The sequence below is a fragment of the Mauremys reevesii genome, linkage group 9, assembly GCF_016161935.1.
Source record: "Mauremys reevesii isolate NIE-2019 linkage group 9, ASM1616193v1, whole genome shotgun sequence".
Taxonomy (NCBI): Eukaryota; Metazoa; Chordata; order Testudines; family Geoemydidae; genus Mauremys; species Mauremys reevesii.
In genome coordinates, this window is record NC_052631.1 from 72,493,888 (window position 1) to 72,565,976 (window position 72,089).

The window sequence follows — 72,089 nt, forward strand, 5'->3', positions numbered from 1 at the left end:
TTGGTCCAGCTTAGCCTCCATCATGATGATAGAGGGACAGTTGGACCACATTTGAGTGGTGCTGCAGACCCTCCAAACTAGATGACAACACCTGGCGCAGAGAGTTGGAACTGCCCCATGGAACAGGAGCTGCAGAAGCCACAGCTGCAGGGTGAATTTTTCACTTTTTATGTTGTTTTATTTTGTGGTATTTTGCATTAGTGAAAAACATGGGTGTCTATTCAGAGTCTATTTGCACACTGTCAAACTGGGAGGACATATCTAATGGGGTCCCACAGAGGTCAATTCTGATACTGGCTGTCAAGCTAATTCCCATGGTGGCACTTCAAGTGCAGAAGGTGGGGGCCCACAGGGATTCTAAAAATTAATACTGGCCACTCCAGGCTTGTATTAAACCCTAAAGTTACAGCTTTTCTCTGAGCCTGGATTGGTAGATGCTGCCACCACCCAAGTGGAGAACCCTTTGATAGCCCAAGAAGGCGCAGTGGGGAATTCCTTCCTGTGGTACCCTCAAGCCCTTTCATCCCTCCTCTGGGGAAGAGCTGGGAGAGGGGAAGGAAATGAGGTGTTGCCACCAACTAATTAAACAATGTGCACAAACCTCTTAAAACACAAAAATCCAGTTTTGTTCTTAAAAAAGGTAAATTTTATTAATAAAAAAAAGTAAGAAAATACATCTGGGAACTCAGGCTATTGCTAGATTTAAAAAGAGCAACTACAAGAATTAAGCACCAAAAATAGCTTTCTTGAGGTCGAGTTTAAAGGTTACAAGCAAAACAAAAGCACCTGGGGTTAGCAGAAAGGAATCCACAAGCCATAATTAAATAAAAGGGATAAACCTAATTGTGTCTTCCTAGACATTTTCCTGATCTATTTACATATCTGGGGTTTTAAATGAGTAGTTTCTATGATACTGATGATTTTTCCATACCTGGCCCAAGTTTCTTCCGGCATAATTGCTGCCCTATCCACCTCTTCCCTGGAGAACAACAGACAGACAGACAAATGGGAGTCTTTTGTTTTTACATTTTAAAAAGTTCTAGCCTCCCCATTGGCTCTTTTGGCCAGGTGCCCACTCACTTCCTTTCACCTATGCATGGCAGTGAGATGTGTTAACCCTTTACAGGTAGAGAAATTAGAGAACAGCTACTAAGAGGGATTTTATAGCTACTGGCTGGCTGGGTGTCCATAAAAGGGAGCTACGCTCCCCCTCCTTCATTTATCACACTGGCACTATTCAATATTTTCATTAATGATTTGGATAATGGAGTGGAGAGTATGCTTATAAACTGTGTGGATGACACCAAGCAGGAAAGGGTTGTAAGTGCTTTGGAGGACAGGATTAGAATTTTAAAAGTGCTTGACAAATTAGAGAATTGGTCTGAAATCAACAAGATGAAATTCAATAAAGACAAGTGCATATTACTACACTTAGGAAGGAAAAATCAAATGCACAACTGAAAAATGAGGAATAACTGGGTAGGTGGTAGTACTGCTGAAAAGGATCTGTCATCTATAGTGAATCACAAATTGAGTACAAGTCAATAATATGATGCAGTTGCAAATAAGGCTAATAGCATTCTGGGGTGTCTTAATAGGAACATCACAGGTAAAACACAGGAGGTAATTGTCCCACTCTATTTGGCATTGGTGAGGCTTGGAGTACTGTGTCCAGTTCTGGGAGCCCCTCTTAGGAAAGATGTGGGCAAATTGGAGAGAGTCCACAGGAGAACAACAAAAAGGATAAAAAGTTTGGGAAACCTGACCTATGAGGTAACTGGACATGTTGTCTTGAGAAAAAGAAACTGAGGGAGGACCTGATAACAATCTTCAAATATATTAAGGGCTATTATAAAGAGGACGGTGAACAATTGTTCTTCATATCCATGAGTGTAGGTCAAAAAGTAATGAGCTTAATCTGCAACAAGGAAGATTTAGGTTAGATATTAGGAAAAACTTTCTGATTATAAGGGATAGTTAAGCACTGGAATAGTCTTACAAGGGAGGTTGTGGAATCCCCCTCATTAGAGGTATTAAAGAACAGGTTAGACAAACACCTGTTAGGGATGGCCCAGGTTTACTTAGTCTTGCCTTGGTATAGGGGGCTGGACTTGACAACTTCTCAAGGTCCCTTCCAGGCCTACATTTCTATGATTGTACATACTTTTTCCCCCCCGATGGCAACCCAGAAGTGTCTGTAAACCCTTGGAAGAAACTAAAGATTGGCTACATCACAAGACCCAGAAGATGGACTTTGTCATCTCTAGAATGGAGACTTAGGGCTGGTCTACACTGGGGGGGGGGTGTCGATCTAAGATACACAACTTCAGCTATGTGAATAGCGTAGCTAAAGTCGAAGTATCTTAGATCGACTTACCTTGGGTCCTCACGGTGCGGGATCGATGTCCGTGGCTCCCCCGTTGACTCCGCTACCGCCGCTCGCTCCAGTGGAGTTCCGGAGTCGATGGGGAGCGCATTCGGGGATCGATATATCGCATCTAGATGAGACGCGATATATCAATCCCTGATAAATTGATTGCTACCCACCGATAGGGCGGGTAGTCTGGACGTACCGTAACATATGGTAGACACAGCAAAGGTTGTGGATAGAACCTAGGAATGGCTGAGTGTCATTCCAGAGAAGTCATATTTGACATGTTTGGAATTACTGTATTATGTGTTGTCTTAAAGAAATATGAAAACTTTTGAATTGTGACTGAAAGGGAGTAGCAGTTTTATAATAACTTGGCTTTTTGGGCAAAGACAGCTAACAGCCTCCTAGGGCAGTGAATCATTGACAATGCATAGTGACATTATTCTAACTAGGACATCTTCTAGTAGGTCAGCTTAAGCAGTATGGAAAATGTTGTGTGTCTATTTAATATCTACTTATAGTCAAAGAGGTTCTTTGAAGTGCTAAGAATTAAATGAAAGGAAATTGAATAATAATAAATTAATATTTTTTTTAAAAAACTGTAGATGTTCAAATATTGGCTTTGATTAAATATTGGGTATATCAATAATTTGTGTAAGAGATTAACTGCCCTATTTAAATATATTATTTTATGTTGACACGGTGTAATAATACTTCCCCTATGCTGATTCATAAAATTACTAAGGCCTTGATCCTAAACCTATTAAGGAATGGGCAAGCTGCTGTGTCCATGAAGAACTCTACTGAAGCCAAATTTACTCTTGATTTTCCTAATAAATATTTCTTTCTTTATGATAATTTTGGCATAAGACTATTGTTTGGGTAACTGTCCTTGGGCTGCTCCCAGAGATAGGGAAAACAATCTCTGTATAGGTAGAGACAGAAGAAGGTTAAAGTTACCTAATCACTAGTTGCAGTCACTTGGGGAAAACCTGGTGCCACAGAGAAAGGAACAAATTGTTCATCCAGAAAAAAACATAGAGGGCCTTTAACCTGCCATGATAATGAGGAGGCAGCAGTGCCACTGTTTCCTTTTAATAAAAAGAATTTCAATCTTCAAAACAAATCTGAATATAAACAGAATGAATAATATGCACAACTGGTGCCTGTTTGACACATACAAGTCAATTCCCTGGTCCATATTTCTCTTAACTGTCCTCATTTATAAAGTAAAGCATGACACTTATTTTAGACAAAAGTTGTGTCTCTGTCTCACACAAGCAGGTGTTTCACGCTTCATTACATGATGAATTATTGACTTCAGCAACTTTATACATGTTATAACTTGATATATGTCAAAGGGAGTGAACCCCAAATAATTTCAGGTTTCTTCCTTTGCTAATTGGTGTTGTCACTCCTTTAGAGACTTTGCCACACAATCAGTCGTTAACATGTTGAGACCTCATCCCAGCTCTATAGAATTTAACTGGTGGCCTTTTTCTTACTTGCTGCATTTTTTTTTCCTATCAGAGGTCACCGCTGTGATCTTTTCATAAAAACATGTAGCTTCATTACCAAAAAAAGTTCGTATTAATCCATCAGTTGCTTTTAAACAAGTTACACTCAATCTGCTCCAAAGAAAGCTTTACTTGTACATGCCAAAGGTACTTTGAGTTTCTTCATGCTTGGACTCATATTTTTACCTCTTGGTTTTCATACATACAATATTTCAGAAAGCCTTCAGTGGCAGAGAAGAGATAAAAAAATCAGGCATTTTTGTTACAATTCTGATCCTTATTCCAAAAATTGGCTTGCCTAAACTATGTGGAAATAGAAGTAAATGATTCATCTCTACAAAATGAGGCAGACGTGTTTAGTAAAACACATCTATATTAATTTAATTCAGCTCCAAGAATAAATGTTTTCCACTGAATTACATTTATCAAAACAGATTATCAAAGCTTGATAATTAACTTCCAAACAAATGTGAATTAGCATATATTGTATGAGCATTGTGTATTAATCAACTAACATCGAGTGAGGTACCTACCTACGCATGCCCAGGAATTACAAAATTAATGAAAGATGGCAGTACACAAAACTGTAACTAATTAAGCAAGACATCAAAAATTCTATAGGTATTTGACTGAAGAGGTTAGATTTGAGTTATATTTACATGGTAATTTTATTCCAGTGTTCAAGTCTGAGAAGCATGCTATGTGTTCTTAACAGCTAACGTCTGCTCTGATGCATGCATTCTGTTTCTTTATATCCTCTTTAATTCCAGTGTTTAAATAATTCAATAATAAAGATTTATCTAACTGTTTGAAAATAGTTTGGACAGGAGGCAATGAGATCAACACTGAAATTTGGGGTAGAAGGGAATATTTCCATTGCTACACTGGTGTTTTAATCATTGCTACTGCATGAAACACATGAAAAGTAGTGCATAATAGCACGTTGTCACAAAATCAAACAATTTTGCAACTAACCATAAACCCCACCGGACTTGATCCTGAGAGATGCTGAACATTCACAATTTCCACTGACAGCCAGTCCTCCACTCAGTGGCACGAGTGTATTGGGGGCCTGGAGAGCTACTTCAGTCTGTGGGATGAAGCAAAGGCTATAGAACTGCTCTTTAGCCTGGGGATAGGAATAAGTCTCTGGTCATGTGAAAGGAAAAATAAGTTAAGAGTTCACTCTATAAAGATGCAGATCCCCCTGATTTACAAAATCCAAATCAAAATTGGGAGACAGGGATTATTTTAATGCATTTCTCAGTCCTAATGTAGTATGTTGGTGCTTGATTGTAACACTGACCTGCAAACAACTCATTTAATCTAAGGGAAAATGTCCATGGAAAAGAATAAATGAGGCTTAGCAGTCAGAATTGTTCCCGGTTATACTTTAGTGACTGTCACTGCCTCTTTAGCTACAGTTTAAAATACGAGCATCTTTGAAAAGAGCGACAGTAGAAAGAGATCAAGCCTTTCTTACATATAAAGTGCCTAAGTACTGTCTAGAAGGAAAACAGAAACCTTCAGCCCACCGACACAAATGGTCTCCAGGGATGCACATTGTCGAAAGACTCCTCTTCAGTTGAAACTCGAGTTCTGAGAGTGAAGTGATGGAACTGAAGGCTATGCTCATCATTAAGTGCACTTCCCTCGAATATCTTTTTGCAATTTTTAAACTGCATAAGAAAGCTCCTAAAGTGCTTTTATTTCCACACCTTTCATGTGCAGTTCAGTCTGCTGTTTGGATTGACAATGGTGAAATATTTCTCCAGAAGGGCCTGGGCACAGAAATAACTTGTCTGATATGTGGGAGGTTTTTTTTCTTTTGAGAGTCGGGGGTGGTAATATTAGAATTAACTGGAGTAGGTGTAGTGCTCTTACTATGAAAGCTGTCAGGGTCTAAACAAATAGAAAATCATTCAAATGGGAGCCTATGGGAGGGGGTCATTTGGGTCAATAAAGACCCTTCTCCTTCTTATTATGCATAGTTCACTACGATCAGAATGGTAAGGCATTAAATTACAGCCACATGTGCCAATATTTAAATGATAAGGACTATGTGGTCAAGTGGAATTGATTTGAAAATTCAAATTAGCAGGTGTAAATGATCAAAAATGTTTAAGACATAGTGTGGCTGCCTCTACAGCATTCTTGGACACTGGCAACTAAACATGCTTCTCCTGCTTCTTTTCAGATTAATTGTGCTAGGACATTAGGGGGAGGGGAGGACTGCTTCTTGCCTTTGCATGGTCCAAGTTAGAGCCACCCAGATTGAAGCATCAGGGGAAATATATTTTGGACTAAAGACTGCATCTGGGTAGAGCATCTCAATTGGGCAGAGAGTAGGTGGAGTCATCACAGACACAACTGGAGATACACATCCCATAATGGAGCACTGCAAATTACTCCCTACCTTAGTACAACAGGAGAGCTCCAGGATTGTAGTGGAGCATCATGGTTTAAAGGAAATGCCAGTCACCATGGATGGATGGCAACATAATCAAATCACCGTATAATTCAGTAGAATTGTCTCTGCACTTCATTCCTGAAATGTGATCACTCAGGAATTGTCTACACAGCGTGGCAAAGCATATTAGAGGAGTGTGATTTGTAAAAGTGCTCTAACGTGCTGTGCTTTAATTGCCCGGTGCACAGCCTGTTGGAGCACTCTGAAAGGTGCCGTGTAGACAAGTCCTCAGACTCTCTTCTGTTCTTGGTTGTGTTCTAAGCAAAAGCTATTATGTCTATTCCATGTCTGTTGGCTTTTTAATAGGAACCCAGACTTACCAGAGCTCAGGAAAATGAAGATTAATGCCCTGTAACTTGCTGTACTGCCTTTTCTCATTGCTTGAAGATTTAACTTAAAATTAACATTATGTGTGTTCTTAACATGTGTTTTATATATGCTCTATGAGCAATCAAGTTGCCAGTATCCCACAATGTTTATCAAGTAGCATTTCTCTGAATTGCATTTTGAAAATAACAAAAGTAGGAATGACTTTTTTAAATACTTTCCTGTAGTGTCCTTAAAAATAGCATTTCAACAAAAGCCTTTCAAAGTACAGTTTAGCTTGATTCCAGTGTCAAATAATACACTTGATTATAAGGTTCAAAAATGAGATCAGCGCAGTTCCTTGAAACTAACCTCAGCTTCAAAAAATGTACAGTCTTGGTTAGTGCAGACTAATTTGATCTACCTCTTCATATATATAAAACCTCTTATATAGATAGACTTTCATTTGGACACTAGAGGACAATGAAAGGGTCTAAATAACAATTTACATAAGATGACATTAGAATAATAGGAATTTTAGGGACAGTTCTTTTCTGCTTCCATCACATTTTTCTGTCTCTAGAATTTCTTCTTGCCTTTTCCCTTTCCACTTCACAAATTAATGTGTTTCATCATTATTTTATAATGCCTGCCAATTTGTAAGTCACAATTGATGATGCTGTTTGGCCAGTTGGCACACGTTTATACTGAATAAGCCAACTGATTTCCCCAGTATTGTGGATGTCAGCTTGGTTGCACCAGTGTAACCAGCTGTCATGATTCTATCATGAAACTCGTGATATTTGGTGGTTTTTTTCCCAACTCACAGCTCCTGAAGACACATGATTAGATGAAAATCTCAGTTATCATTTTTTTAAAATGGCTGCAGATAAAATATTGATCATATGACCGGTGTGCTCCTAGAGCTTAAGAAATAAAAAGGCAAATAATAATAATAATAATAATAAAAATCCCATGAATTTTGGATTTTTGGCGTAATGGTTTTTGAATGCTCATGGTTGACGATATTGTTACATGTAATAGTCCAGATCATTACTATCTGAGGAAAATCCCACAGGAAGAAACTCTGGGGAAGGAAATCTCTACAAGGATTTCCTCACAGAGACCTTTGCAAATTGTTGCAGGCAGGGGGCAAAGTTTGCCTCCTTGCAGAATAGGCCACAAGGCCTGAGTTGAAACCTGGTGAATCCATAGTGATATAAAGGTGGCCAGAACCAACTGTACAGAGGCCCTACATGTCTGCACTGGCTCTACACTTAAAGCAAATCCCCCCCAACACTCCTCGGTAGCAAGGCTCCTTGAAGCTGCACTACCAAGGACTCCCCTCTACCTACCCCTCCTGCGTGGCAGCTGCCACTGGAATCTCAGGCTGGGTTAGGCAGAAAGGGCCAGGCTGCATTTACCTTTTTCCACATAAATTCTACAGGGCCCTATTTTATTTTTATAAATGTCAGCAGCCTTATTTTTGTTTTAAAGAATTTGTAACACCATACCACAAATAAAAACACATTTTTGCCTTTCACTTTACAGGTGTTTTCTGAATATCACTTCATCCCATATATATCCAACACTTATTTTTCACCACACTTCAGAGCATTATAGCCAAAGTGACGAAACAAAAGTAAAACCACATATGTATGGACCCACCGTCAGAAAGGGAAAAAAGTAACTGCACTTACATGGATTGGAGCTTCCACATCTTGTTAGGTGAGATTCAACCAAATGAAAGATATATAAACTATTAAAGCAATAACTGTGATTTTTATTGACATGCTAACTATGTGAATTATGGGCAATTTAGTTTTTCCAAGCCATTTATTTTCAGCATTTAAGCCTCTAGTTACTTTCACTCACTCCAAAGGTTAAAATCAATTGCCTTAAGTTTCCAAAAGAATTTAAAATCCTAGTGATGGTGGATAGTTTCCCTGAGTTGCATGTAGTCTAATGCCTTTCTTTTGGACATCAGATCTATAGCATGAAACAAAGCTATTCTTGTTTTAAAATGCAGCTCAGAATAGAACCAAGGCCATGCTTTTAATATTTTGACCATTTTTTTTCCTTCTTGTATCTGAAGAATAATGGAGATAGACAGTTCTTTAGAAAGTGTATTATGACAGTGCCTTTGAGACTGAAAAAAATGTTAAAGTAATTATATGAATTAAATTAATTAACATATTGCCCCTCCAGTGGTTGTTTCCAAAGTACATATGCTGAACACTAAGCCTGAGTGACATGATATGTAATTGTGCTGACTTATAAAACTCAATGAAATATTCAGTTGAAATACATCCCTCTTTCTTCTGGCCATATTTAATAGATCACAGATCATCTCTGAGTATGTACTGTGCCCCTCCAGGTACACCTGCAGGTTCACTCATCAACGTGCTAAGGGAAATTAAATTTTAAAATGGAGGTTAGGAAAAGAAACTATATAAAAGCTGAGGACAACACTTCATGGACCTTGATGTGAGAATCTCCCATGGATGTAGTATTATGCACTCCATTGCCTGAAAGACAACCATGAGAGGAAGCCATGATCTACATACAAACCAGGTCCAGCATTCCAGGGTAGAGGACATTAGTACACAACCATTACAGAGTGGCTTCAGGGAGTTCCGATGGTTAGATTTCAGAGGGGTACCTAGAGTAAGAGAAAAGTCTACTCCCATCTACCACACTTTCTATGCTCACTTAGAGCTGCTCTTGTTTCTCTTCCATGCTTCAGCTCTGTCTAAATCACCAGGGAATGAGTCCTGATATCTGTTCCCTGGATTTCTTCAGTTGGGGAGTAAATGTGTAATACATCAGCCTAATGCATGTGATTGTCTGCTTCTAGTGGCTGACCCCAGCAACTACACAGCTTCCTAGTGACTCAAAGACAAGACATTTGCTTTCATTAATTTTGGTGGTAGGGGATCTGTGGTTTATTAGTGCTTCAAGATGGTTCATTCCTCAGTGACCAAGGGGCCTGTGTGTGTGTGGAGATAGTTTGTTATAAGTGGATTTTTCATGAACTGGAGAAGAGGAGGAGAGATGGCAGGTCTGGTTAGACAGTTGGGATGGAATTTCAAGTTAGTGCTCTTGTGAACAGGGTTGTAAAAATATAAGGTGGAACTGAAATGAGGATTAGGATTTGTCAGTGGGTTCCATACATCATATTCAAGAATTTTGAATAGGAACCTTTGGAGACAGAGATGGTTGTCTAATCCAAAGATATAAACATAACGACTCCAATTCCATGGCTGTTTTGATTGGTATTAGATTGGTGCAGCTGGAGCTGGTGATTTTGAAAGAAAGTAACAGAAAAAAGAGTCTGCATGATGTAGTAAATAGAACAAGAAGGTGAGGAACCTGATTTCTAAGTTCAGCTCTGCTCCAGAATCACTTTTTAACCTTGGGCAAGTCTCTCAAAATCTCCATGGGGATAACACTAAAATGGAGATAACAGAGATGGTTGAAAAATGGGCATTTTTGTGTGAAAAAAAATCTTTTTTTAGTCGCAATCCAAACTTTTGATTTTTTTCCATAGAAATGTCTAAATCTGAAAAATAAAAATCAACCAGTTCCACTCTCCACATTTGCAAAGTGCTTTGAGATCTTCTACTCTGAGATCATAATACTTCAGAAGAAAGTGTTGTGTATGTACTAAGTATTGTTATCATCATGGTAACAAAGGAATGAGTATATTTGGACAAGAAATAAAATGTATAGGGGCAAATTTATCAGTAGCATAACTCTACTAAGTCAGGAGAGTTATAGCTGGAATGAATTCGGCCTACAGAATAATAACACAGTTCTGTCTTCCTGTCTGGCTATTAGCATTTCTATAGTGCTATCATTGTCATGTCTAAGCACTATACATGGATTGCAGAATTAAAGGATGCAGTATGGCGATTCCTATGTTCCTAATAAAGCCGATAGATCATGTTTCAGTATTTGTATCTGTCAACTTCTCTCTCCCAACATGGAAAACAACCAGTTTCCAGAGTTCATATCTTCCTGATTGCCCCAGAAGCAAGTGTAATGTCAGTTTACCTTTATTTCTATGCACTGTGACATAGTGCTCTCTCCATGAAGATGCAGAACTCACCAGTGTTACTAGACTTAGAAAAATACATGGGTGAGAAAATAGATCTCACGTTATATATTGGCAATGCTGACAGCAGTCACTACCAATATTTCAAGTTTCTTTAACCTAGGTAGTGCAGATTCTTCTTCTGTCGAGCTAGGGCCATGTGTCAAGTATTTGAAACTGAGAATGAGCATGAACTTAAAATAAGACTACTTTGTCAGTAATAACAACCACCAAAAAAACCCCACCCAAATTCAAACCATCTAGAAACTGTGTGTGAAATGTTTTAAAAAAATGTTATCATAGCACAAATTGTAGATAGAGAAAGCAACACAGCTTTCACAGTCTTCAAGTGGAAGTGCACTAATTAATCAAAACCTGAGCAACATGAACAAGCTCTCTCACCTGCATTGAGTAATGTATTAGTACTCTTATATCTACAGGCATGTGTTTTGATCTTTACATGTCTACATTCACTTTATGTCAGAACTGCCCTTGGTTATCAGGCAGTGATTCTGAATTGATCTTATTCCTCTGCAGTCTCTGAAGTCACAAAAGCATATGACTCAAATGGAGCTACTCAAGATGTTCAAACTTTCCAGCCAAAAGAGTCACAGAGCAATTTTGTAAAAGTTGCAGTTCATTAAAAAGGTAAACTTCAGGCCAGCTTCATCTCTTGTTCTCAAATCATCCCAGCATTAAAATTGATGAAGAGAAGATTTATCAGATTCAGAGCCATTCAACCATGACATACAGAAATGCAGAGCTCCTTGTATGGCCTCATTTGTCATTGTCATCAGTCATTTATGGTCCTTAGAGTTTTATGCAGCAGTGCTTTGAGTTAAGTTTTGAAATAGTTCATCTCATACAGTTGTAGAATCTCATTTGGATTCTTTGCAAGTATTCATTTATTTAAACCAGAAACCTAATGAGACATCTTTGCTGCCCCAAATATCTATAGTTAAATCTATATGGATTAATCATGCTGTCTTATTCCGTCTTTACTCTTTATTTCAACAGGAGTTTTGCCTGAGCAAAACTGAGCAAGGAATGCTGGATTTGGCTCTAAGTATGGTGTGTGTTTGTTTGTTTGTTTTTTTCCTCCCAAGAATGAAGTATTGGAAAATGAACTTGATTCTTCTACAAAAGCATTGTACATTTTCATAGTACTTTATACTAGGGTTAACCAGCTGATAAAAATCAATGCAGCCGATCATATGATTAGCTGAACCAAATTGTAATTAGTTTGTAATTAATATAATTTGTAAGCATACATTGTGTGTATAATTTCTAAATCAGGTTTATATATCAGCAAGCAGATAGGGATATCTTAGCTGTGTTCTGTTTTTATTTTCTCTTCTTATGTTTGTATCTGTTCGAAAGCTTTATTTTCTTCCCACTTGTAAGAGACAGAGTGCAAAACAGAAGAAGTTACCTGAATTGAAAAAGAAGTGGGAAATGTTTTTGAATGTAAAATATAAGAAGCCAATTTTTTAAAAGGTATATAGATGCCTAAAGATGCAGATAGGCACCTAGTGGGATTTTCAAAAACATCAAAGCATCTAACTCCCATTGAAATTAAGGGAGTTAGAAGTTAGATGCCTACACTCTTTTGAAAATACCACTGAGCACCTACCTGCATGTTTATCAGCCTAAATTCCTTTAAAATGTTGACCCCAAATCCTCCCCTGGTGAGCACAGAGGATTCTATGTTTAAGAGATACAATGTTGTTCAGCATTTTGGTGACTGGGGCAAGAATAATCCCTTCATATAACAGAGCAAAGCTCAGAGGGCTCCCCGGCATCCTTGGAGCAAGGTTGCCATACTGCATCCTCTACTACATGGAACAGATGTGTCATAGCTTCAGTGTGCTTTGTTGCTGCTTTACAGCATGAGGAGGAAGTTTCCTTCACCCTTGCACTGATGGATCCCTCTTCTGTGAGTCTCTTGGTTCAATGGCAGAGGATGGTATGGTCAACAAAGGAAAATGAAAATATATAATACACATATATAGATGGGGAATTACACAGCTCAGGAACAAATCTCTTACATGGTGTACTATGGTAGTCTATTTGCCTAGCAAATTACATACAACAATATGTCAGCAGAGAAATGGCCTAAAAGGAGCAGCTTTGGCGATCCCTCCACTTTTCTATGAAAATCCCATTGTAAATAGATCTGTAGAAGAGAAAAAAAATCTTGCTGGAAATTCCCTTTCTCAAATACAACATTCACAGATCAGACTGCCCCTCAATGGGGGAAGTAGGCATCCATAGCTCTTTCTGGCAGGTCTGAAATCTGCTTGAACTAGTTAAAGAATAAGACTAGTCATGTGGTCTAGGATTATTCCTATGAGCAAGGGTTCACAGAACTGAAACCTATTTGTATACAACCCTTTTTGTCATCATCAAAATGTAAGAAGTCTTTAAAAGTTTTCTTCAACTACATTTCAAACATAATAAATGACAACAAGAGCAATAAACTATAACTAATTTCAAGATCGAGATCTTTGTATCTGTAATTTAATAACCAGAGAAAAAAATCTAATTATAACATCAGCCTACTGCTCCCATTCACTCTATTTCACATACCCAGGCCAGTGAACCAAATTTTTACTACTCTTACTTGCAAATTCTACTGCTCTGTGTACAACTCCAGATGCAATTCTTCGGCTATCCCACAAGTTCTTCCTTATCCCAATTATGTCAATAGCAAATTAAATAAAGATTCTCAATGTTAGTAATAATATGTTACTTATAATATTGCAGGATTTTTGCTGCCACTGATTTGTACCAGCTTTTATTATTTACAGCTATTTTATTTATTCAGGCAGCTCAGAAGAGGAAATCTTGGGGGATGTTGGTTCAAGAGTCGTGAGTAAGACTGTGTGCTTGTCGTGGTAAAAGATGCAAAAAGTCATAGAATCTTCACTTTACAGATAGGGAAACTGAGGCTGAGAGAAGTAAAGTGACTTGCCTGGAAACAGGATTAGTGGAACAGTGGTGCGAACTTCCATAGATTTTGAGAAGGAAAAAGTTGCATGAAATGAAAGTAGAGTGAAGGCTTTTTCCTTCTCAAAATCAATGGAATTTTACACCCTTTTTTTTTTTCAAATTCAGAAACAAAATTCATTGATAAAACTTTTCACAATGAGTAGTTCAGCCAGCACTGATCTGCATACTTGTATGTGCTCAGATGGTGGATATTTTCTGGTATTGTTTATAATATGGTTTCTCACTCATTTGGATACATCTATTGCGAAGTAGCTATGCTTTCGTACATTTTGCTTCTATTATTCCCTATTGACAATACTGTTTTTGTACTCTAGCACCTATGTATTCTAAATATCTCTGTTCTCATTTAGGCAGCTAACTAGTGACCAGATTTTCATAAATGTTCAACTCCCAGCTGCTCATCTTGTGACAATTATAGTCATATTTTCAGAAGAGCTCATGATCCAGTGTGCTGAGTTATTTTGAACATCTGGCCCCAGTTGTGGATTCTGAGACCTTCTAAAGGTTGCAATGTAGTCTTTTGTGACACTTGTTTAAAATCAGTAAAGACAGGATGTTAAGGTTTTTTAAAAGGTAACTGCTGCAGCTTTCCAGCCACCTAATATCCTTTGAAGGGCAAAATAACTCATATTTGAAAGATAATGGGACAGGGATTTTCAAACAAGCCAATAGATGCAAGTCATCCAAATCCCACTGAAATTCAGTGGAACTTCATTCCCGTCACACAGACATAGTTCCCTATTCTGAAAATTAAAGGTAGTCTATTATTTTGTTTGCGTATAGAAGTACATTCTCCACTGTCTAATGTTCAGTCCTTAAACATGCACGCATGCAGAGAAAATCTCATTTGAAACAAGATCATCTTGTAACAAATTAAATCAGCGCATTACATTATGGTTTCATCAACTTGGTAAAAACTCTTGATTCTTCTACTTACAACAATTCAAATCTGTTTAGTTAGAATGCTGGGCTGTTAGAACGAAGGGTTGCTTCTTATTGGGAGTCCAAAGAGAAAATGCTAGACTGTGCATGAAGGGGGTCGTTCACCATAGTTTAAAGCCTTGTTTAGCTTATAACAGCTTGAAAACAACATAATTACTGAGGACTTGCAAGACTTACAGAGGTGAATAGAACTGTGCAAATAACAGATTGTTCAGTTCATTAGCCATTCTGGGAAAAAAGAAAGATATTTTGGGGCTTTTTAAACATTTTAAAAATTAATTTCAAAACAAAAAGTCATTTTGAATTGAAAAATTGAAATGTTTCATTTGAAAAATGTCAAAACATTTTGACTTTTCCGGAACTTTAAAAAATACGTAAACTATTTGGTGAAATCAACATGAATTCAATAAATGTTTCACTTGACCTGAATCTGCATTTTCTGGAAAAAAATTAGTTTAAGCCAAAAGATTTCACCCAGAGAATATTACAGTCAATGAGACAATAATAATTTGACAAAGTAACAAAGCAATTTAAATATCAAGATAAATGTTTTATTTAAATTGCTAGCTCACACACTGACCTTGGTGAGCACTTTTATGGTGGGGTTGTCAAACTAAAACAATAGTTTATAATCTTTTAAAAAATTGAATTGCCTAAGCATAATTAAAAGAGTGAACCAAAAAGACAATAAATGCAAGTAAATGTTCAGGTCATGTCTTTATTAATAGCATTTCATTAAGCAAACTGAAAAACGCTAACCGTGCCATATTTAGAGCTTAAGTGGGAGCAGAACCTCATTAGCTCTAACAGGAAATTTCAGTCAGATGATGGCAGAGCTGGGAACATTTCACTAAGTACTTCTATATAGTCCATCCTCATTAAAAGGCCATGTAAAGGAGCAAAGCACCTCAACTATTGCAATATATTAGATTGGTTTAAAACCCTTTGGAAACTGCAGACCTATATACATGTCCTCCTAAGAATCCATCTGCCTGTTGTGTTGGATAGTGCCCATGTTCTAGGGGCTAGAGGAAAATATTGTCTAGGACAGTTCAGTGGCTCAGGAGATTATTCTCTAAAAGCATCAGAGGTTCCGGAACAATTTTTTGTAGTCGGGGTGCTGCTGATGGAAACTATGGAAACCATGTATTTGGTGTTTGTTATTATTACTTGAGTCTCTGTCTGCTACTGTTGAGTCTCTATCTGTCCTATCGTGGGACAGATTTAAACTGCAGTAGCATCCCCAGCACCCCTAGTTCTAGCACCACTGAAGGGCATGGTCTCAGTCCATTTCAAAGAAGACAGGCCTCTGCATCCGTACCCTTCAAGTACCTACTTCTACAATATGGGAGACACAACCAAAACAAAGGACTTTGTTGTGTTCCTATTACATCCCTTCAAATCTTCGCAAATATCTCCCTTTTCCCTTCTTGACCCTGCTTTGCCTTTTCATTCTGTCTCCCCTCACCCTCTATTTATCTTCTTACCACATCACAATGTTTCTGTTAGTAAGAATTATCCACAAAACTCCAGTATTCTCTTTCCTCAGGCTGTGCTCCTTCTCCTTTCTCTCACACTGGGGTTTTGTGTGGAGCCTCAGCTAAGGTGGGTTGACCTGGTCCCAACCTGGAGAGAAGGAGCATGGGAGGATATGACAGTAGCAATGGCCCAAATGCAGTGGTGGTGAACGGCAGCAGAAGTGAACCATGAGGAAGGAGCAAAGAGGAACAAGTCATGTGTCTCCTACACACTGCAACCTGGGCTCAGCCTTCCCAGAAAGCAGAGTGCCAACTAGTGCCAATTGTGATGGTGTTGTTTGTGATTTGGTATAAGCAGCAGTGAACATAGGGCAAGAACCAGCCAAGATAAATTGTTGAGTCTCTATCTGTCCCATCATGGGACAGATTTAAACTGGTGGGGATCATTCACTATCAACATCGACTGAACCATCTAGTTAAAATTTATATAAATGTAACTTTGTTGAAAAAAATTGAGATAGAAAAGTATGGATGTAGAGACGATAACGCTTTTAAGCTTGCTGGGCTACTGGTAGTATCTGCTTTACACTATGTGATAGACCCAGGCCAGTTGGATATAGCAGAAGGCAGATATACTGGCCACTGGATTAACAGTTTTCTGTTCCCTGACTGACCAGAACAGGGGCTGCTTCAGGCTAAGAAGAACACCTGACTAATTAACCTGCAAAGAGTCAGGTGAGGCCACTAAGCTAATGTGACCATCTGACTCTAATTAAGGCCCCACTGATACTATAAAAAGGGCTCACTCCAGTCAGGCAGAGGAGAGCCGGGGAGAGGAAGTGTGGCTGAAGGGCTGGTTAATGAAGACACCCTCAAACCATCGTTAAGGGAGCCCTAAGGTAAGGGTGAAGAACGGAGAAGCAGGAGAGCTGTGGGGATGTGGCCCAGGGAAATGTAGCAACTCTGGCAGTGAAAGGTTGGCTGCCAACAGCTGCTACCATTAGAGTCCTTGGGCCAGAACCTGGAGTAGAGGGCAGGCCCGAGTCCCCCCCAACCCACCACTACAGGAACATCTCCTGGGAGGGGAAGTCAGGCCCCTGTCAGGACAGGAGGCTAAACTGTTCTGAAATAAGCCCCCAGGGACAACAGAGACTGTGGGAGTTCTTTCACCAACCACCTTGCTGGCCTCTGATGAAACGGGCTCAGCAGACTGTAACCCTGGCCCTAGAGAGAGAAGGGCTACGTGGAGGGTCACAGTGAGCCACTGAGGCTAGCATAAACCACCTAGAAGCACAGGACCCATGGGGGCAAGATCAGAGCTCTGCCACAACCCATATAAAAGAAGTGCAGAACGGACACTCTGTAACCTGAGAGATGTCTTTTACCCTACCGTAACAGAAAGCTGATTGGATTAAAGTAGGAGTGGGCTATATTTTTCCCACATTGTCTCAACAAAGTGATGCTTTATGGTGAATCAGGGCTGCTGGGATTCAGATGCACACCCCTTATAGTTAGCAACAAACCTCTGAGGATCACCTGAGTTCACTAGTGACAGCAATCACTAATGCCACCTTTGAAGAGGGAACCTCCAGCCAACCTAAAGCATGCCCTCATTATCTTATTCATAATACAAAAATGTTGAATGATAACAAAAAGCTGATTTCATAAGCAGCATGCTGCTTAGAAAGTGGTGCTTTCTAGCCACACAATGAGGAAGAGGGGTAGGAGGTTGTAATTTTACACACTCACTGGGACTACATGCTATCAGTAAAGATCATCATATGTGAGTCTTTGCAGGAGTGAGGCTAAGTGTTGAACTGCTTTAGCTGAATTCATAATGACATGCTGTAGCACAATGATCTTAGCAACAACACAGCCTGTAATCCCTGTAAATATGATGAATCATTTAAAACTAGAGAGCAGCCCGGCAGCCTTACAAAAATATCTCTGTAATCGGCATGGCTGAAACCCTAAATCTTTCTGTATTGGTAGTTTGAACTAAAACAACATGAGTACAATAGTTTAGGGATTTTAAAAGTCAAACAAATGTCATTTGAATACAATAGTAAATGTGTCTATGCAACATGCTGCCTTAATTGGAAATTCAAATTACCAAGCATTGCTACTGTTCAATAAAACTTTCAGTGCTGTTGAATGAAAAATCAATAGCTGCTTTATTGTGGATTTCTCTCAAGCACTTATTTCCTCCATCATAAGATTTTTATTCTCCTAGCTTTAATATTTATAGCACTTTTTCCTTCCTTTTGCAGCTAAACAATCAGCAAGCTACTGCTATAACCAAAATACAGTTCATTGGTTAGCATTAGGGACATACACATATTCAGATTTGGGAGCCTTTGCAATGCTTATTAAAGCATTCCAGAGGCAGACTGGCTGGAGAGAAGGCACAACATTTTGAATATTCAGCTGTGCCTGAGTCTGCACAGACGTCAGGAAATACAAGTACCTAGTTCACCCTGGACATGGTCAGAGGTTTAACTTATGTATTAGCCTTGTCATTCCCATAGTAATAATTTAATTCTTAAAAATTAATTAATAATCAATAAAACATGTAATGGAAATCACAGATAAAAGCTACATGTGAAAGGGGAGAGGTGGAAGAATTTGTAGAATGGAAGAAAGTTATAGGTGCTGTTAAGGCAGAGCCCTGCATTGGATGTGGTGCATTAGCTGTGGAGAGCTCTGAGAGGAATTTTTCCAGGAGCTCCCTCATATGTGGGGAGGAGGGGCACATCTTGTTGCTACACCCTTTAGGGTGTACATTTGTACCTCCCTATACATTTGACTAACTGTATGCTTATGCATGGGGTAGCAGGGCCATCACTCCACTCCATCCTGTCCTTCCTAATCACAGTTTGGGTGTCTCTCATACAGGGGTGGCTCCAGGCACCAGCTCTCCAAGCACGTGCCTGGGGCGGCAAGCTGCGGGGGGCGCTCTGCCGGTCGCCGCTAGGGCGGCCGGCAGGGTGCCTTCGGCAGCTTGCCTGCGGAGGGTCCACTGGTCCCGCAGCTTCAGTGGACCTCCCGCAGGCGTGCCTGCGGAGGGTCTACTGGTCCCACGACTTCAGTGGACCTCCCGCAGGCACGCCTGTGCGAGGTCTGCCGAAGCCGCGGGACACTCGCAGTGATTTCCTACACTCCCCAGGGGGTGTACAGATCTGAATTTTCCCAACACCCCTAGTTTTTAGTTACAGCTTACATACTAATTTAGTGACTGTTTGGAATAAATCTGAATTTAAAACACAAATACAAAGACATATAAAAAATATTATAAAATATGATAAAATAAAATATGTGTAAATTTGAAAAGTATGAACAAAAGTAAGAACATAGACTTCCTCAGCTTCCTTTATTAGCTGTTTTTTTTTTTTTTTTTGATGTTTTTGGTGATGTTTGTTGGCCTAATAAATAATTTCTAATGCTGATTTGTAAGCAAAGTCTAAATGAGTTCTCCTGACAGCTGGTGAGCTGAGGCTAAGGCTTTCAGGACAGAACCAGATTATATTCACACCTAAGCTACCTAGGGTACAGAGCAACAGAGCTGGAGCTGTGTTGTGATAGATTCTGGCTGGGGTTGGTGGGAAAGGGGGGACTTGAATGTGGGGGGGGGGGGGGATGAAATGTCTAAAGGGACCTCAGAATCTCAGGGCAGGACCTGCTCAAGAGGTCATCTAACCCAACCCCCAACCAAAGCAAAACCCAACCCAACTAAAGCCAAAGCCAGGGCTTTAAGCCAAGCCTGACCTTTAAAACCTCATAAAGGAGAGATTCCACTCACCTCCCCTACCCGTGCTCCCCTACTACCACCCTAAAGCACCCCTAAAAGTTAAACCTAAACCTCAACCTCCAACTCTCAACCTCCTCTGCATTCTGAGATGTTCTGTCATCTGAGAATCTCCTACCTCTGAGAACAGTCTCCATCCCTTCTCCCTCCCTTCCCCCTCCCTTCAAACTTCCTCAACAATCCCCTCTTCTCTCTCATCTTTCTTCTGCAGACTAACCCTCATGTTCCCCTCCCTCCTCTCTCATGTAGTGCTCCAGCCCTAAATCCTTTTGTTGTTGACCCGCTCCTGACTCCAATCTATCCCACATCCTTCAGTGTGGTGTAGCCCAAACACACAGCACACAGTATGAGGATGATGAGGCCTCACCAGTGAGTGCTGAATCACCCTAATCTGCCTGAATGAAATGCTATGCATGCCCAAAATGCCAAATGCCATTGGCAACTCATATCACAACTTTTGTCCATCACTCCTCAACTGTTAATTTGTCACTCCCTACCCCTTAGGTGCCTTTTCTGCAGAACTGCTATCCAGCCCTTCGGTCCCTTCTCTGCAGCAGTGCATGGGATTCTTCACTTGTCCTGCAGAACTCCTTCTTTTTTCTCTTCATCATATTGTGTTGTTCTTTGGCCCTTGTTGAATGTGTGATTAGTTGTTTGTGTATTGTTTTAGGCTGTGATTGTATGATTAAATCAGAGAGAGATGATGACTATCCTCTAGACTGTTTAAAGACAGGCTCTCCACTGTTTAAAGACAGAGCTGATTATTTACCAATAGAGTTAATTTTTGTCTTAAATATCAGTTAATCATTTAAACAAATCAACAAATAAAAGGAATTTTTAGCACATTTAAAAAGGTTGTGGAACTTAATAATGCAAAAAGGTGGAACTTGGAGACTACACTATGAGGAGGTTGTGAAGGCTAGGATTCATGGTATGTTTAAAAGGACTGATTATTTGGCTAAGATAGGTCCTGAATAATGTATGGTGCCCTGTTCGTAGAGGATGGAGATGGAGATGCTGAGAGATCAGAGAGATCAGATGTGTTAGAGAGGATGGAGGACACCCATCATGGCACTGGCCACTGTGTTCACTCAGATTGGCTGCAGGATACCACTGACCCTTGGCTGCCGTTCTGGCGGGCTTGTGACTGGTCTGACCTGACTTTTAGTGTTGTTGTTTTGACAGTGTTGTGTCAGTGTTGTCAGTGTTGTGTGTTGTTGGACAGTGTGAGACAGTGTTCAGGCGTTCCAGCTGTGGAGTAAGAGTGAGCCGCACTGAGGGCAGCTCAGCTAGTGCTCTGAGGAAGGGTGAGCTGAGCGAGAGCTGCCTCAAGAGACAGGTGAGAGACAGTGACAGTGGTAGCCAGGCAGAGTGAAGTGGTGACAGGGCCAAACAGGACCATGGTGGGCAGAGTGAACAGAGCAACGGTGGCACAATGAAAGGCCTGGAAGGTGAACTGCGAAGAGTTTTTGAACTGAAGTGACGACACTACACTGAGTGAGTCTGACACCTGAAGTGGACTGAACCTGGAAAGAGTGGGGCGTTGGTGGAGTGAAGGTGTTTTATAAACTTATTTTTGTTGTGAAATATTTGTTAGTCACTTTGCTCCAATTTGCTATGTATTGTAACTTAAAGGTTTAGGTTTTTAGTATGCTCACATTGTTAAGCATTATCTTTTATTTTGCAATCTTGGGGATTGCTTTATTGGGAGGTTTATATGTTGTTTTTATTTTACTTAAGGTTTTTTTATTATCATTAATGGTATTTTAGAATCATTAATTTTGGTCCATCTAGTGTCTCACTTGTCAGAGTGGTCATATCAACAGACAGTGGAGGAATGTAGCCCACAGGAATCATCAAGACAGCTTCCCTGGGAACCCATAGGAGAGGGATGCCATGAGCAGGCTACATCACAGTCCAGCTGTGGCTCCACATTGGGACCTAGTTCTCCATGGTACAGGACCACCACACAGAATTGTTCTAGTCTCTTTTCCTTCTAATTTTCTTAGATGGACCTGTTCTTTCTCCTTTTCTCTTTCTTCCCTGACTTTATATTATGTTTTTTTTATATTTATTTCTGTTTTTTTATACCAATATTTTTTTTTTTTTTTATTTTTTGTGAAGAAAATATTGGGTTTTCATTTTAATTATTCTTTCTTCACTTATTAATTTCTTTTTTAGACCTTCAATTTTTCCTATCTCACTCTCATTTCTAAGCATCAAATTCCTTTTATCTAGTCCCTTCTTTCCCCATCTGTTTTCTCTTATTAGTATTTCCCTTCCTTTCATTCTCTTCCCCTCATTATATTGTTCTCTTTCCTCTTGATCTTCATATATTTATATATTATATTTTAAGAGCATATATTTGTATAGAGGCAGATGTGATTGCACATGTTATTATCTTGGTCTTCATATTGATTTTTAATGATTATTATCTATAGTTTATGTTGCTGCACATATCCATTCTTAATGATTTTGACTGTTGTTGCTGCTTGTGGATGCCCAAGATTGATTCAATTTGTGATGTTGAGACCAGATGCCATCATGTTGTTAGTTATGCTTTACAATTAATGCAGATGCATTACTTTGCATTTATTTGTATTCTTTTTTTTTTTCTGCTGCCATTTTATTTTGTATTTTTTGAATTTATTGCCCAGTTTTATTTGCCTGTCTGAGTCCTGTTGTTTCGTTTTTTGTTCTGCCTGGGACTTAATTATCTTGAATTGTTTTTTGAATTCTTTTGATATTTTTTCTAGTTCTGTGTTTTTTTTTGCCTCACGTTTACCCATTTTTCCAGATGAATATGTTGAATAAGACCTCTCCTTATACTGACCCTTTTCATACCACCACTTATCTCTCTTTCCATTCTGAAAACTGATAATTTATTCTACCTTTTTCCCATTTATTTTCAACTTACTACTCATCCAAATCTTTTTTTTTTACTTACCCTTTTTTTTATTATTTCAAATTTTATTATATTAAAAAAAATTTTTTTTTGTATGTTATATTTTTTAGAAATCTATATCTGTTATGTGTTTTGGTGTATTTTGCATTTTCCTAGATTTTATTTTGTATTCAAAAACATTTACATTTACTTTGTTCACATCTTTTAAGATTTTATTTCTTTTATAGTCTCTTTCAGTATTTCCTTAGTTTCTTTTTTCTAAGCTCCTTAATTAATTTCTTCTTAATTTCTTCTCCATTTTTGTTTTTAGTTTTTATTTCATTTTCTCTTTTTCATGCTCCAGATTTGCACACAGTATTCATGGATTTTGCCAGAATGTGCCACAGAGTATGTCTCAGGTATTATTCTATTATATTATATTATCTGCATATTATTTTATATTCTGTTTTTCTAGTTCTTTAATATGCAGTTGTTTCTAAGTTAAAAGCTGTAGTCTTTAGAGCCAAGTAACAAGAAAAAGCTTACTTCTCAAGCCACAGCTTAGTCTCAAATAAATTTGTTAGTCTCCAAGGTGCCACAAGTGCTCTTATCTCAAGTGCTCCTGTTCTTTCTTAAAAGGCCACAAAGTGTTGGTGGGCACTTTCAATGTTTGTTCTCAGTTGTGTGGGTGTGACCAGAAGACTTTAACAATTGATTGTATTTTGTTCATTTTTTTGTTTGTTTTGAGTTGTATTTCTCTTGCTTTATTTATGTTTTTTCTTTGTTTTTATTTGCTCAAAATTTCTTTTGATTTTTTTGTTTTGTATTTCTCTTTGTTTTTTTCAACCAGTTGCCCAGTTCATTTTGTCACTTCATGAGATCCCTTTGCCTGCATCAGACTTACCATCTGCAAATTTTTTTTGAATAATTTTTTATTATCTTGACCACAGCACCCCTATCTAGACTGGTTTTTTTAGATCCTTTTTATTTTTTGCACCTTTCCATCTTATCCAGTTCCTTTCTGAAAAATTATTCTGACCCTTGATAGCCATGAGCCATCTTTTTTCTTTCATATCTTTACTTGAGAAACTTTTTTTACCTCAAAATTTTTTTTAATTCTTGTTCCTTTTTTTAGAAATCTTTTTTTTAATTGTTATGGTTTTTTTAAAATTTCTAATTTAAAATTTGTTGTTTTTTGTATTCTGTTTATATTTTATGTGTTTATTTTATATATTCTAATGGTTTTAACACTATTCATATAATTTTATATATCTTTTTATGGCTGACCCTCCGTGCTAGGGGCAGCAAAATGTCTAGAGCCGCCCCTGCTCTCATCCCTGAAAGGGAGCAGAAGCATTGTGTCCTACTGCTGCACACACAAGTAGAGAGAACACTTATTGTACCTGCCACGCCACTTTCTTGTGCAGCATCAGGACAGAATCTGGACTGCAGTAAAGTGGTCCATTGACTATCTTAATAGCAGCTGGTGCCTGCCCTGTGATGGGCCAATGAGATACTGAATCTTCCAGGTGTCCCTGTCCCAGACATGTCCAGCCATTAAACATTAAACACTTCTAACTAGGTTATCAGAAGCTGAAAATCATCCCACATTTCATGATACTGGAGAGGTAATTTCCTCTAGATTTGCCATAAAGCCTTTGACTGATGTTATGATCTCCTTATAGGTCTGAAATGGGCAAAAACAAATATGATTTTTTGTAGATGTATGTCAGAATTGTATTAATTTACAAGGATAAATATTTAATAGAACTCATTCAATTCCAAAGTGTAAGGTCACTGAGACTGATTGTGAGAGATAATTTGATGTTTCCTGAAATATCCTTGTGATTAAGTGTATGTATTACTGTGGGCTAGGATTGTATGTAACTTCTGTGACAGACATTGCAACCACAAGCAGTATTTTTGGGGTCCATTGTTTTGAATAAATGATTTATGTCTGATGTGTTCTTCTCCACAGAGGAGGGCTACCATAGTTCCCTCAGGAGCTAAAAACCATGGGTGGTGATTAAGGCAAATCAGCCAAGTTGTAACCTCCCAGAAAGCTACTACTTTGTGGTGAGGCTCACATATATTACTTCAAACTAGGTTCTCCAGAAACCAACAGACAAAGAAAGGAATTTGGGATAAATAGCTGAATTTAAACTGATTCAAGGCCTTTTTTTGGATCCAGCAAATGGACAGGACCTTCTATTCAAGGAGAGTTGGAAGGACTTGACCTACTAGGGCCCCATAAGACTGATGGGTCACCTCTGGTAAGCTTTTTTAGCATACATATAGGTTCTTTTATTATTTTAATATGTTGCCTCTGTAATGATTTACCTTAAGAATAAATGTGCTTGCTTCAGGAAAACTGTGTGATAACTTGTAACTGATGACAATTAGGATGTTCATAATGTGTGGAGAGAAAGCAAAGTGCAAACCCTTGCTTGTTTTGGCAATCTAACTTGCTGGGATTATCACAGTGTAAGGCAGGGAACTGTGCAGCATGGAAAAGTCTTGGTCAGGAGGAAGAGAGACATAGGTCTCTGCCCAAGAGAGGTGAAGACCAGAGGCTGGAAGCCTACAGTAGTAGCCTTTGGAGGGCCATGGAGAGGAATAAAGTTGCAGTTACCCTGGAATCTGATACCAACTATATCTATTGCTTGTATCGACAGTGACACTAGACCAAACACATCTCTGAAGTCCTGTGCACATTGTCCATTCCACAAATTTACATTGCTACTCTAAAGCATCCATTGCATTCTAAAAGAAACGGGAATCCTTCGCCAACATGTTATGAAATGTAATGTTGGCTCTAAGCTAGTCTCCCTACTTACGCATATCATGCAGATATCAGGGTAGCTTCATTCATTCCAAGAGAACTTGTCCTTTCATAGCAGCTCGCTGATATGTGCTAGTCAAGAAGGATCACTAGTGTCTAAGCTAAAAATGAAAATGAAATGACAAACCAGTTTAAGGTATGCAGTACAGTAGGAAAAGCATTGTTGATGCAGATGTGAATACTGAAAATGCTAAGGGACTTCCTTATTTCATACTGCTCTTTATTTTCAAGCCTGTGATTGTCCTTAATATTATGAGCAGCTGTCATCCCTGTTTGCCTCACGGCTGGTCATATTACTAGATACTTATTGTGAAATATATGTAGATTAAATAACATAAAAATACCAAAATTGTATCAAAGAGTAGAGATTGTGTAAGTGGATTGATGCTGAATGGCCAACCGTACAGTATTCATGAATGAACTAGTTTCCACTTGAGTTATCAGAACCCAAGATCTAAATCCTTTAGAATTTCTATAGCTCCTATTCTTCCTTGTGGATTTTTTACTCATTAAAAATACTAGGCTTCATTGTGATCTCAAGGATGTCATGTGAGCTGGTAGTGGAAGACTGGATCTCAGTTTTCTGTACCTGTTTCCCCATCTAGCACAGAAGTGCAGTGAGGGATTTGGTGTGAGGGTAGCTGTACTGGACTTTTCAGGGGACCTTCATAGTCCTTGCTGAGGCAGCTCAGATTTACACTTTGACTGCACATGGCCATGGCTGGCACAGAATAACCAGAGAGCAGTATGCTTTGGCTCTCTGCCCTGCCCTGGCATGCCAATATGAGTATATAAAGTGCATGGCCTGGACTACATCCACCTGCTCTACACAAAGTAGGGGCCATGTTAGCATCCTAAAGAGGCCACAGCAGAGTGTGTTACCTTACTGCACAGCAGGTGGAGATAAGATCATAATCAGGCTTTACAAGGAATATATTTTTTTCGTTCTAACCCCTGTTTGTGACTGCATGTTATTTCTCACTTTCTAGCTGTGCAGTAAAAGGCTTTGAATTCTTTTAAAAAAATAAAAAATGCTAAGTGGAAAGAAAACAAGTGATCTACTAGCAATTACACAGGGCCAAAAGGAAGAACAGCTGTAACTGGAGGGCAGGAGGAGGAAATATACAGTACGTAATTGGCTCTAACAGGTAACGGTGCCAGAGGGGTAGAATCCCAATCCAATTAGCATGATGGATCTTGCTGCCACATTGAGTCATCATAACCTGAAAAGAGAGTGAGAGCTCTATGTAAGAATGATGGGTCAAACTCAGTCCTGGTGTAAGCAAGAGCAGCTCCATTTAATTTAATGGAGTTGCAGCTGAATTTGGCCAATGTGCTATTCTCTCTCAAATAAGCATAATTTACAGGGAGGCGCTGAAATATTGATTCGAAATATAAGGGATTTGAAAATAATGGGAACGCCCACTAAGATGATCAAATGTTTAATAAGATTTTTGGATGGAGAGGGTAGCAAAATAATGTAAAAGCTAATATAGGATATATTAGCAACTGTTGTTAGACTTGTTTTCTTTTAAATATAAGCAAAGCAACAAGAAACATGATAAAACTGCTTCTAAAATTTCTGTTTCCATACACTAGGCTACAGTATTTTGCCACTCGTTATATATGCATGGATTGATGTGGAATAACGCAATGCAGCTGAGAATGGGTTTTTTTCCTTACATGGGCTCAAATATGTTTCCCTGGGATGGAATAAATACCAATTTTTGAATGCAATGGCATATGTTGCGTGACACTAAATAGGAATGGAACTTGCTGATGCATAATCTTATTTTTAAACAGTGGTGAACAGATTCTTCAAAATTAATTTCACTCAAGACAAGTAATATTGAGAAGCCAAGCCAATTCCACAGTGTCCTACCCTAAGAAACTCTAAAGACTGTTTCAAAACTGTGACTGCTACTATGTGTGAAACAAGTCAAGGGATCTGTCAGAGACCAAGCCAAGTAATCAGGGCAGAAAGCCAGATTCAGCTGCTGGAAGGAATACAGAGCTTGCTATCTCCATCAGATGTTTACTGATTGTGTTCCATGTGTGGGCATGAGTTTGCAACAAGGAACTTCAGAGGTAGAAAAGCTGTACCAGTATGTGTATGCCCATGTACTTTGTACTTCTATTGAAATTTGATCTTTTGATTACGAAAGGAAAGAAAAGTATGTGGAAGTCTCCTTGGAACTTTAGGATTTAACCAAGTAAATAATCAGGTTGCAACCTATCAGATGTTTTCTGCATTTTTTTTTAAGTCTAGTGAAGATGTCATACTTTACATCCAGAAGAGTGGATGCTCTAATCAAAGAGTGAATCATTCAACACTTTTGCCATATACATTTTTATTCTCCTAGAATATTTTCCTCTCACAAAATACACAAAAATGTTAGGCGTTATAGGCAGAGCATATGCTTGAAAAAGATATTTTTGAAAGTAAATTATAAATAAACCCTACTGTGCAGAATTCTGCCCTCATTAACACCCCTCTCTACCCAGCTGATGCCAGTGAAGTTGCATGGATGCAAATAACACAATAACTTGTCTTAATATTTATAGAATTACTGTCGGCATTGATGTTATAACTGCTTCAGTAAATGGCTACTTTTTGCCCATTAATGAACATGGCAGACATACATATCCTGTACTGATACATCATCTCCTATTGAAACACATGCAGTATTTTATTAAACACATACCTTGCCATAGACTATAGCTATTCCATGCCTGGAAATCCTACAGTTTGTGTGTGAGAAAGGACTGCAAATATTAGTATATAGTGTGTACCTAATTTAAATAGACACAAAAGGCCCCATTCAGATAAACTGGTGCTGCTAAGTGGAATTATATGTAGGGCAGAAACAGACTGGAAATTGCATTGTCAGAGAAACTGCTTTAGCCGACAGCTGTGGAGGTAAAGGTCTATAGCTGGGATGCAGTTATAAATAGGGATAAAAGAGAAGCCAGAGTTGTCTGTGGAGAAACAGAGCCTCTTTCCAGCCTATCCAGGAGAGAACCTGGGCCTTGAGCCTGTAAAGATTTACACACATGCTTAATTTTATGCATTGAGACATATTATTTGGGAGTTATGCATGTATGATAGTCTTTGAAAAATCAGGGCCTTGGTTTGTGAATTCTGCCATCAAAGGAGATGGCTTGTGTTTTATGCATGTATTTAGCAAAACTCAAGGACCAACTTTGCTGATTTTCCACTAAAAGAAAAGGAAGGTTTCCTTACGTTCACTTCCTGAAGAATGGCACCAGCTTTAGATTGTATTCCCTTGTCCTCAGGGGAAAATAGCGTTCATATTCTTTGAAGCAGAGGACCTGCTTGGTTTAAGTTCCTGGGAGAAATGAGACTACTTTATGGACATTTCTCAGTGCCAGATACTTGTGGTTTGTTGCAATGCCTTGAAGACTGGGTCTTGTTTATTGTTAACTCATTCCAGGGATGCTTGTACAGGGATTCAAACCCTCCCACTTGTGTGATATCCTTTATTGTATGGAATGTGCATGATGACTTCCATTCATAAATCCTGTGTTCTTATAGATCACCATGGGTTCTAGTTGAAACTGAAGACCAAAGTATAAGTCACATTACTGAGCTGTTACTGCATTACAGTGGATAGATTCTGAAATACATATGAATACAGCAAGTGTTATATTCAGTCCTCCAACATGAATAAGTTGGCCAGTTATATTTTTAAAAAAATTAAAAAAGCAACATAAGCACCATTGGATAGATTTGTGTCTGGATCTGTATTAATGTGCTTATCTCCCATTGTCACAGCACACAATGCATTGAAAAGGTAATAAAGCTTTAAGATTAGAAAACCTAGATTTTAAATTTTCAGGGGATTATTTTTCTAAAGAAACCAAAATGTTTCTCTATTCACCAAAAGGCTACTTCTCCACTCCATATGTAAAATGTGTATAATCAGCAATCACAAATTGCATACGACTTTTGTTTCTGCCTGCCTGGCTTGAAAATGTGTGCACATTGCTAAAATACAGTGTTAACAATAAAGAGATTCTGTATTGTATTTCCAGATGCTGGTCCACATTTAGCTCTGTTACCCCCATGCAGTTCTAGTGAAGTCAGCTGAGTTATGTGGGCATAAGTGAGAGCTTGACCCACTGACTATGAAGTTCTAAATGCTCTATATACCCAAGAAAATGTAACACGAGACATCCTGTTAGCCTTCTTGTCACATACAATCCATGGTAGCTGCTGCCAACTGGATCAAATGAAAATTTGGAAAGGTGTACTAAAAGGTAGCCAAATCCCATTTTCACTTAATTAGTAAGACTTCAGTAGGAGGCTGCTGTGACGTTGCAGTCTATATGATTTTATAAAAATATGCTAATGAGTGAATATAATGTAACTGGAATATGTTTCATGAAAAAGGTCTCTTGTAAGGTATCATTACAAACCTTATAATCTACTGAGTGTGATCATCCTATTTGTATAAATGTACCGCTCTTGTATCTGACCCTAGAAATATGAAATATAACTCTGAGGGCCTATTGTAATTATGCAAAGTGTGGGCCATTAATGGTGGTTTGGAATCTTCATGGCTCCCATCAGCCAGGACAATTGACTGTGGATGGCTCTGTTTGCTTGCAGGCCTTCCTGTGAGTCAGGCTGGGAGGAATGAAGGCTTGAAGTCTTACAGTGGCATGTGATCATGTCACCCGAACTGGAATCCATCTTTAACCTGGTGTCTTTCCATTGAGAAGGAGGGAGTGGGGACCCAGAGAGGAACAAAGGATTCCTGCCTTATGCAAAATATATATAAATGGGTGGAACAGAACAAAGTGGAGAGCCATCATGAGGAATCCCCTAGCTACCACCTGAGTTGGAACAAGAGCTGTACCAGGGGAAAAATTTTTGCCCAGGCCTGGAAGGTGTCCAGTCTGAGGAAAAAACTTACTGAAGCATCTCTATGGGTGAGATTATCTGTATTCAGTGTGATTAGACATAGATTTGCGTGTTTTTTTTTAATTTTGCTTGGTGACTTACTTTGTTCTGTCTGTTACTACTTGGAACTACTTAAATCCTACTTTCTGTATTTAATAAAATCACTTTTTACTTATTAATTAACTCAGATTATGTGTCAATACCTGGGTGGGCAAACGGCTGGGCATATCTCTCTATCAGTGTTATAGAAGGCGAACAATTCATGAGTTTATCCTGTATAAGATTTATACAGGGTAAAATGGATTTATTTGGGTTTAGACCCCACTGGGAGTTAGGCATCTGAATGTTAAATGCAGGAACATTTCTGTAAACTGCTTTCAGGTAAGCCTACAGCTGTTAGGGGACGTGATTCAAACCTGAGTCTGGGTTTGCAGCAGGCTAGTGAGTCTGGCTCAAACCAGGCAGGGCACTGAAGTCCTAAGCTGACAGAGCAGGAAAGCAGGGGCAGAAGTAGTCTTGGCATATCAGTTGGCAGCTCCCAAGGGGGTTTCTGTGATCCAACCCATCACAGCTGCACTAAATCATTCTTGCCCGGATGTACTATTACTGCTGAAATAGCCTGATAGTGAGTAACTTCATGTACCGAGGTATAATGTAAGGGCCGGATCAGATGATAAACAGTCACATAAAAAAGAATCTGGCACATCAGAAAAGGGCAGGCTAATAAACAGGGACAAGTTTTTATAGTGCTTGTATACAAATGCCAGAAGTCTAAATAATAAGATGGGTGAACTAGAGTGCCTTGTGATAAAGGAGGATATAGATATAATAGGCATCACAGAAACCTGGTGGACTGAGAGCAATCAATGGGACACAATCATTCTGGGGTACAAAATATATCGGAAGGACAGAACAGGCCGTGCAGGGGGAGGAGTGGCACTATATGTTAAAGAAAGTGTAGATTCAAATGAAGTAAAAATCTTAAGCGAATCCACAGGTTCCATAGAGTCTCTATGGATAGAAATTTCATGCTCTAGTAAAAATATAACAGTAGGGATCTATTATCGACCACCTGACCAGGACAGTAATAGTGATGATGAAATGCTAAGGGAAATTAGAGAGGCTATCAAAATTAAGAACCCAATAATAGTGGGGGATTTCAATTATCCCCATATTGACTGGGAACATTTCACTTCAGGACGAAATGCAGAGATAAAATTTCTCGATACTTTAAATGACTGATTCACGGAGCAGCTGTACGGGAACCCACAAGGGGAGAGGCGACTCTAGATTTAATCCTGAGTTGAGCGCAGGAGCTGGTCCAAGAGGTAACTATAGCAGGACCGCTTGGAAATAGTGACCATAATACAATAGCATTCAACATCCCTGTGGTGGGAAGAACATCTCAACTGCCCAACACTGTGGCCTTTAATTTCAAAAGGGGGAACTATACAAAAATGAGGGGGTTAGTTAGACAAAAGTTAAAAGGTACAGTGACTAAAGTGGAATCCCTGCAAGTTGCGTGGGCCCTTTTTAAAGACACCATAATAGAGGCCCAACTTCAATGTATACCCCAAATTAAGAAAAACAGTAAAAGAACTAAAAAAGAGCCACCGTGGCTTAACAACCATGTAAAAGAAGCAGTGAGAGATAAAAAGACTTCCTTTAAAAAGTGGAAGTCAAATCCTAGTGAGGCAAATAGAAAGGAGCACAAACACTGCCAACTTAAGTGCAAGAGTGTAATAAGAAAAGCCAAAGAGGAGTTTGAAGAACGGCTAGCCAAAAACTCCAAAGGTAATAACAAAATGTTTTTTAAGTACATCAGAAGCAGGAAGCCTGCTAAACAACCAGTGGGGCCCCTTGACGATGAAAATACAAAAGGAGCACTTAAAGATGATAAAGTCATTGCGGAGAAACTAAATGGATTCTTTGCTTCAGTCTTCACAGCTGAGGATGTTAGGTTGATTCCCAAACCTGAGCTGGCTTTTGTAGGTGACAAATCTGAGGAATTGTCACAGATTGAAGTATCACTAGAGGAGGTTTTGGAATTAATTGATAAACTCAACATTAACAAGTCACCGGGACCAGATGGCATTCACCCAAGAGTTCTGAAAGAACTCAAATGTGAAGTTATGAACTATTAACTAAGGTTTGTAACCTGTCCTTTAAATCGGCTTCGGTACCCAATGACTGGAAGTTAGCTAATGTAACGCCAATATTTAAAAGGGCTCTAGGGGTGATCCCGGCAATTACAGACCGGTAAGTCTAACGTAGGTACCGGGCAAATTAGTTGAAACAATAGTAAAGAATAAAATTGTCAGACACATAGAAAAACATAAACTCTTGAGCAATAGTCAACATGGTTTCTGTAAAGGGAAATCGTGTCTTACTAATCTATTAGAGTTCTTTGAAGGGGTCAACAAACATGTGGACAAGGGGGATCCGTGGACATAGTGTACTTAGATTTCCAGAAAGCCTTTGACAAGGTCCTCACCAAAGGCTCTTACGTAAATTAAGCTGTCATGGGATAAAAGGAAAGGTCCTTTCATGGATTGAGAACTGGTTAAAGGACAGGGAACAAAGGGTAGGAATTAATGGTAAATTCTCAGAATGGAGAGGGGTAACTAGTGGAGTTCCCCAAGGGTCAGTCCTGGGACCAATCCTATTCAATTTATTCATAAATGATCTGGAGAAAGGGGTAAACAGTGAGGTGGCAAAGTTTGCAGATGATACTAAACTACTCAAGATAGTTAAGACCAAAGCAGATTGTGAAGAACTTCAAAGATCTCACAAAACTAAGTGATTGGGCAACAAAATGGCAAATGAAATTTAATGTGGATAAATGTAAAGTAATGCACATTGGAAAAAATAACCCCAACTATACATACAACATGATGGGGGCTAATTTAGCTACAACGAGTCAGGAAAAAGATCTTGGAGTTATCGTGGATAGTTCTCTGAAGATGTCCACGCAGTGTGCAGAGGCGGTCAAAAAAGCAAACAGGATGTTAGGAATCATTAAAAAGGGAATAGAGAATAAGACTGAGAATATATTATTGCCCTTATATAAATCCATGGTACGCCCACATCTCGAATACTGTGTACAGATGTGGTCTCCTCACCTCAAAAAAAGATATTCTAGCACTAGAAAAGGTTCAGAAAAGAGCAACTAAAATGATTAGGGGTTTAGAGAGGGTCCCATATGAGGAAAGATTAAAGAGGCTAGGACTCTTCAGTTTGGAAAAGAGAAGACTAAGGGGGGACATGATAGAGGTATATAAAATCATGAGTGATGTTGAGAAAGTGGATAAGGAAAAGTTATTTACTTATTCCCATAATACAAGAACTAGGGGTCACCAAATGAAATTAATAGGCAGCAGGTTTAAAACAAATAAAAGGAAGTTCTTCTTCACGCACGCACAGTCAACTTGTGGAACTCCTTACCTGAGGAGGTTGTGAAGGCTAGGACTATAACAATGTTTAAAAGGGACTGGATAAATTCATGGTGGCTAAGTCCATAAATGGCTATTAGCCAGGATGGGTAAGAATGGTGTCCCTAGCCTCTGTTCATCAGAGGATGGAGATGGATGGCAGGAGAGAGATCACTTGATCATTGCCTGTTAGGTTCACTCCCTCAGGGGCACCTGGCATTGGCCACTGTCGGTAGACAGATACTGGGCTAGATGGACCTTTGGTCTGACCCGGTATGGCCTTTCTTATGTTCTTATGTTATGTTCTTAATAATTAGTTCCAGACTTTATGCCTTCCACCATGCCAATATACTTGTGTTCTTGAGGAAAGGACATCCAGAAGCTATAAATCCCCTTTGGGCAAATCCTGGTCCATGCCTAGAACACAACATAATGGTCACAAACCCAGACCCCAGGAGACAAAACGAATCGGCATTTCTCAGAAGAAAGAAATGCTAATGTGATGAAAATACACACAGCAGCCATATTTATATTCTCTCACATGTGTGTTATCCATTTTAATCTGATCTCCATTTCCTAACCCACTTCCTTTGAATTGCTCAACATTCCTGACAAAACGCCTGTGAGGAAAGAAGGGAAAGCTAAACTTGTAAGGATCAAAATCTTAAGGTCCCTATTTACTTTACTATGGCATTATGAATATAATCCCCATCTACAATCAAGGCACTTTCATAATGAGTCCTAATACCAGACACTGCCTGCCCCATTTTCTATTATGCACATGATCTCTCTGCTCTCTGATCAGTTTGTACCTAGAATGAATGGGGGAAAATAAACCTTGGAAGCCTCTCAATGTGCACATTCCTATCTAGTGCTTGTTAGTGACTCTTTATATTGAAGTACTGGGAAAAGCTCAGCATTTCATAGAAGTATTAGGACATATATGTTAACGTAAGCCCACAGAAAACCCCTAAAACCATACAACCCCCACTACATATATTTCTCTCGCTGGGCTGAGGCTGGAAGAACACACACTACAGGACAAATGTGTAGCCACATCACTTAATGTGCTACTGGAAGATGCTCAGATACTATGGTCATAAGTGTGGTGTAAGAACCTATATAGACTAGAATACAGAATGAAGCAGTGTCCTCTGTGTTACTCTGCTTACATCTGGTGGAGGGTATCGGAGGAGTCAATGGAGCACGGGGTTATTACACTCAGGGCCATATTGTCAAAGGGGCTTCTTACCCAATAGCTCCCATTAAGCCACCTAAATATGTGGCTGTGTTTTCAAAAGCACTCGGTACCCATAGTTCTCATTACGTAACACTGTATTAAAGCAATTAAGTGATTTAGGAGCCTAACTCGTATTGACTCTCAATGAGATTTTGGTTTCTGATTCGCTTAGGTGATTTTGGCAATTTTACCCATTGTTCCCCAAGAAAGCTGCTGGGTTCTGAGGCCTTTTGAAAATCTGTTCACTTAATTTAGGTATATAAATGGGAGCTGAGTCCTTCTGAAAATCTGGGCTTGGTTGTAGATACTGATTGCTTTGGAAAATCAGTGCATCCAGCAGGGGAGTTTCCCCTTCAGTGCTACTGAAGACAATGAGGCTCCTCAGAATACAAGGAGGATAGCCACTTGCTCAACAGACAGTCCAGTAAAGAACCAGTTCACATATAGCCCCCTCTGCATAAAGAATGTTCAGTTTCTGAAAGCTGCAATATTACTTCTTGCCATCACCTGCAAAAACACATTGTAACTGACTCTCAGTAAAATTGTTGGTGGCAAGCAACATTCACTTTTGGAGCTTTAGTTGTATTGATGCAATATTGTCTTGATGGCCAAGCCAGCAAACTAAGTTTTGTATTCTATAAACTCATGAGTGGGAGACAGATTCAGATTTGTCCTCCGTGAGCCAGAATTGAGTTCATCAGCTAGCTTCCCAAAAGCTTGCAGCAACAACAAGCACATATCAGATCTTTTACACAATGATAGCAAACAAAAAAACCATTCAGAGAATGTATCACATTTTACAATAGTTACACGATGAGGGTATGAAACAAAGCAACTCAAGTGTCTTACCTCACAGTCTCTGAAAATAGTATTGTACTTTGAACCTGGAAGGCAAGACCTACAAGATTAAAATCAAATGACCTACTTAGTGTTCAGCAAAGAACACTTTCTATATTATGCTCCTTTGAGCTAATAGCACCCCTTTCCTGCAACTCATTATTTCAAAATCCTTGAAAGAGTGGGGCATAAGCCACTGTGCTGAGAATAGGGTCAATGAAATCACTAACTGACTCTCTTTCAGGAAATAATGAATGTAGACATTCATCACCAGGGACTTTTTAAAGTCTGACCCTACTATATGTCTGGAGCTCAACACATCACAGAGCAATGACTATGAAGATGAATCTATATTCACTGAGCTTCTTTTTAATGACCTGCTCAGTAACGTTTCTGCAAAGAATGAGTTAAAACTTAATACCGAAGCCCACACTAAGAAAAAGTGCATTTCTACTATAAAGACACATCTTCAAACACTGCAAACCCAAACCCCATCCAAAAAAAAAAAAAAAAAAGGAGCGAGAGAGAGAGAGAGAGAGAAAGAAAGCAGCAAAATGTTTCCAGTTGGTTGGGGCTCAAAAATAACATGATCAGTGAATGGCCAGCTAATATTAATTACACTATTCCTTATATAAATAGAATGCCTAGAGGAATCAGGTCTATTAACCCTTGCAAATTGCTCCACCAGGCAGGGATGTTTGGTTAAGCGACACCCACAACAGCTTATTCCTTTTAAGAGTTGCTTTAAAAGCCACAGCTGCTCGGAAAAAATCTGACAGAACAGTTTTGTGTCAGAATGTGCCTATTTTTTTAAATGGAAACTTTCCATGGAGATAGTTCAGTTTCAACAAAATTCTGGTGGAAACCAGGCAGACACGGTTTTGAAACTTGCCCCTCCCATCCCCCAACTGGTTTCTGTCAGTTTCTTGCCTGGTTTCCTGCCAGGTTGCCCACCTGGTTCCTTGGTAGGCTGGGCTTAAGGCCGAAAGGAAGTGAAAGCCTAGAACAGTGTTTGTCAACCAGGGGTATACATGCCCCTGGGGGTACGGAAAGGTTTTCCATGGGCACAGGTCTGGATTAACTTTCCTCTGGGCCCAGGGTCATAAGATTTTGTGGGGCCCCTGTATACAAGTCTTTTCCCTAATTTAAAACAAAATGATCACAATTATAGAATCGAGACTATTACCGCTATACTACATTTTCCTTGTAATTAACATAAAGCCATTCTGTGGTGACATTTCAGTCTTAAAACGTAGAATGTAGTTAAGTTAAGTCAAAATAGCCGACTTCTTCCCTTAGAACAGATGTTATATTCGTTTCTTTCTGGGAGGGAGTTTGGGTGCAGGAGGGGCTCCAGGCTGGGGCAGAGTGTTGGGGTGCAGGAGAGGGTGAGGGGTGCAGGCTCTGGAAGGGAGTTTGGTGCAGGAAGGGATTCTGACCTGGGGAAGGGGGTTGGGGTGCTGGAGGGAGTGTGGGGTGAGGGAGGGAGTTTGGTGCAGGAAGGGATTCTGACCTGGGGAAGGGGGTTGGGGTGCTGGAGGGAGTGTGGGGTGAGGGAGGGAGTTTGGGTGCAGGAGGGGATTCTGACCTGGGGAAGGTGGTTTGGGTGCAGGAGGGGGTGCAAAGTGTAGACTCCGGCCGGGAGGCGCTTACCACAGGTGGTTCTCGGCCGTTAGGGCAGCAGGGCTCAGGCAGGCTGCCTGCCCTGCATGCCTTGGCACCACACTGCTCCCAGAAGCATCTGGCTGCTGGCACATTTCTGTGTGCCCCTGTGGAAATGGGGACAGCGTGTCTTCATGCGCTGCCCACGCCCACAAGCACTGCCTCCACAGCTCCCATTGGACAGTTAATGGGAGCTGCGGGGATAGTGCTGGGGCCAGAGGCAGCATGCAGAGCCGCTTCCCCCAACCCTGCCAGGACCGCAGAGACGTGCCAGCAGCCAGCCGCTTCTGGTAGCTGCATGAAGCCAAGGCATGCAGACAGGCAGCCTGCCTCAGCCCTGCTGCACCGGGGCTCTCCTTAGCCTGGGGCCCTGGGCTGCATACCCTAAAGCCCCTGCGTTAATCCACCCCTGAATGGGGTACATCAACTCATCTAGATCAGTGCTTCTCAACCTGAGGGTTGTGAGCCCTGGAGCGGGGGGAGTCACATCTAGATGGGTTTTGGAGAGGGTTCCAAATGCAGGGCTGGTGTTAGGAGGTGGCAAGCAGTGGGGCTCAGGCCTTAGACCCTTGAAAGGGGTACAGTAGTCTGGAAAGTTTGAGAACCACTGACCTAGAAGGCCTGGGTGCTCCAGCTCCCAGGCTTGCAGTTCCTCAGCAGCCTCCAGGGTCAGTGGCTCTGCAGCAGCTTGCCAGGTGGACTGCCCTGGAGCCAAAAGTTTTGAAATGCTCAGTGTTTATTCCAAATCAGAATAAAACCTAAATTCAAAATATCAAAATCCTCTTTGAATCGGAATGACCTTGATCTGCCCAACTCTATTATTAATCGTGTGTAAGGTAACTTTCTGAAGGGGGTTGATACAGAAAGGCTGTGTATTCACCCACCTCTTTGAAATGGACAAGTAATTGCTGATATATCCAAAATGACCCATATGTATATTGAGACCTCACTGGATATGTTATGATGTGAAATAACATTGATTGCGGTTTGGTTATTCATTAATAAACTTACTTTTAATTATGACAAAGGAGAGAGAGGAAGGCTGATTTTGTGGTGAAGGTAGTAGACCAGTGGTGAGCAACCCGTGGGCCACACATGGCCTGTCAGGGTAATCCACTGGAATTTCAATGGGCATTAGATGTCTAAATACTTTTGAGAGTCTGGGCCTTAATCTTCCTGTGGTCTCTGTAATAATACACCTTTTGTCTGACTTAGATATTTAGATTGTAAACTCTTGAGAGCATGAACTGTTTCTTACTACGTATATGTACAGAGCTTAGCACAATGAGGTCTTGATCTCACTGGGGCTTTTACAAGCTACTCTAATGCAAAGAGAAATACAAGCAATAATAAAGAGAACCTGTACTAGAATAGTATGTGTTGTCCATGATGCAATTTTATTGTGAGCCTCGCAATATCTGCTGTTTGTATTAAGGCTCTGGCTCCTGGAGTCACAACTGTGAGAAAAGTTCAGCTTTCAAAGATAAAAGAAAGTTGCTAGCCCTCAAGGTTTCAGAGAAAAGTTTGTGAGCTCTGAAGAATGCAAACTAAAACTTAGTCTTACATAGTAAGACCATAAACATACTAATGCCAAAACAGCAACAACAAATATATATCACTGTATTATGCCAATTAAAATTCAGCCATGGTGTCACTGATTAAAATAAACAAACAACCAAACAACCACAAACATATTCCAATAGCAAGGAATATCATTTAAATACCATCTAGTATTCTAGCTTATAATAAAAACATCAGAGAGAGAAGATTTCTTGGCGACTTCCAAATATTAAATGTCTTCAAGTTTTTGTTCTATAGTTAAAGACTGAAGAGGAAGCTTGGAAAATAAAGAATTATAGGCCTCATTATGGCACAGGAAATCTAAATATTTTTAGTATCAAACAATATGTGTCTCAGTGTGTAAAGAACAGGAGAAATTCTGGGAGTAGACACATGGGTATAGTAAATGAAAAATGGAGTGGGGGGGAATACCTGCCAAATTTCTCACAGATTTTTTTTCCCCATCACTAGATACAAGTATCCTTTGGCAAAAAATCTAGGCTGCAGAGTGTTTCAATGGAGCTGGCTGTGTCTCCACTGTGATGGTATTCCCATCATCAGCCATTCTTTTTGGCCTCAGCATCTTTCAGAGGGTGCACGGCCTTTTCCAGAATGGGTCCTGAAGAGGAGGTTTGAGGATCTTATAGAAAGCACACGATATTGGTACCATAATGCTAACACATTTGCATATGGTATTTCATCCTTCAAGCTTGTTCTTTGAAGTGCCTGGAAATAGATTCCTTCAGGGTTTGTTTATTTTATATATTAAAAAGTGTGACTCATCTTCCATATTGAGCCTGAAAAAAGACACGCTTTATTATGTGAAGCAAGCACAGCATCGTATGAAAGCTGGCTGTGGAGTTCTTCAACTAATTGGAGCTGGACTAATATAGAAGATGATAAACCACTCAGTCCAGAAGAGCTTGTTCATTTGGCTATTATGGTGCTTCTCTACCATTTAAATAATAAACAGGGGTTGGGTAATTATGCTAAAGCTTTAGTAGCTTGGATGCTAATATAGACACACCATTAAATGTTATTAGACCATCTTTAACTTTATATCCCACTTACTAGGCAAAATATATATTTTGAGATTTTATTAATAATCACATTGGAAACAGCTTGTGTAACAGGGTGGCAAGATGTATCAATGTGAATAGGAAGCAGGGCTCTTTTGCTGACCCACCCTGTTAACAGGCGTTAGAACCCTGCAATCAGCTGTTGAGCTCTGTTGACTCATTTCAGGTGCAACTCTGTCAGCATATACAAGAGGTGGTCAGAGGGAATTTAGCACAGAGACAGAGAGGTCCTGCAGGAAACCCTAGAACAGTGGTGGTCAACCTGTGGCCTACGTCAGGAATGTGCTGGCCACCACTTCCCACAGCTCCCATTGGCCGGGAACGGCAAACTGCGGCCACTGGGAGTTGCAGGTGGCTGTGCCTGCAGACGGTCAATGTAAACAAACTGTCTCGTGGCCTGCCAGCAGATTATCCTGATGGACCGCTTGGACCAATGGGCTGCAGGTTGCCACCACTGCCTTAGACACAGTCAGACTTGATGAGAAAGCTTAATCTCATGTTTGTGTTCTCTTCTTATTACATGTGTTACCCATAAGGTCAAACAATAAATCTGACTTCATACAACACATATAAGCTTTATTTGGAGCAGGAGGGGAATGTTATCTACTCTCATTTGGTGTTGAGAGTGGGAAAAAAAATCCCTATGCAGAAAGGCAAAAACAACTTCAGTAATTCCTATTATGATGCCAACAAACCTTGCTGTAATTCATGGAGCGCCAGATCTAATAGATATGGCTGCAACTCTAGATTGTGGCCCAAACAACAACACATGCAAGAGTTCCAGGAAAAACTGCTGCGGAGACTTCTTGTGAGTCAGCCATGATAATCTAACCAGGAGACAGACGATGACCTAGAGGTTTACCTGGTTGCTTCTGAGTTTGTGAGTTCTGAAGGAGTCCTGGGCTCTCTGGTTAGTCTCTTTCCTGATGGGAGAGACACATTGCTCTGTTAGACCCTGGGCAAGGTCGTGGCCATGAGGAATATTGTATTAAATTAATTGGGAATCTCAGAGGATAGATACTGGGAGAAATTTCATGGAAAGTTTCTTTCCACAGCAGTGCAGCAATGCACATTTGCTCAGTGCACAGCAGATTGCCTGATTTCTTGGGTCAAGACCAAGGTCTAGAAGTCTGGGAATTGATGGACATAATCAGAATGAAACATTACTTAGAAAGCCTGCTTGGGTCTCTAGACTAGTCAACTCCAGTGTGGAGTTAATTAAGACAATGCCATATAATCTATACTGAGCTATACTGGGTGGTAGGTGTTCTACGGGTGGAAGCTGGAGTGCACAGGCTACAGGGTCATTCTCAATCTTGTTTTCCATAACTGAACCCTTGTTTGTTTGAGTGACAATGTTAAGGGCTTAATGGTGGCAAGAAAACTTTGTCATGACTTCAGTCACCTCAGGATTGGGGTTACATCATATCGCGCATGTCTTGGATGTATGCATTGTCTTGTGCATTCTACTGTACTAGCAACTTCCTGGCATATATCAGGAGGCCAATACCAGTGAGGAACTATAGGTTGTTGAGAGAGTAGGCTTAGCCACACTACAATCATAGGGTAAGATAATGTTGCACCTTCCTTCAAGCATGCACCATTCTTTTTCAATTAACCATTCAGCAGTGTGCAGACTGAAGGTGCTCTCGAGTTATTGATTTGCTCAGAAATGATTGCGACTGTCGTGAAACTGAAAACTATAATTCTATATTTTTACCTTAGTGTGGGTGGTGCAGGTTATACTTAAATTGTGAATTCTTTGGGACAGGGATCACCATTTTGATCTGCATTAGTACAGAATGGGGTCCTGGCTCATGGCTGGCACTGCTAAAGTCTTCTACAATATAAATAATGAATAATAACTATATTACTACAGGCATGTTGTTCACCATAAAGCTATAGTATGAAATTTGGGAGCAGGGACTGAACAGGTAGGGGAATGCTGAAATGAAACCTGGCCCTTCTGCAAACAGAAGTATTTCCTCTACAATGATCTAAGTGAAATTAGATTCCATTCCATTTGTTAAGTTTTTGAAGTAATTAGAAGAACACAAAAAGCAGGTATCTAATAAATGTATATATAAGAAATAAATGAAAATAATTACAAATCCAGCCAGAAAAGTCCACAATACTACAGAGACAGCTATGTGTAAACATATTATTGATCATCTTAGAGTTGGCATTTGTATAAAAGCTTGCAATTAAGAAATTCCTGGCATTTAAAAGTACAATACAGAAAAAGACATATTAGGCAAAAATAAAATAAAACCTCACAAAATATTAATGTTTAGAGAGAAAAGATGTTTCAAGGACGAATCTAGTTATTTAGCTGCAAAACAATTATTTGTTATTAAGGTGAAATAGTATAAAAGGCTTAGTGTTAATATAGTCTAAAACCAAGCAATAAAACAAAAATGAACTGGAGGTTTGGCTGGGTGCAGATGACCAACTTAAAATTTGGAAATTTATCTGAACTTTCTATATCCCGTAGGGTCGCAGAGGCTTTTCTTGTGATTTCCAATGTTTCTTGCTTTCACTAGACTGGAAGTATCAAGAGTAGGATTTTTTGGGGGGTATTTATGTTTTCTGTCTCAAAAGAAATCCAGAAATACAAAGTAATGGAAAAATTACATTCCAAAAATTAACTGATTTTATTTCCCCCACAGATGGTTTGGCTCAAGTTCAGAATGAAGATTCAGGGGGTGAGGGTTCTTGTTTTAGTTGAAATGGTGCCCCCTCCCCTACTTTCAATAACCTTTCAAGTAATTAGCAAATTCCATTTTATCACTGGTAGCAGCTAGAGGTTAGAAGAAAAATGCTATTGGTGCAATTTGTTTTGTTTTGTTTTGTTCTTTGTTTTTGTTTTTTTTAAAGAAATATGTTTTAATCACTTTTAGAGAAAAAAAACAAAGAAGCAAAAAATACAAGCAGTTTCCACAAGCAGAAAACTTTCATTATGAATATGCTAATATAACACCAGCACCAGTACAACTAAGTCAAAGTGGCAAATTTAGACTTGGGACAAATTCATTAAAATTTATAATTTAGCCAAACTTTTTTCTCATTTTATTTTTGTGAGGAATAGGTTATTAAACAGCATATTGCTGCATGCCTTTATTTAACCCTCCCATTGTCTTCCTATCTTTTCAATCCAGACAGCTGTATTTCTTTCCCTGATGTCTTGCAAGGGTCACTCTAAATCAGGGGTATGAACAGCGGACTGAACCTGGGGAAAAAGGGGTGCAGCAGCTCCCATTGTCTATGGATCCCCGTTCCCTGCCTGCCTGCCCTGCCCCAGGTGTGTGTAGGGCTGGAGTCCGCCCCTTCAACCCCCTGCCCTGAGCCCCTTGCCGCATCCCTCCTGCACCCCGACCCCCCTGCCACACCCTGCACCCTGACCTCCTGCCCTGAACCCCACACTGCATCTTGCACTCCTCCTGCACCCCAACCCTCTGCCCTGAGCCCCCTGCCGCACCCTACACCCTGACACCCTGCTGCACCCCTCACCCCAACTCCTGGCCCTGAGCCCCCACCACACCCCACACCCCTCCTGCACCCCCAGGGGCAGGGAAGGGTGGAGTTGGGGTGGGGATTTCAGAGAAGAGGGGAAGGGGCAGGGAAGGGGGGGGAAGAGGCAGGGCAGGGCCCCCTGGAAGGGGTGAAGTGGGGGAGGGAACGAGAGCGGCATGGGGGAGATGTCAGTAAATGTGGCCCTTGGGCCAATATACTAGTCCTCATGTGGCCCTCGCAGTCATTTGAGTTTGAGACCCCTGCTCTAAATGTTGTATATCCTTAATTCAATATAAACTGCATTGACATTCCTGGTTTTCTATAGGACATGTTGAGATTCCTATTGTATTTTGGATGAACCTCAAAAATAATTAGCATTGGAGAAATTTATTGGACATAAATACAAATCAGTTGCCAACCCTTTGGCAAAGCACAAAACAAAAACAGGGATTAAACCTTTTAAGATGATTTTGCCCTAGAATTATGTACAGACACCCAATATCCTAAATTAAATCTAATCTACTAAGTCCTTCCATCATCATAGACATTAAACCAATGGGCTGATTATTTCAGATATATCTAGGGTTTCCTCCACAATTTAAGTATTGAGAGATGGATAGTCAAAAAAATTTGTGCCCTTTTATTTTTTCTATGAAACATGTCATTTCGAACAATCTGAAAATTTTGTATTGTTCAAATTTTCCAATTAAATATTTCCCCCAATTGTTTTCTTATATTGTGATGCAATGGTGCAAAATTAAAACAAAAATGTTTCATTTTGAGTTCAGATGAAAGGAAAAAAAACATTCAGTTCCTATTACAAATAATATATTTAATTTTGAATCAATTTGAAATATTTTTGTTTTCAAGTGTCTTGTTGAAAAATCCAATTGGTTAAGTGAAAAGTTTAATGGAAAAAAAATCTTCATTTTGTTAGAATTTCTGTTGAGAAAATTCCCATTTTTTTTACCAGCACTACTCTGGCTTTATAGGTGCCTGGTCAACAGGTTGGTGTGAAATAGGGAGGGTCTGTAAAATTCTCCAGCCAGGTGAATTCAGAAAACTATCTCCATCAGCAAATCACTTACCGATAAGCTGAACTTTAAACACATGCTTAAGTCTATTTCACTTAAATGGGTCTTAAGTACACACCTGAAGTTAAGCACATGCTTAAGTGCTTTTCTGAAAAGAGATTAATTAAAGTATGTACTTATATGCTTTGCAGAATTGGAAGGACAGGCAGGCTCTGCATTGGGGGTGAAATCCAAGCCACATAGAAGTCAATGGTGAAAACCTTATGACATCAAAGTCAATTTTTCAGATGCGAAGGAAGGACTGAATGTAGCAAATGGTATTTGTTACTTATGTTTTTAGTTTGGATCATTTAATTTTGTCGTGTCCAGGTGGGTTTGATCTGTGTGTACAAGTCATATGGCCAGCTCTAGCTTCAAAGTTGTATAAAATCTACCCTGCAAAATTTCAATGTTCTCAAATTGTTCTTCTATGTGTTTGTTGTATTTCTACAACAATACATCTACCCTCTATCTGTATTCATTGGAATTTCACAGTAACTTTTTGTCATACAGTTTTGAATTTCAAGCTAAGATTGAAGGACAAGAGAACAAATCTGGTTTGCTAAGTTTAACTCCTTCAGTGTGGTTAGGCTAACTGCAGTAACCAAATCAGACCAGCTAATGTAGTTAATTTGGATATGGTTACATGTGAGGAGAAGGTATTCTTCTGCTAGCTACAAGGAAATACTAGCAGATTTTCTATCCTGGACTTCTCTACTTTCTTTGTTCATAACTAAATTGGAACACTCAATTTTGAAGTAATAGTTAGCACGATTTATTATTTAACAACACGGTACTGAAGAAATGTATTTGAAAGAAGCCAGTAGCAAATTGCAATCGATTTGCACAATACCACAAATAAAATGTTTTACAGAGGCAGAGTTGCTGTTTCAAGTGATATGTGATGCATAATAATATCTCCAAGATGTTTGCTTCTTTATTATTCCCAACACTTCATTAATCACTTTCTTGAAAAAGGCAAAAAAAAAAAAAAAGGATGCAGAGTCTAAGAAAGTGCTGATTATGGTTCTGCCGTTGCAACACATTTGTCTTGCAATGCTTATCACTAGAGTCAAATGTGTATAGAGGTTAAAAAAAGCCCCCATTCAATTGCCTTTGGAATAAAAGCAGGTAAAATTACTTATCTTCTGTCAAAAAGGTGGTCATGAAAATGATGGATATGCAGTTCCAGTCTGATGAATTGACTGGAAGGCATTGTTGACAAATACAGAGTACAGAGCTGGTATGCCTAATGGCTCACAAATAATTTAATTCACACTAAAATAATGTGTATAGCTGTGAACTCATAATTGAGCCTGTTAGAAATGTTTGTGTCTTCTCAGAATGCACACTGGGGTATCTTTTCAAAAGGGATGACCCTGTGCCCACAAAGTCAATTATGAGTAAAAACTTGTTACTGTGTCTCTAACTATGTGATTTGCACCTCCAGCCAGTTAGTTAGAGCCACACATACTCAGATTTGGGCCTGCCATTCACTTCAATGAAATGTGTTGCAATTGAATAATTCAGGGAGGGACAGTCCCGTCAAGAGCTTTCAGACATACAGAGGAGTTGCAGCTACATCCCTTGAGGTGATGCAAAATATTCTTCCAGAAATGTTAATTAGGAATAAGGACATTGTCCTGCCTACTCCCTGTCCATGTCTGTACCCTCTCTAGTGCTGTAGTTTCCTGGGGAAGCAAGAAGGTAGCTCATGTACTATGACTTCTTGGTGAGGAAAGCAAAGGTAAGAAGACTTCTGTCCTTTGTACATCTATGCAACAGCCAGGGCACAGTCTTGTGCTTTGAGTTTGAGGGGCAGAGTTATCAGTGTATCACTCATATAGCATCACATATTCTTTTTGTTCAGGGTACTGCCAAGGAATGTGAAGGTTTACAAGGCCCACAGAATTTTGTGAATGAACTTAGTGGTATGGGAAAAATGTACCTTGCTGATACACCCTAAACATCTCCTAGTGCAGGGTTTCTCTAACAGAGGTCACCGCTTGTGTAGGAAAAGCCCCTGGCAGGCCAGGCTGGTGTGTTTACCTGCCTTGTCTGCAGGTCCGGCCGATCGCGGCTCTCACTGGCCGCGGATTGTAAACACACCGGCCCGGCCCGCCAGGGGCTTTCCCTACACAAGCAGTGGCCCGTTTGATAAAGCGCACTAGGGCAGGGTTTAACATAGTATTGGTTCAAACAGCACTATGTTAAAGTGCACCAGCAGGGTTTATATGGACCAATTAAGGTGCAACACATTGGTGTGCTTTAGAAATTACACTCTGATAGAGCATGCTACCCCACTGTAGACAAGCTCTGAGACAAAAAAATATTATGTTTTTCCCTTGGAAAAGTAATCCTGATTTTTTCATAGCAGTGTATAACTGATTATTGGCGAGAGGATTGTTATGCCAGCAATAGATGTCTAAGAGCTTTTAAACCCAAGTCCAGATTTTAATGCAAATATCCCTAATACTAGAAGAAAGGGCATGGGGGGGGGAAACTGAAAATATTTCACGCTCTACAGTCAGAATTGTTTTGAACTGAAGTATTTTCAGTTTTCCATGAGGCATTAGTTACCTGGATCCTATGACACTACTTTTCATTGTATAATGTCTTTTCATCTGGGTTTTATTTTAGATCATTTAAAAATACTAGTAAAATAAAAAGAAATGAACCTGTAGATATTTATGCTGCATTTGATTATACTACAACTCAATCTCAGTACTTAAGAAAATATTATCTCCCTGCATGGGATTTCAGAAATGAATGTAATGTAACAGCTTATTGTTGGGTCAGTACTTTTGTTTCAAAAGAAACTGAAAGTATTTTCCAAAGTAGAATCTCAATGAAGTTGAACTCCTGATGCAAAAATTTTGCATAAGTTCGTGTGTACTGTAGCCTTTTTATCCAAAGACAAAATATGTATATCTCAGTTATGGTAAAAACTTCAAAAATATTTAAAGAGGTAGTAAGGCCTTTTAGACAGAAGGAGAAGACTCTGACTCTGAGATTCCGATCCTGCAAATGTTTATGCACATGAGGAATCTCACTTAACTCACTGGCTCTTGTCAGTTACATGAAGTTACTCCTGTGCCTGATTGTGGTCAAATGTGCTTGCTAAAAACATGAACTATTGATAAATAGAGCATAAAAACAACATCCCGCTACAGAGGGAAACCATGCTTCCAAAACGTCAAGTTACCACCCTGGCACTTACAGTTAAACCTGATGCACATGAGTACATGACTGTACTCTTCATGGCCAGAACTGCACAGCCTCCTGGCCAGAACCTTAGTAAACAGGCAGACAAATAAGCAGGGCATAGTCTACTCTCCACATTAGGACAGGGGCAGCACACACCTGTGCTACATCCAATTGCTTGGTATTCATGTGACAAGAGACAAATGTAAATCTAATTGCAGCCTGTAATATTTCAGCAGTCTTTTCCTTCTGGCAGTGTAGTCATAGGCAAAGCTTAACACGGAACCAAAGAAAGAAAAGAGTTTTAAAATATCATTAAAATTCCCTAATGTTTTGCTAGTTAGACTCCTCCTAAGTCAGAAAGGCTGACATTTGTTTGACTAATTCTGAATAATTAACTAATTCCTAAAAGTAAGTGTCTGTTTTTAAAACTTAGAGGGGGAGGGGGAAAGGGAAATGCTAAATTTACCAAATGAAGAAGTTGGCCATCTGTATCGGTAAGAGAGCAACTGTGACTTTATGCTTGGCCTAACTAATCAACATGAGAATTCAAGATCTGCAGCCATATTTCTATCAAACTGCTCTTTGTTCTGTAAAATACAGCATTAATACCAATGAATTACTTTACCAGTGAAAGGGTTAAGCATTACGCTTGTACCGTTCACAGAATGAAATGCACAATAGGTTGATAGGTTCAGATTGTTAACAGAATTGAAACATGTTGTCTTAACATTTAAGTGAGATAAAGCACAGGGCCATTGATCCAGCAGACCAAAGGTCTTTAAAAATCAGTATGGGTGATTTCTGAGTTAATTGTGATTTCCCATGTAACTATAAGCACCGTGCTCAGTATACAGTACTATCATTCTTGACATTCAAGTATCTTGAGTGCCATTAACAGGTGACATTACAGGACAAAAAATAATAATAATTCAGGAAAGAACTCTTCTGCCAGTGCAGTAACTTCTTGCTTTCCTTTTCTTTACAGAAAAGCTGTCTACACAGAGATGCTTTAATAAAAAGGTGTATTCTAAGGTTCAGATATAAATAGTGCATGTATGCTAATTGCAGGGACTTGCATTGAAGTCCTTTACTGCAATAAGTTTATCAGAAGGAGTTTGGGGGATTCTTTTTTAAACATGCTGCATTTTTAAACTAAATTTTCTTTATTTGAGAAAGGAGGGAGGGCAGCTAATCTGCCAAATAACCTGTCATGAAGTGTTCTTGCTGAAACTCTTTGTACTTTGTTTCCCCAAATAGATGCTGAGTATATTGTATTGATTTGATAGTATTGCATCTGAAACAGTTTGCTCACTGGGGAGCATGTCCATATCATATGTATACATAGCATAAAAAACAAGCAGATTCTCACTAACAAAAGTAAGTATCCACTGAGAAGAAAGGAAGGGCACCTACCAGAAACAAGTCATGCAGTGTCCACTGCAAGAATCTCAAAATTGTCCCAAGGAGAAGAAAACAACAATAAACTAAGGAGAGAGAAAAGAAAGAAAGAGGTCACAATAATGAGAAGCAACTAGGGCTGGCCAACATTTTGGTTGGAAAACATAATTTTGACAAAATTGATTATTGATTGATTAGAAAATTAATTACTTTTCATTTTGGTCAATACAATTTTGACCAAAAATGGAAAACGGAATCAAATGTGAGGTTCCCCCCCTTTTTTTTCCATTCACCCCCCCCCACCCCCAAACACACACATTTTTCAGTGAGGGAAAAACGGGGAGACAGAAAAAGAAAGGAGAAATAAAAATTGAAAATATTTCACTTTTTATTTCTTCAAAAAAGTCTGAACAAAATGAAAACACCAAAATAAGTTCTGATGCTACCATCACCAAAGACATGGCTTTGCCTTTGGGAGAATCTATTGAAACAGCAAACGGTATTTTGGTGACTTAGAATCATATAATCATAGACTATCAGGGTTGGAAGGGACCTCAGGAGGTCATCTAGTCCAACCCCCTGCTCAAAGCAGGACCAATTTCCAACTAAATCATCCCAGCCAGGGCTTTGTCAAGCCTGACCTTAAAAACCTCTAAGGAAGGAGATTCCACCAGCTCCCTAGGTAACCCATTCCAGTGCTTCACCACTCTCTGAATGAAAAAGTTTTTCCTAATATCCAACCTAAACCTCCCCCACTGCAATTTGAGACCATTACTCCTTGTTCTATCATCAGGTACCACTGAGAACAGTCTAGATCCATCCTCTTTGGAACCCCCTTTCAGGAAGTTGAAAGCAGCTATCAAATCCCCCCTCATTCTTCTCTTCTGCAGACTAAACAATCCCAGGTCCCTCAGCCTCTCCTCATAAGTCATGTGCTCCAGCCCCCTAATCATTTTTGTTGCCCTCCGCTGCACTCTTTCCAATTTTTGCACATCCTTCTTGTAGTGTGGGGCCCCAAACTGGACACAATACTCCAGATGAGGCCTCACCAATATCGAATAGAGGGGAATGATCACATCCCTCGATCTACTGGCAATGCCCCTACTTATACAGCTCAAAAGGCCGTTAGCCTTCTTGGCAACAAGGGCACACTGTTGATTCATATCCAGCTTCTCGTCCACTGTAACCGCTAGGTCCTTTTCTGCAGAACTGCTTCCTAGCCATTCGGTCCCTAGTCTGTTACAGTGAATGGGATTATTCCATCCTAAGTGCAGGACTCTGCACTTGTCCTTGTTGAACATCATCAGGTTTCTTTTGGCCCAGTCCTCTAATTTGTCTAGGTCCCTCTGTATCCTATCCCTACCCTCCAGCGTATCTACCACTCCTCCAAGTTTAGTGTCATCTGCAAACTTGCTGAGAGTGCAGTCCACTCTATCCTCCAGATCATTAATGAAGATATTGAACAAAACCGGCCCCAGGACCGACCCTTGGGGCACTCCACTTGAAACCGGCTGCGAACTAGACATGGAGCCGTTGATCACTACCCATTGAGCCCGACGATCTAGCCAGCTTTCTGTCCACCTTGTAGTCCAATCATCCAGCCCATACTTCTTTAACTTGCTGGCAAGAATACTATGGGAGTCCGTATCAAAAGCTTTGCTAAAGTCAAGGAATAACACATCCACTGCTTTCCCCTCATCCACAGACCCAGTTATCTCCTCATAGAAGGTAGTTAGGTTAGTGAGGCATGACTTGCCCTTGGTGAATCCATGCTGACTGTTCCTGATCACTTTCCTCTCCTCTAAGTGCTTCAGAATTGATTCCTTGAGGACCTGCTCTATGATTTTTCCAGGGACTGAGGTGAGGCTGACTGGTCTGTAGTTCCCCGGATCCTCCTTCTTCCCTTTTTTAAAGATGGGCACTACATTAGCCTTTTTCCAGACATTCGGGACCTTCCTCGTTCGCCATGAGTTTTCAAAGATAATGGCCAATGGCTCTGCAATCGCATCCGCCAACTCCTTTAGCACCCTTGGATGCAGCACATCCGGCCCCATGGACTTGTGCTCGTCCAGCTTTTCTAAATAGTCCTGAACCACTTCTTTCTCCACAGAAGGCTGGTCACCTTCTCCCCACACTGTGCTGCCCAGTGTAGCAGTCTGGGAGCTGACCTTGTTTGTGAAGACAGAGGCAAAAAATCATTGAGTATATTAGCTTTTTCCACATCCTCTGTCACTAGGTTGCCTCCCTCATTCAGTAAGGGACCACACTTTCCTTGACTTTCTTCTTGTTGCTAACATACCTGAAGAAACCCTTCTTGTTACTCTTAACATCTCTTGCTAGCAGCAACTCCAAGTGTGATTTGGCCTTTCTGATTTCCCACCTGCTTGCCTGAGCAATATTTTTATACTCCTCCCTGGTCATTTGTCCAATCTTCCACTTCTTGTAAGCTTCTTTTTTGTGTTTAAGATCATCAAGGATTTCACTGTTAAGCCAAGCTGATCGCCTGCCATATTTACTATTCTTCCTACACATCAGAATGTTTTTTTCCTGCAACCTCAATAAGGATTCTTTAAAATACAGCCAGCTCTCCTGGACTCCTTTCCCCCTCATGTTATTTTCCCAGGGGATCCTGCCCATCAGCTCCCTGAGGGAGTCAAATCAGCTCCCTGAGTGGACTTGGAGGAGCTTCTTTTCTTCCAGGCTACTGGTAACTGCTGCCCAGCCTGCACCAGTTTTCTCATCTTTGTTTTGATAAATCTTTCCCTCTGTCCCAGATCAGGGATTGATATTTCAAATAATTACACACACATCCTATCTCAGGTTATTACTGTACATTCATGTCCATCAGTAGCATTAGGAAAAAACAAGAGCTATGGTACTTTCCCCTCAGTAACCAAATACTGCCCTCGCATCTCTTTTCCAGAATACCTGTGAAGCGACGGGATATCTGACAGGGAGATATCATAAAATAGAGAAGTACAAATAAATAAAACAGAACTTGCTTTCTCCAATGTGGGCCTCTTTCCATTTTGTGATCCCCTTTCATTTTACTCCTCGCCATTCTCTATTGTCTGCCTAAGTTCCCCTGATTCCTTCCCGTCTTCTCTCTGCTGTTTTGTCTTTTCTCTTTTCTCTAACAATCTCTGTCCCCTCTGTAGTTCTCTCTGTTTCCCTGTTTCTCTCCTCTCCATCACCTTCATCTCTCCAATAACTTTTCCTTGGGCCTTCTTTATTGTGGTTCCCTCTGTGTCTTTCCTGTGCACCCCACATATCTTTTCCTGTGTTCAGCCTCTTTTATCCTCCATGCCACCCAGGCAATTACCCCTCTCTTCATCCATCTACATATCAGTGCAGGGAAAGGAATATTTCAGGCAAGAACATCAGTCCAGAGCAATCCCTAATGCCTAAAGGAAGTGCTGTGCTGTCTCTAATCTTTACTCAGGGTTTACATGGCCTAAATATTTAGGTCTCATCCAAAACACCTTCACACAGGAACCTAGGTGAATCTCAGAGGGTTTGCCTCGGATTGAGGAAGGGCTGAGCTGACCTTGCTCATACTTCCCAGGTTGTCTGTAGCCTCTTGACTGAAATTTCCTTTGTATGCCAGTGAGAAAATAATTTCTCAACTACAGTGAATCATGCCAATACTCTAAACATTCTCACTTGCCCTCTGTCCCTGAGGCTATGTCTTCACTACCAAAAATGGTGTGTTGTTACAGTGAAAGAATGAACACTTATTAGCTATTTAATTGTAAAGTCCTACTGGACATAAGGCTCTGTAGTTTTTGTCTGTGATGTAGCTAGGCTAGGTCGAATTGGGAGTGCAGCATAGTGTTTACCTTGCCTAGCTACCTTAGAGTACAGACTGTCTGTACCTTGTCTACACTAGGATTTTACTGTGAGGCAGCTAATGCACATTATTTATACCACTGTAAAACATCCTCCCTTTTTTGGCAGTGGAGACATAGCCTTACATTCTTACACCTAGTCCTTTTTCATCCCTCCTCCTACATATACTCTGGCTTATGTCTTCCACCATATCTCATGGTCCTTTCTCTGTCCCTCCATCTCCTTCAACCCCCAGTCCTGTTTTTGCCAACCCCAGTCAGCTTGTCCTCACATCCCTTTGTGCTTCCAGTATCTGTCCTGCTCACTCTACAATTTCATCTCTCAGCTCATTACCACCCAGTGTGTGTTGGGTCTATTTCCCCACATTGTTCACTCACCTGGTATTCTCTCTCACTTTCTTTTCTTGATTGGCCCCACAATGATGTCTTTCTCCTCCCGTTTTCTGACTGTATCTACCCCTGCAAGAAAGGTCCTATCTCTGTCACCCCTGGAGCATTCCCTGTTGTGTACTTTGCTTTCCCTATGCCCTGCTCCCATCATGGATCTTAATTACTTCTACCTCCCTGCATTCTGCTTTGGATCACATTCACAACTACAAATGAGAGAAACTTTGGGAGCTATTGTGCCCAGAGCTCGTGGCCCTCTTTCTCCACTCCCTCTAGGGCATAAAGGAGGCATGGGAACTAATCCCTTCAAAAGGGGACTCCCCTGGAGCAGCCCTACACTGGCTTCTTTCCCTGTCCCCTATGTAAGGGGCATGTCAGAGGTTGGCTGTGGAAAGGGAGGAGGCATGGCTGGTGCACTGTGCTCTGGTTGTCCTTCACTTCTCACTGCTCATAGAGGAATATGGGAAACAGCATAATTGGAAGAGCAATGAAGTTTTTTTGGCTTGTCCCAGTGACAGATTTGCTTTTATGTGGAGGGAGGGTTGTTGAGTTGGGATGTATCAATCATAATAATTATCCAGTATCAGTAAATGTTTCACAACAGTAGAGTGATAATGGTTTTCCTCAATTACAGGGACCATAACTGTATGGGTTAAAGTTTGGGCAGCAAATATTTGAAGCTTCTTTTAACAACGACAACAGATAAATGAAGATATGAAGGCACAGTGGTCTAGTGGACAGGACACTGGTCTAGGAGACCTGGGTTTTAGTCCTGTCTCAGCTACTGATTCCTATGTAAAGCATTTTGAAATGTATGGATGACAATTACTCTGTAAGAGTGATCTATTATTTATTACTACTGCCATGAAAATATCTGCATCTCTTGTTTTGTATAACACTGGTCAATGACACAGTGTTGCAAATGGTGATGCATCCCTTTTTTTTTTGATCTGGGTCATTGCTTTTGCATCTTGTGGACATAGAATACAGCCAAGTCAATGGTACTCTCAGTTTAACACCCGGTATCCTGTCCTTATGGGGAATTAACTTAGGATGTCAACAGTGACTGTTTTTCACTAATGGATGAAACTATCTCTTGGTTTCTTTCCTACCTCACAGGTGTTGTGTGGATTAATTAATGTTTGTAAAATGTGGTGTTAAAGTGCTAGAATGAGAAGTACTAGAACTGTGCAAGGTATTATTATGACAAACTACAGCCTTGCTCAGGCTGTGCTGAGCTAAATAGGTGTATTCCTTGTTTTGGTGTTTGGAAACTAGATAGTGCCTATCACCACCAGTTTTATACCAGTGTAACTCTATTGATTTTAGTAGAGGTGTTGCTGATTTATACCAGTATAGGTGAGATGACAATCCAGCCTTTGCTTCCAGATGGACTTTCTGATTTCTTATGTGAAATCTCATTAGTCAAGGAGAGAATGACTATGCATAATGAGCAATTACCAGGCATGCTGCCCCTCCATATGTGTCAGCAAGGAAAGTTCCCAGGTCAGTGTAGAAGCATACAGGATGCATACAAGGCACCAGAGACAGCACAAGAAGATTTTTTTTGAGGTGGGCACCGTGTTTATTTCTCACCATGCTAGTCCAATGCAGCCAGTCACTGGCTCGCCCAGGTCCCCAGCCTGGCTCCGTGCCAAGGCAGCCTCCTCCTCCCCTCCCCAAGGCCCAGCTGCGAGCCCACACCCCACCAGTGTCGGGGGCCGGCGGGCGTCAACCTCCAACAGCAGTGCAGTCTCCAGCTGCTCCCCCCCTGCCCCCCCCACCAGCCCCCAGCCCCCCAGGAAGGGGGCAGGGGGGGGGGGGGCGGGGGGGGGGAGGGTCTGGCCTGGGAGGGGCTGGGGGGGGGGGGGGGGGGGGGGGGGGGGGCAAAAGCCTCACACTCTGCGCGCTTCCTTCGGGCGGTGCTTGCGGCTGGTCTGCCTGGAGCCCCCCAGCCCCTTCCTCAGCCCCTCCCTGCATCTTCTCTTCCTTGCTTTCTTTTGGCTCTGCTCTGGCGAGCTGTAGGCGGATGGCGGGATGTCCAGCGTCTTCTTTCTTCACTCTTTTCCTTCTTTGGCCTCTCTTTGCCTGCCCCTGCCCCCCCCCAGCCCCCGCCCGCCGAGTAACTAGCATTAAGGGTTTGGACCCAGCTCCACAAAAGTACTTAGGATCAGTGATGAGCTGCCAAAATTTTAACAACCGGTTCCCTATAAAAAGTTCTGATTTAAGGAGGGGAGTGGGGGAGGGGCCAGGGCAGGCAGAGACATACTTGTGGGGCCGGGGGCCCCTGCAGGGCCTGCAGCAAATTGCCCTACTTGCCCCCCCCCCAGCAGCCCTAGAGCTTGCAGCCCCCTCCCCCCTTACCTTGCTGGCAGCTCAAAGCAACTCCGGAGCTCAGCTGAGCTGCCCAGCTGGTGCCGGTGGCTGGCCAGGCTGCAGCTAGGAGGAAGCGGGGAAAGGGCCGGGGGAGCCTCAGCCTCCCCAGCTGGGAATCCTGGCAGCAACAGGAGGGTCTGGCCCATGGACCGGAGTTCTTTGCCCACCTCCTGGCCCTTTAACAACCGGTTATCCATGGAGGTCTAATTTTAGCAACCGGTTCTTGGGAACCTGCTCCAGCTCACCACTGCTTAGGATCCTCAACACCTTTGTGGATCTGGGCCTTAGTAGCAGAACTTCTGAATCCTCCTATTCTTAGCAAGATTTCACAAACCTTTCCTAGCCTGCAGCTGCACTAAGGCAGCTGCATTTTATTACCACATCAGCTAGCCAGGCCAGGTAGCCTCAGGTTAATCTAATGAACCTATCTGGGGAAGTTATAAATGGAGCCTGGTTTAACAGCCATAGAAACAAAAGGGTGAGGTTGGGTTTCTGGGATTATGTGAAAGATTTTTGTTTTATTATAGGAAATGTTTGGAGCTCATTTTGATTGGGGGTGCATAAGTTACCATTTAGCTGATACCTGCAGCCTGTGCAAACTACTCCTAGTTTCAAAAAGAGTTGCAAATAAACTCTAACTGCAGAGATTTTAACAAAGGACTTTTCCTTTCTTTATGCAAACTCAAATTTATGTGAGATGTCTTTGCAACAATGCATTGACCCACCCTTTCCACTCTTTGTTTATATCACATCTTTCTTCCAGAAGTTTCCCCCAAATCTATATAAACTATTGTCTCCATTTAACAGCAAATACAGAAAGTTGGTCTTGTGTTCTATGTATCTGAGAAATTTTAAAGTTTGAGAATAAAATTCAATTAACTCTAATTATGCTGAATAAATGATCTGAATTTGAACCCTTATTTGTGCTTTGGTTGCAGTATATTCCTTGTAGGAGGATTCCAGTTCAGTATCTTGCATCTGGAGAAATTTATTATATTCAGGGCAGCAGATGATAGGGTTGTAAGCTATCTGCATTTCATTGTCATATGAGTTTGAGTCATGTGTTCATCACAGATTTTTTTTCCTAGTGGTCTGAATACAGGGCTGAGTGGAGAACTGCTTAATTTGAATTCTAATCCCAACTCTGCTACTGACTCCCTCCTGTGGCATTGGGCAAGTCCTCTAAACCCATCCTTGGTTTTTCTAGCAAAAATGCTGTGACAATACTTGTGTACATCACAGAGCGCTTTGAGAATTAATTACCTAATACATTTACAAAGCACTCGGAAGATGGACATGCTCTCCTAGTGCTATTGTGAGAAGTGATAGCCTTGCTTTGTGCTTCATTTAGAAGAAACTGATCAGAGCACACTTGTCAGCTTTAACACTTAGTGAGGGGAAACTGCTCCCATTTAGAAATTAGGATCCTTATCCAGTTTGCTCATTAGAAAGAACCATACAATCATTTGAAAGACTCTCTATATGCTGAATGCCTGTATTAGACTGTTGAAGCCAGTTTATGAGCGGAGGGGAATCTTTCCTCACAACAGTTCCCTATATTATGTTTGAGAAAACTCTCTCTCTGGCATTATTTAATGAATAATTCCAAATTATTGTGATCATGGGCAATCTACAAACAGGAAAAGATGTGATATGAAAAATAAATGATTCACTATGAATTATTTCCCCAGTTACTTAGGAATTGGAGAAAATCAGTCCCATACTTGTGACCTAAACCCAGATATGGCAGAGAAGAGGGCATTATGGTGATGGTTTGGAAGATCAAACGCAGGGCAAAATCACCCCCTCCTGCAGCAAAACCCATGGGTGGCTGGATAGAAAGAAACCTCCAAGAGTTTCTCCTTTATCATCCTATCAGGGAGGTTGCATGCTGCTCCTCAGCTGCAGAATAGACTGAAGAGCCTTCTTCTCAACCAGGACCTTCTCTCCCTGCACAGAGCTGCAGGAGGCCAGAACCACCCATGTTCTCTCTGGTGGCCCCTTCAGGGCAGGGGGCTACATAACAAAAACATAATTCCCTCAGGCTACCTAAGCCCCAGCAGGCTGAGAGGTGATGAAGCCAGAAGCATATTGGAGTACATCCATATCTGTTGGTAATTACTGGAGAAATAATAAAGAATTTGATTTTGCTGCACCCAAACAAAAAGTGAGAACTGAGTTTTTCTTCGACACTGTGGACAAGTGCATTTCAGTATTTTAGCAGGAAAAATATAAATCCTATTCCCCAGAAGTTATCTTCAAAACCTGTAAAGGAAATTTTTCCAACATAAAAATGAAACTTGGACATTTAGGACTTGCACTTGGATAACAAATTATGTGACCTGTTATTTTGGACTATAACTTCCTAAAAAAGCTATATAAAAATCAATGAAAAGTCATTATTTTCCACCTGTTACTACAACTAACTCTTCTATTAAGCATAGTGGAAACGCTGGAAATCTCAGATGCCATGGTCTTCCAGCTGTTGGCAAATGATGACAAATTAATGGCAACCACTGTGTTTTAAATATGTTGTGCCAATATATTGTTTATTGTGAAGGAACCAGAAAAATATATATGGGTTATTAATTTATTTTTATTAATCTTTATATTTGTACACAGTAAGTTGTAATAGCTCCTTCTGGACCATCAACCCATTGAAGCCTTCATTATACAAGGTACCTAAGCTGTACTTAATTTTAAGCATTGAAGCAGTCCTACTGAGGTGCTTAAGGTTAGGCACTTAACAACTTTGATACATAGGCCTAAATCCATAATTTATTATCTAAAATTTAAGTACATTGTCTACCATGCACCATAATAAGCCTTTATAATGTACATCATTTGCATTTCAAATGCATTGTGTCTCTCAGTCATCTCAGTTTTTAGACACTTATGTATGAAACAAATACATTAATGTACCAAGAGAGGATGTTTTAATGATATTCAAGATGAGAGTAACAAAGAAAAGAAAAAAATCCAGAAGTAAATCTAACACACCATTTTAATCTGATTTACTGTGCCTGCATATACAGCAGAGGTGTCAGATCACAGCATGTTATATGTGTGCTGCCAAATTATGGAACAGCAGAATGAGTTAAGGGAGAAGGCTTTGACCTTTTGACTTTGAATTTTTGAGTTTTTGTCAGTTCTACCATAACTTACATGCAGAGAGGGTGCCAAAGTATTTTTTTAAAAATGAATAGACTCTTATAATTTTAGTCTTACAAATAGAGATTTCATTGCATTGATTCTGACATATACCTCATGTAAATTTAAACTCCCTCGTCTTTTAGTGGCAATTAAAATGTTGGTCAGCATTTATAATAAATGCTGATTGGGAAGTCCAATTGTTAAATGAGGCAGTCTCATTTTTACTGAATTAGCAATTTATTTCTCTATGCAAGGATTAGCAGCTGTTTCTGATCTTGATGTTTGATTAACAACTGGCACTCCCCCTCCCCTCTTTTTAAGTTTGGATAAGCAGGGTTTAATTGCCCATGAATAAATGGACCAGCATTTTTAGTAAGAGAATCTTAGTGAAGATTCAGTAGCGTGTTGTCTATGCTTCTCTTTCCAAAGTGTCTCAAATTGTTAATTATGTAAGTCAAAATTTCCTTTCACAAAGTCCATCACTGGCAATGGACAAGTAAGAACCAGCAGTGAGAAAGTATCAACTATACCAAATAATCATTTAATGTACTCCCGCCACCCCAGAATTGTTTGATAGTTTTATACAGGGGTGAGATAATCAAATCCTGATGTGGTTCTGGAACTTGGGGTGTTGGGGGTGCTGCCACACTCCTGTCTTGGAGTAGTAATAACAAACACCAAAGACATGGTTTCCATTGCTTTCATCATCAGCACCCCCCACATTAAAAGTTGTTCCAGCACCTCTGCGGATGAGTAGATATTTTAGCTGAAAATAAACATTTTTTCTTCTGGAAAATGAAGACAATGCAGACAATAAAACTGCACTTGTAGAACTACCTGATAATATACTGTTTCCAGAAAAAAGGCAGATATTGTATATGGATGTAAAATTATATTTAGATTAAAAATTTTTTTTTTCGCTTAATCAACTAATGCTTCCTATTGTATTTTGGTTGTGGATTTTCTATGAAGGGAGCAGTTCTTTATATTATTTTAATAGAATACAGTGCTAGTGAAAGGAGGACGATGACAGTCTAAGATGAGCAAAATTCAATATTTCTTCATCCACCATGTAGAGAATGTGAAGAACTAATCCAGGCTTCCCTGAACTAACCTGTCAACATACAGAAAGCTTTTCCTGGAGGTGCCACCATACACTAAAATACCATACAATACAAAGAGGCTGCAAAGCCAGCAGAACCAGTCAATTGGGTATTTGTGCTGTGGGCCAATGCACGTACTCAGCAATAAAGACCAAACCATCAGATTTCATAACCCCTTTTTTCAGGGCTAGCTTTATTTCCAAAACACAAACTGGAAAAAAAAACCAGAGCAAATCAACTCAGACCACTCTATAATAACCACCTGAGGCCTTTACAGATACAGCTAGCTGGGACGGGAGAGGACACTTCACCTCCCGCCATGCCCAGCCCCATGGAAAGACCCACACTGGGGCTTCCCTGCCCCTGGGTTTCTCCTGTCTGCTGTCCTGCCAAAGAGGCATTTGTATTCTTGTAGGTCATGCATGTTCCTAGCTATGTCCCCTGCAGCTGCAGCTCCCAGTTTCAAAGACACAGGGACTGTAACAGTTACAGTGGTGCTTATATAATTCCACCCCTCTCCCTTGCAGTCATAATCAGCAGGCAGAGTTTAGTTTACCCAGTTGTTTCATAATCCTTCCTCCTACAGGTACTTTTGCCTGTCCCTCTGCCATTTCTGATGGTCCTTTCTCTGTTCATAAATGGTTCCTTTGGTACCCACACCTCAGTCAGCTTTGCCCATCATGTACTGAACATAATTTAGACTCTGGCCTTTTAATACTTCACCTTCAATTTCCCTTTCTGATGTTGCCACACAGAAAGTGAAAGGCATTTGAAAAATGAAGAAGAAAAGAAAAAAAAAACACAACCCTGTTATTCACCTAAAGTTGAGCTGCAACCAAACCCCAAACTTTTGGAGTAGGTTTTTAGGATCTGAATTTCAAAGCTGGCCCTTCTTTTTAGCTTGGGGGAGAAGGTTATAATCTGAATCCAACTTTTGTGTTTTAGGCCTATCTCCATATCCATCTCTTCAGTACTACAGAAAAAAAAATGTGTTCCCTTAAAGCTTTTTGCTAGGCCAGTGAGCAGCTACAGATTGCAAGCTTTGTTTTATGTGTCAAAGTGTTTGTGCTGATCTATTCAAGGATGTCTCCCAATTACCTGGTATACTGAATATTTTGTATAAGAAGCATTGAATTAAAATTGTCAATCCTTCTACATGCGGCAATGTAACTAGTGAAGCGCTCTATGATATTACTACAGTAGGTAATTGTTTTGGAGAATTGGTGCTCATTATGCAGCTCACCCATGAACAGAAAAGTATTTGAGGGTATACTGAGGATATCTCTGTTTCAAGTATTGTGACTTTCCCTTTAACCATGTTTTTGTTTTATATCCAGGGCTATCTAATGTAAACAGTTTAGAGTACTTATATTAATTAAACTTTTCCAATCTTCACATTAAATGGTAGCTGGTATTCTGCAGGCTGTAATGAAGAATACCAAATGTATGAAACACCTTGAGATTATCAAGTTTAATTTCCCCAGGAAGATTTTACAGCTATCCAATCAAACTAACTTTTCTTTTTTTGATACAATAACATTTAATCTGCAATTTCAGAACTACCATCATTTTCTAATGCTCTTCTTTAAAGAAGGCACTGAAACATGGCATTGCTATTCATTCAGGCTTCTGCTATACATTTTTTTTGTACTGTTGCACCTCAAGGAACATAATGAATGTCCCAAACTTTGATTTTTAAGTGTGATGAAGATATAGGATAAAGCCAAAAGCATAAAGCCTATGCTTGCTGAGGAATTTATGCAGATATTATTATTAAGTCCTGCCTGTAATAATGGATGACCTTTAATCCAGTATTTATTGAGTCCTCTAATCTCCCAGATTGTAACTGAGTGATGAAGATACAAGGCTTCATGAAAGAAAGGCAGATCACAAGAAGATAATGATTTTTGTGTAAACCGTGATTTTCCAATTATTCCTCTCAGCTGGGATGAAAAGCCATCTAATTGGCTGTGTGTTCTGATCCAAAAATTAATCCTTTTGCAAGTGTTTCTTATTTTGATTAAAGGCTTCTACTTGTGCCTCTGTTACCAGGCAAAATGTTCTTAGGATCCTGTGTTCATTTAAATTGGGTTCTTTTGTTTTTTTGTTTGTTTTTCCCCTGGGGCAACTGATAAGCATGTCAGTAAAAACAGTTTACTTGCTAAGATAATAGAGAAAATGATCGTGATAAATAATATGAAATCATAAAAAAATATTATCCTTATTTATTGTTTTTAAGAGAAACTAAATAAAACAAAACAAAAATTTGCTGATGATGCATTTAAAAGGTGATGTCTTTGGGTTGTGAGGACCTTTCCTAAAGCTTTTCTTTTTGAACCACATTAAACAGATTTTTTTTAAAAAAATAAAACATTAATTTCATGTGTGTGTTATGATGGACCTGAATGTGGCAGCTGTTAAGAATTCACTAAAATTAAATATACAAAATGAAATATACAAAAATCCCTGACTTTGCTTTTAGTATCTCTCCACAGTCCTGCATAACGGGAAAAGGTACAGACTGCCAATCCTATGTGCCCAAAGAACCCATTTGCAGAGAGCTAGCTGTAGCAATCGGGGTTCAGGTGTTACTGGACAATATAGATGTAGTAAAGTGGTCGTGATAGGATTAACTGTGTTACCCAGAGTATTTTGAAAAGGGGCCATCCTCCACCCTCCCTTCTTTTCTGATTAATCAGTGGAGTTCCCCTACACAAACGCTGTTGTGATGCAGTTAAATAAAGCAGGAAGTTCCCAGACTAGAGTCCTGTGAGTAGATTTATTTTATGTCACACTTAGTGGTCCCTTTACAAAACTGGTGAGGAGGAAAACAGAAGAATGGCAACTTATAGGAGAACTAAGGAGTTTAATGCAGAAAATGAGGACTTGTAGCAATATCTTGAAAGACTGGACGGCTATTTCCTTGCAAATTAGATTACAGATTAGGACAAACAGAAAGCAATTTCCCTCAGTATCTGTGGCAGTAAAATCTGCTCCCTGTTAATGAGTTTATTACAACCTCAGAAACCAGGAGATAAAAATGTAGACGATCAGCAGAACATTTTAGCAGAGCAGTACACACACAAGTCAAACAGAGTAGAATGTTTCAAGTTTCACAGAAGGATGAGGAGGCAAGGTAAAACTGTAACTGTGTATGAGACAGAGCTAAAATGATTAACTGAATATTTCTCATCTGGAAATGTTCTAGAGGATGTGCTGTGGGACATCTTGGTTTATAGTATTAATAATAAGATAATTCAGAAGATGCTTGCTGGAAGAAGGCAATTTAACTTGGCCCAAAGCAGTAGAATTAGCAACAGCAAAGGAAGCAGTGGTGAGAAACTTACAAAATTTACACTTAAAATGCCGGGACAATCAAACTGACTCAGAGGCGCTTGAACAATTTTTATAGTGCGGGTGCTGATGAAGGAAACCGTGGAAAGCATGTATCTGGTGTTCTTTATTACTACTTCAAGCCCTGGGGTGGGGCAGCACACATAGTTACAGCACCACTGAACTGACTCAATAAATAAATGCACAGCAAACTGGAAGGGACTCAGGATCCAGAGATGTGTTTCTGGTGTGGAGCAGATTGTTTTGTATCAGTATGTATTTTCAAATTTAAAATGGGCCGGTGTCATAAATGCATCAATATGGGACACTTAGACAGAAAATTCCAAGGTGACTATCAAATAGCACCTCAACTGACCAGAGGGAAAGGAAGAAAGCAGAAGAGAACCCATCCCAGTGGTAGGTCCTGTGCTGGTCTCTGTAAAATATAAAAGCCAAAAGAAAAAAATTACAAGTCCTAATGATCAAAAGACAAAGGAAAAATCTGCTAGGCAGAGATTGGTTGCAAGAACTAAAACTGAATTGGGGGAAATGTTCAAATTAGACCCTAACAAAACACAGCGCTCCAGTAAGTCCTGAACACTCACTCAGCCATTGTTAAAGAAGGGTTAGGAACCTTAGATGGTGTGTCATCCAGGATTTATACCCAGGATGGGTCAAGCCAAAATACTTTATAGCTAGATCAGTTACTTATGCCCTCAGATAAGAGCAAGACTGAGTGAGACAGGCTGAAAAGGGAGACCATTATTTTACCAGTGGATTTTTCTGAATGGACCATACCTGTAGTGCCAGTGGTTAGACAAGGACATCCCATCCGCAGAGATTATAAACCTGTGGTGAATCAAGTCACGAAGTTAGACAGTTACTCCATTCTGCAGACAGAGGACATCCTGGCAGCACTAGCTGGCAAATAGAGGTCTCAAATTTAGTAAGCTGGACATGTTGCAGGTATACTAGCAGATGAGGTAGGAGGAAGATTGTAAGAAATTTAACACTATAAACACTCACAGGGGCTTACACCATACATAGCTTGCCATATGGAATATTGTCAGTGGAAAAATTGTTTAAAGGTATCCCAGGTGTTATATTCAGGATTAACAACATCCTGATCACGGGGATGACACTGGACAACCGGAGAAAGATTGGAAGCAATGGGACATGACTTAAAACAAAGTGAAAACTTTTTTTGAGATCAGAACTTGTGCCTTTGGGCTACAAGATAGACAAGGAGGGGGGCGGCACCCTGTGTCAGACAAGGTCACAGCAATTGAACAGCCTTAGCCCCTCAGAACATAATTTACCGGCAAGCATATTTAGGTGTGTTAAATTATTATCAGAGATTCCTCCCAAATGTTTCTGCCCCTTTAGAGTCCTTGCATCAATTCCTGAGAAAGGAGACTCCCTAGATCTGGAGAAAGAGGCAGGAGAGAGCTTTTCAGGAATCTAAAAAGCTTCTTAAGCCCTTAGAGCAACTTGTTCATTTTTAATCTCGGCAAAAAATGCTGTTATGTGATGCTGTGTCATGTGATGCTCTGTCATTTGGGTTAGAGAGAGTTTTGTAATGTAACATGGTGAATGCCAAAGAAAGTCCATGTGGATAAGTTTCCAGGTCACTGCCTAAATCTGAAATTAGAAAAAAAAATCTATTATTTTGGGAATAAAATATTCTGTCAAAGCCTGTTTAGAAAGGCTTTTACAACTGACAGATCATAAACCACTTACTGGACTCTTCAATGAAAACAAAGGCATGCTGGCCATGGCAGCTGCTGGGCAACACTGCTGGGTTTTGACATTAGCCACTTACAAGCATAGAGTAATCTATAACCTGATTACCAACACCAAAACAATCTAGTTTAGGAAGCTTTCAGGAGAGATTGTTACACTTGGAATACCTTGACCACTGACCAGACACCAGATGAAGTCTTCCCAGATAAAGAAATGAACTAGACAGGATCCTATCCTGCCCTGGGTGAAGCAGCATATACTGCAGTGCTGGCCAAATCAGTGACAGAGGGAAGACTTCTGCCTGTATAGGGCCAGGAGCACAGAACTGAGCATAGATAAATGGATGTCTATTGTGGGGCACAAGAATCATCATTCCCCCCCTCCCCCAAGATCCAAGTCCTTAGAGGTTTACAAGAAGCAAATCCTGCAATTCCTTGCATGAAATCTTTGCCTTGGAGCTATGTATGTCAAACATGGATGTGGACCTGGCCAACGTAGTAACGGAATGACTTCCATGTCAAGGACACCTGCGGACCCTATGCACTAGCAACCCTTTACCTTGGGAATAGCCTGGACACCCATTGTTCTGTGTACATATACGCTTTGCAGTCCCATATGCGGGAAAAATGTTTTTAAGCATAGTGGATGCATATTCAAAATGGTTAGAAGTCCATGTGATGACCTCAACACCCTTTGATTCTGCTTCTGAAAAGCTCAGATGGACCTTTGCCACATATGGGCTAACAGTAGTACTTGTCATGGACAATAGACCAGATTTTATGAGCATCAATTTTAAAGTCTTTCCGAGGAAGAATGGAATTATGCATATTCACATGTCCCCATATCATCCAGCCTAATGTGGCCTAGCAGAAATAGCTGTTAGAACTTTTAAAGATAGATTAAGATGATTAATGGGAGCTTGACAACAATGCTGGCTTGATTTCTTTTGAAATACAGAACAGCTCCTCAAACTATGATGATGAGAAACTCATTTGACTTAATCCATCCTCGTTTGAAGAAGCAAGTGTTAAGCAAGCTCTTCAAAAAACAAAACCATGACTATCCTGCTGAAGACAGACAACTGGGCCCAAAAGTACTTAAGGTTTTGATACTCACCATCCAACATGGATTCCAGGTACTATCCAAAGCAAATTGGACTATTGTCTTTTAAAGTCTGTTTAAATCATGGATGAGTCATAAGACAACATCAGGATCATGTCTGCTTGTGGAGTAACATATGAACACTAAAGCCTTTGTCCTTGAATGCTGACCATCTGAGGAGCTTAGGGGACAGTTTCGGCAGGAATGCCTGAGTCTCAGTGTGCCATTACCCAGGGTAAAATCTGGACTGTTGAACAGCTGTGTCCCCTTAACTCTCTAGCCTGGTGTGCCTCTTACACTGATTTACTCTCAGAACAGCCACTCCGGGCCTTCTCACACAGCCTCCAGCATGCAAATTCACTCCCAGCTAAACATATGAGCACTCTGGTCAGTCACTCATGAATTACATATAGGGCAATACCCACAAATTCTTAGTCCCAGCCTTGTTCCTCCAGAGATGTGGGTCTTGTACGGTCCAGCACACTAATAAACAATACAAGTTCATACAAAGTCTGTCATTTCATCAAAGGAAAATGATGTATGCACCAGCTTTGTTATCCCTAATGGAGCTTCCCACCCACTTTAATTCCAACACACTGGTTAAGATTAAAACAATGACATAAGTTTATTAACTGCAGAAAGGTAGATTCTTAAGTGATTACAAGTGATGATCCATAAAACTAAGGATTGGTTACAAAAGAAAATAAGAGTAATACACAAGCTAATACCTAAGTTAACAAGCTAAGTGAACTTAAAAAGCAAATGTTTTGTCTCACCATACTCTGCTGTAAATTTCATAGGCTGGCTCTCCTTTCCACTCCCCCTTAGTTTAGTTCTTTGAGAGTTGCTGATGTCATGCCCAAAGAGATAGGAGGAGAAGAGGTGAAGTGGAGGCCACTGTCTCATATTTATACCACTCTCCCTCTTTGAGGATTACCCCCAACTGCGGTGCAGGCGACAAATAGTCTCTTGTGGATGTGAGGGTTGAACTGTCTCTGTGATGAAATGTACAGTTCTTGTTTACACTTTCCTCTTGCTGAAGAATGGCTGCTTAAACCGATGCTTAGCACCTGGCTGGGTGTGTCTTTGTCTCTGAAAAACTGGTCTGGGCCTGCTTGTCTTAACCTTGGAGTATGTTATAACAATGATACATTATAGATTCGTATAACTTCACATACAATATTGATAAACATATTTCACCAGGACAATAATTTTCAGCAGATTATGATGTTTCAATAGTACCTCACAAGGCATACTTAGTACAAAATTTATCATAGTCTTGTAAAAGTGGTGAACATAATAGTATAGACTGTGACACTGGGGCATCTACAGAAGTGCTGGACCAGAAGTCTGGAGAAAGTGGGCCTTTGCCTCCAGAGGCAACCGCAGGTGCTGAGAAGAGGTGCTACCAAGTGAGTGAGAGCAGAACCTCTATTATTTCAAAAAACTGCATCTGGGTTGCCACTTAAGAGGGGACAAATGTAGTAAAGTGGTCATTATTATGGTAGTATGGAATAGACCCATGCACCACACCTTGCTTATTCTCTGTTTAGTCAGTGGGAGTTCTCTCCTGCCGTGCTGTATGTGTAGACCTGCCCTTATGCAGGTAGAAAATGACTCAATAGTAGGGAATACAAAGTTAACTCTTTGTTTAGGCCACTGCATACAGAAGTATAATTCTTTCTATCTCCCAGGTTAATTAAACATAGCTTATGCTGCCTAATGGCAGCACACAGTATCTTTCTAAAACATGCTGTGGGCTCAAGAGTCACTGAAAGGATTGCTAATTACTTTACATACTGCTCCTTCTAACTCTCTGCTTCTTTTAAGAAACTGCATTAAAACAACACCCAGCTTGAGAATTCTGCCTTGGTAGACTAGGAATTAAGTCACTTGACTTCATGCACTTTAAGATACAAGCAGATCCTTTTAAAGCCTAAAATACTCAAATTCTGTTCAACTTCACAGAGTATGCATTATCTCAGTTCTGTTTGTCAGCTAGTGGGTCATTCTGATACAAAAAATAATCCTTGCCTTTTAGACAAGAAAAAAGTTAGATTCTTCCACACACTGGCCGCACATGAGGTTTGTTAACTAACAAAGGAGTCGAATAAGACTCCATGCCAGCATGGTGCGTAAAGAAGAGCATATTTCCCTCTAATGCACTGCAGAAATGTTTCACCAATAATTCTCCCTTATGAAAATGTCAACCCTTCTTTTAGTGATGAGTTCATCCTCTGAATGCATCACCTCTCACGTAAGAGTCCATTCCACCTAGCAAAATTGCTCAAGGCTCCATTTACTTTTGCTAACCAACATTTTCCTAAAAAATGCAAAGTTACTAATTCACGACTCCAGTGTTCATTCAACTGACTTCTAAGTGTAAAAGTAGCTGATTGTGAATCTAAATTACACAAATGCTAAACAAAGAGAAGTTTGCAGCATGAATTTCCAATACAACTTAAATTAAAAATCAATTGCAGTATGTAAGTTGTACACACATTGATTTCTAATCACTTGAGGTTTTGTTTAAGCTTTCAAACTTGCATATAGCATGGCCGTATTAGTAAATTAATCTCCTGAGAAAACTGCTGCTCAACACACCCAGGGTTGCACTGCATAAAGGTATTTCTGTTATCTACAGATTGTCTTGGCATGCAATATATATCCACAGGGTCAAAAGAATTGCCCTTTGATTACATGAACAATAATCTGTATATCCCAAGGTATTTAACTGGTTAATTAAATATCAAGTAATTGCTAAAACTACTAAGTGACATTTAATTAGTATGTTAATTGATATCAAATTTACTCTCACTATCTTGTTTTATGTTAATAAAATCCCTAAACATTTCTTCGAAGTAGATTAGGAAACAATATGCTTCAAATGTATTAATACAAAGTAGCCTAAAGCATCACTGCTGCCTGCAGTACATAATTATTGGCTTAAATGTTTAGCCAGAATCAAATAAGGGTCAGGATAACTGTAAACAAATTTATAATTAACGATACATTTCATTTTGCAATGTGAGCATCCTTTGCACCTGATTGCACATTTGTAAAGGAAAAAGTAGGTCTTATGGAATCATTTTTAAGGGAAATCTAGGGCCAGGCTGTAGCCAGAGCCAGTGCTGATGCAGAGGGATGAGAAACTCACAAGAAGCCCTTCAACCCCTTGTATCTCAGCCACATAGGAGACAGCCCTATTGTAGTCCTTGAATGCCATGTCTGGTCAGAACTAATGAAGAGACTTTTACCTGCATGCGGCACATTTCCAGGCTGGGATGTGGTTGGACCATGGCTGCTTCCTTTTTCCCCTGCAGCCAATCAGCAGAGGTGGCCGGATGAAGAGTGGAGCATGCAATGCCTCCCAGAGCTCCATACAGGATTGTGCAGCTCCATACCTCCTCCTGCATAAGGCTGTGCAGATGGAGCACGTAGTGTGCATACAAGCTAGAAAATTGCTGCCTATATGTTAAATTACCATTTACTCTTCATTAAAAAAATGATGGAGGTGCTTGTTTGGGTGCACTAAAGGTACTGAATGTGCTGAGGCCAGCCTCATCTTCAGGGCTCTCCCCACAGCACTATCTCACCTCACCCTTCAAAACGAGCCCTCTAATCCTCTCCAACACCTTGTTCTGTCTGTCTGAAGAGGGCAGGTTCAGTCCTAATATTTGCCCAACTTCAATTTCTCTACAATTCTGATTTCAGGAGACAGCCTGCTTTTCATTATAACTTCTTACTGGCCTCTTCTGCAGACATTTTCTTTAGACGACCACCTCCCCCCATGCTGGTTGCTAGAGATACAGTGGGACCTAGCTACAGAGGAACGTGTCTTGAACTGAGAGGGCCAGCATGAAGCAAAGATGTTTTCAGGCAGGAGGCAAATGAAGGAGGGCCAGACTCTATGCTGGTAAAAAACCCTGAGCTGGCCCCTCCTCCAAAGGATCAAAGAATCCCAAGTGGCCTTGCCAAAACCATGGAAACGAGCCAGTCCCAATGTTGTACTTGCCTGGGAGCTGGCTAGTTTTCTAAAGGTTAAACTGAGCAACTACTGCAAAAGATGTGCCATGAATATTTATTTGAATTTTTAAATGAATTCACTTTGACTATATTCCTGCCCCTTGTGGGTTTGCTTTCTGTGAAGATTGTAACCTAGTTTTACTGGAGCCAGTGCACACAGAGTGGATTTTATATTCAGGGTTGCAAAAAGTAAACTCTCTAAATTAGCTTTCCATAAGCATTCATACCCAATTTCTTCAGAAGAGTTACACCCGTGCAACAGGGGCGTGAAAATATTATTATATTAACAATCACTAGACTTCAAGTCTTCCAAACCTCAGAATCTAGAATATCCATACAAGTAACTTAGAACCACAGAGAAAACTAAATTCAAGGGGTAGTGAGTAGGTGGGGGATTGTTTAAATAACTTTGAATCATGAATAAATTGAAGAAAATCGTGATCTATTTATTCATGGATATCTCACAGGAAGAAAAAAAAAGAAGCCAAATTGGTTGAATAAGTTATTTGTTGAGAATTACTCAACTCTAGTGATGTGTCATCCAAATATTGCTGGTGAAAGGAAGGCTGAAATCTGATCATGACAGACTAAGGGAGGTGATGATTTTTCAACTGTTTTGATTTAAAGAATATATATTTGAAAGTTCAAAGTTTTTAAATTTATAGCATTAATTTAGCACTCCTAAACAGTTTAGCAACACATTTTGTTTAAAAAAAAAAGAGTTCCCCTTTAAAGGTATGGCAATAATCTCCCCTCACTGATCTGAAAAACACTGCTAGATTGACAGCATAATATTTCTACCCTATTATAATAAAAAGTGAATTAACCATTGTAACTTCTATGTCACATGGCATAAATAATTCAACATTTTTGTTAATTCTTTTTTGTTTCTTATTTTTATTATTTTTACAATTTCTACAGAGAGAAACACTGAATAAATTGAAATAATGAAAATGTGTCAATATTGGCTTTCCCACCACTGACATTTTTCTCGCCCCATGAATGTAAATATACTATACACAAACAATAGCATTTTTAAAGGCTGCATGGATTTAAAACTCTCAGAATTGAACAACAGTATAATGAACAGCATAAGGGGACACAAGCTAATCCAGTTTGCCTTGTTTTAATTCTTTACAATCAAAAATATTGTGATGGTGGGAAAAGATGCTCTCCACTCCTGAGCCCTTACCTAGTCAACTTCCTCTGATTTTGTTACCTGCCTCCCTCTACTCCTTTTATCACAATGGCTCTTCCTCATCCCTGTTGAAACTCACCTACTCCTTTGGTCACCCACCTCCTCACCATTATCTCCTAACTTGATGTTCAAACATAAATCAACTCTCCCACCTAAATATCCCTCACT

General features: G+C 40.1%; 1 long non-coding RNA gene across 3 annotated transcripts; it reads right to left on the bottom strand.

The window, feature by feature from the left end:
* Positions 1-26,587: 26,587 nt before the first annotated feature.
* LOC120372188 lies at positions 26,588-56,602 on the bottom strand. 3 transcript variants are annotated; one of them, XR_005584776.1, is made up of 4 exons: positions 56,510-56,602; positions 49,669-49,739; positions 41,325-41,385; positions 26,588-26,949 (listed from the first exon to the last, which is right to left on the bottom strand). It is a non-coding gene; the product is annotated as an uncharacterized LOC120372188 (long non-coding RNA). The 3 variants fall into 3 exon arrangements; XR_005584774.1 differs by lacking the exon at positions 41,325-41,385; XR_005584775.1 differs by lacking the exon at positions 41,325-41,385 and having other exon boundaries at positions 56,253-56,593.
* Between the last annotated feature and the right edge of the window lie 15,487 nt (positions 56,603-72,089).